Raw genomic sequence first — 72,089 nt, 5'->3', positions numbered from 1 at the left:
TATAATAAAACAAGGAAAATGATTAAAAAGAAGCTAAGAGGATCGGCTGCAAAGGTTAGAACACTAAATCAGACATGGATATTGTTCAAAAATAACATCTTGGAAGCGCAGACCAGATGCATTCCACGTATTTACAAAGGTGGAAAGAAGAGAAAATGACAACCAGCATGGTTAAAAGATGAAGTGAAAGAGGCTATTACAGCCAAAAGAATGTCCTTCAAGGAATGGGGAAAGGACCCAAATGAAGACAACAAGAAGCAACATAAGCACTGGCAAGTCAGATGCAAAGCATTGATAAAGAAGAAAAAAAGAGAAAAGGAAGAGAAACTTGCTGCAGAGGCTAAAACTCACAGGAACAACTTTTTCAGGTAAATCAGAAGCAGACAGCCTGTGAGGGAATCTCTGAGACCATTAGATCATGAAAGAGCAAAAGAGTCATTCAGGGAGGACAAGGCCATAGCGGAGAAACGGAATTAATTCTTTTTTTCATTCTTTATTGAAGTAGATGTAAGAGATCTACCTATACCGGTTTTCAAGGGTGATGATGTGGAGGAACTGAAAGAAATCTTGGTGAACCTGGAAGATGTATTGAGCCAAATCAACAAATTAAAGAGTAGTAAATTGCCTGGACTAGATAGTATACATCCAATGCTACTCAAAGAACTCATACAAGTTAATCCGACATTTTATTTTTTACATATTTTAATATATTTATATTTTCGGGGGTCTTCAGATATCAAATTCATTTCCACCATACAGGGGATTTTTCCCCAAAATCTTAATGGTGTGTTTCAATTCTTCATTGACCAACCCGATTTTTATGGTTTTATTCTTATAAATATTATCTTATACTATCTAGTATTTAACATTACTTAGCCAGTTTCAGTTAGTAGACAAAGAAGCAGCAAATTTTCTTTCCATTCAAACCTCCGCCGACTTGGCCAGGTTTCGTTTGTACTTCATCAGGGAAGAGGTTTGCTACGATAAAAAAATCATTAAAAAATGTTTGCTATTATTCTTCCAAGCTTAAACATATCACCACAATATTATTTAACTCATTCCTGTTTATCATAAATTCTTTACCATTGTATGTTCACTTCCGTGTCCCAAAGAAAATGGCTGCGGCGTTCTCTAACGCTACTACAATTTAAATAGACCTCAGCTGATTCTAACTCCTCGGCTCTGATAGGTTCTTTTACATCTATTACCCACCAATCAGAGACCACCAGTCCAATTCGGAATTCAATCCATGCGGCTGCAAAGAATGCAATTGAAAAATCATTTTCTGTTCTTTATAAGATAATATTTATAAGAATAAAACCATAAAAATCGGGTTGGTCAATGAAGAATTGAAACACACCATTAAGATTTTGGGGAAAAATCCCCTGTATGGTGAAAATGAATTTGATATCTGAAGACCCCCGAAAATATAAATATATTAAAATATGTAAAAAATAAAATGTCGGATTAACTTGTATAAAATATCACTACTTGGAATGATATAATACTGGACATAAAATATATGTGTTAGGGATTATATATGAACTGATTGAGAGGAATCCCCACACTATTAATTGGGTCTAATTAATAAGACGACTCAAAGAACTCAAGCATGAAATTTCTGATCTGCTGTTAGTAGTATGTAACCTGTCACTTAAATTGTCCATAATCCCTGAAGATTGGAGGGTGGCCAATATATAAGGTTCCAGGGGTGATCCAGGAAATTACAGACCTGTAAGCTTGATGCGAGTACCGGGTAAAATAGTGGAAACTATTATAAAAAAAATATAAAATTACGGAACACATAGACAAACATGGTATTAACAAAGAGCGACCAAAATGATAAAGGGGATGGAACTCCTCTCATATGAGAAAAGGCTAAAGAGGTTATGGTTCTTCAGCTTGGAAAAGAGATGGATGAGGAGAGATATGATTGAGGTCTACAAAATCCTGAGTGGTGCAGAATGAGTAGAAGTGAATCGATTTTTTACTCATTCCAAAAGTACAAAGACTAGGGGACACTCAAGGAAGTTACATGGAAATACTTTTAAAACAAATAGAAGGCAATATTTTTTCATTCAATGAATAGTTAAACTCTGCAACTCTTTGCTGGAGGATATAATAACATCAGTTAGCATAGCTGGGTTTAAAAAAGGTTTGGACAGGGCAAAAATGGAAGATGCACACAAAAACACACTTACACGTCCATTTATAGAATAGCTCCTAAGTGTTTTCCCTGTGAGCATAATGAGAGGAGGGCCTGCGGTAGTATAGACGCATGTTTTGCATGTGCAGAATTATTTTTCAGCACACCTACAAAAAAATGGTCTGAGACCTTACCGCAAGCCATTGACCTAGCGGTGAGGTCTCACGCGATAACTAGGTGGTAATGGTCTACGCACATCAAATGCCACTTGACACACGTAGCTGCCATGTGCCAGCAAATAAAAAATATTTTCCGGGTGCACGTAGGGGATGCGCGCCAAAATTGAAATTACTGCAAGGGCCACGTGGTAACTGGGCAGTAACTCCAATTTGGCACACGGGCCCCTATGTGAGCTATAGAGAATTATTCCAAATGCATGTGTAGTTTGCATTCTTTAGGAAAGTGTGTATTATGGGCCTTATTCTATTTAAAGATTATGATCCTATATTTATACTCATAAATTTATGCTTCTAAATTATGAGCATAATCATAGATTTAGTATACATTTAGGAGCATAACCTTTATAGAATAAGGTCCTATATGCAAATAGTACACACTCTTAATAACACATTTTGAAACAAACAAACAAACAAACAAAAAAGTTAAAACATGAAATAAAAAAATTGTGGCTGCCCATTCCTAGTGGTTATGCACAGTGGTAGTGACTGTACTGCCATATTTAACCTTTTCTAAAGTCAGTCTTTCTGCTCTTAGACAGGTAGCACTGTATCAGATATATAGACAGAAAGATAGATAGCACTATATTTTATATATGTCTAGTTTTCCTGCATAATTCAGAAAATATATACAATTGGTAAAAATGATGCAAATACCTGCAAGCTTTATATATTGTGGGGCATTTTTGATATGACATCTAAATCCAAATTGAGAAGTTTTGACAAAAATGTCTCAGTCCATTATCTAGCACATAGCCATAATCGATCTAGAAAAACCTCTAAATGTCTAGTTTGATTATGGGCTTGAGTTAAAACATTTTCAGGCTGCATACGTGCATCTGTAAGTACCATTTTCTGAAAAAAAGTCCCAGGGGAAAACGTAGAAAAACAAGCCTGGCAGCATTCCTAGTGAACTGGCCACACAGATATCCCAGCAGTGCAGAGGGGCAGCCTAGTGGTCAATGAAAGAGTTATAGTGGGAATTGACCCTGGGTCCTGTTATTTGCTCTCCACTGTACTGACCACTAGGCTACTCCATCCACTTGCTTACTACTTTCTTAGGAATGACCATAATATCTAGAACTGTCATACAGCCTGAGATCTACTGTCACATCTTTTGGGGGGGGGGGGGGGGGGTCGGTGGTCAGCTGGTCAGTTAGAGCACCTTTTTCTGACTTAGTCGTGACCGGTCTAGATAAAAATGTACTTCTTTTCTGCCCTGGACCTTTTTTTTTCTATTTCATTATCACAGAAAAATGTCCAGATTGTAAGCCTGCCCAAATCCCACCCAAAACACACTTCCAACACACCTCCTTGCTATTTGGACAAACTCAGTGAAAAATGTCCCAATTCTTTCTTTTCAAACAAAATCGCAATTTTCACATTTTGCCAAGAAAAACGTCCATCTGGCACTTTGGGACACTTTTGAGACATTTTTCTCTTCTGAAAATAAGTGCCATTGTATTATAATATATTAAGAAATATTTATTCATTCAGAGAGATCAAGAGGGACATAATCGAAAGGAACGCCCAAGTTTTGCTGTGGACGTCCATGGAGGGGCATGGAAACCCATATTATTGAAACAAGAGGAATGTCCATCTTTCATTTTGATAATACGGTCGGGGACGCCCAAATCCTGAAATTTAGGTTGTCCTTAGAGATGGTCGTCCCTAGACTTGGTCATTTCTGATTTTTGGCGATAATGGAAACCAAGGATGCCCATCTCAGAAACGACCAAATGCAAGCCCTTTGGTCATGGGAGGAGCCAGCATTTGTAGTGCACTGGTCCCCCTGACAGGACACCAACCAGGCACCCTAGGGGACACTATAGTGGACTTCATAAATTGCTCCCAGGTACATAGCTCCCTTACCTTGGGTGCTGAGCCCCCCCCCCCCAAATCCCTCTCAAAACCCACTCCCCACAACTGTACACCACTTACGGGTGAAGGGGGGCACCTAGATGTGGGTACAGTGGGTTTCTGGTGGGTTTTTGAGGGCTCACATTTACCACCACAAGTGTAACAGGTAAGGGGGGATGGGCCTGCATACTGCTGTGATGGACCTGAGTATGACATTTGATGCTGGCATAGAGGCTGGCAAAAAATATTTTTAAAGATTTATTTGAGGGTGGGAGGGGGTTAGTGACCACTGGGGGAGTAAGGGGAGATCATCCCCGATTCTCTCTGGTGGTCATCTTGTTAGTTCGGTACTTTTTTGTGCCTTGGTCGTAAAAAAACCAGGACCAGGTAATGTCGTCCAAGTGCTCGTCAGGGACACCCTTTTTTTTCCATTATGGGTAGAGGACATCCATGTGTTAGGCATGCCCAAGTCCCGCCTTCGCTATGCCTCAGACATGCCCCCGTGAACTTTGGTCATCCTTGCGATGGAAAGCAGTTGGGGACGCCCAAAATCGGCTTTTGATTATACTGATTTGGGCGACCCTGTGAGAAGGATGCCCATCTTCCGATTTGTGTCAAAAGATGGGCATCCTTCTCTTTCTAAAATCAGCCTGCAAGTGACCAAGATCTGAGGCAGCATGATTTTACCAGAGAGAGATCAATTTTTGAAGATAACTTTAATCAATTTTTTGACTAGGTCAGAAGAATGATGGAGATTTTTTCTGAAATATTAAATATTGTGCATGAGAATTTTCAAAACCTTTTGTGCAGAATTCCCCCAGGAGTAATATCTATTTATCTATATAAAATACCTAAAGTTTTTTCCATGCAAGATAAGATGTCAGTCTTTTGTAAAGATTAAATACAAAGGTAGATATTCAGCTGGCTACAGCAATTTAATTTTAGTGTATAACTTGGACATTTAAATAAATAGCAGGTCATTGTTTGAACAGTGTGCCTAGCATTTGTTCAAAAGCAATGATCACAGCATTTAAATAACCCACATTTAAATAACCCAGTACCGCTATCTGATAGATGCTGGACCTGTGGGAGGGAGGAGGGGGAGTTGGGAGAGAGTGAGATGCTGGGCCTATGGGGGAGGAGGGGGGAGTCAAACCCAGGATGGGAGGAAGGGAGAGAGAAATGCCTATTGGTCAGCCATGTTGCTCTCCTAAAATATCAGGTCTGGCTACGCTATTGATTTAAAATACTTACTCTTGCACACAAGGCTCTATATTCTGGCTCATTATTGTGTATTTCTTAACATTTCTTATTCCTTACAGTCCCATTTGTCACCTTCTTTTCCCTCATGCTCCCCTTTTGTACCTCAGTTCCCCCCCCCCCCCCCAACTTTGCTGTGGTTTCCCCAAGGGGTCAATGCTGGCACCTCTATTATTTAACACCTTTCTTAGTCCTTTGACAGTTTTGATACAAAATGTGGATGTCTCTTTTTTTTTTTAACTATGCTCATCCACTTTACAGATCCCATACAGCCTCGCTTGTCTATTCCCCAATTGGCTTTGAATAAAATTGCAGCTTTGTTACAGGATAATCTTCCTCTGTCTTCAATCAGCAGAAAACAATTGCATCATGGATAATTGGTGATTCCCAGACTTTCAATCTGATTCCCAGGTCGCTTGATGCCCCATTGGTCTTGGTGTCTCAATTATAATATTTGGGTGTAGTAATAGACCAGGAGCAGTCTTTTGTCCACAAGTTGCTGTTTTTATGTGTTGCATCATTTCCGTACTCTTCGATACTATCTTGATAGATCATTTCAAATTACTCTATTACTTGCACTTGATTGCGTGTTTGGTCTGTTGTAACTTAGTTTATTCTGCCCTATCTCAGGGGTCCTTTTACAAAAATGGTCTAGCATTTTTAGTGCATGCTAAAAATAATTGTGTGCTAAATATTAAGATGGCCATATATTCTCATGGGCATCTCTAGCGTTTAGCGCATAAGAGTCATTAGCATGCACGAAAACGCTAGCATGCCTTTGTAAAAGGATCCCTCAATCTGTGTTGTTGTTTTCAGTCATACAAAATACTGTCATTTGTCTTCTGTGTCACACAAAATGATTCAACCATGTCACACCTTTCCTTAAGCCTAGTCATTGGCTTTCTGTTTAGTGTAGGATGTAATTCAAAATACTCGCTATAACCCACAAGGATCTTCACAGTGGTATCTCCTCCTACGCCTCTGTGTTGATTGCTCCATAACCCAGCAAGAGTCATTCTTTCTTTTAATGATCATCACTTGCATATTCTCTCTCCTTCTCATGAACATTTGAATTCCACATGATCTTCTGCATTTTATTGTACATCTCCTCCTTTATGGAACTCATTCGCTACTCATGCTAGATTAAAATATTGGTATCTGAAATTTAAACATGTACTGAAGACATATTTGTTTACCAAGGCGTTTGATACTGTGGCACAGCTTGGTTATGGGGATGAGCTTCTAGACTGTGCCTGCTTATCATCATTATTTATTGTTCATCTTCCTACGCCCTACCTCCTAACGCCCATTTCCTTCTACACCTAATTCCTCCTATGTTCAATTTACTTCTACACCTGATTCCTCCTATGTTCAATTTACTTATCCGTCACCCCATTAATATTACGTTTAATACAAATTGTATATTCTTCTTACGACTTGTAATTCTTTTTATTGTTACTATGTAAGCCACATTGAGCCTTCCATGTGTGGGAAAGCGCGGGGTACAAATGTAATAAATAATAATAATAATAATTGTTTCTTACTTTAATTCATTGTCTCTATGATTATGTTTTTATCCTAAAGTTTGATTGTTCTTTACCATATTGTCTGCTGGTCCACTTATGTACTATCCTATTGCTATCATGGAGTTCTTTTCTTTCTTAATTCAATTTATTGTAAATCACTTTGCTTTGTGCTATTTGCTCTGAAAGGCAGTATATTAAATTCTAATGAAATGAAACCCTTCTAAAATGGAAAAAAAAATGTTTACAATTTGTGCAAGCTTTTCAGAATCAGTATTGTAGTATTTTTGTTTGAGAATTGTTTCTCTAACTATGATTGTATTCGTTTTTGTGTTCACTTACTTTTTTTTAATGTATATTAATATGGATCCTCACAATTTATTGCTTTTATACATTGGTCAATGGAAGGGTGTGAGAAAGCTCTCCAAACTGCCCTAGCTCTGAACATCATATATAATTCAGTCATTTCAGCAATCTAGCATGTTTAGCAAATAAGCCATACCTTAGTAGATGCTTAAATAAATGCTCATATATAGGTTGGTGTCCTTGCTATCTGACTGCTATTCAGGGACCCTTATGAAACAAATTGTCAGTGAAGCGTAAATGCTTACGTTACCAGAATCACCAACACAATTATATGAATAGCTAAATTTATTCAGGAAGACCAAAGCCAGGGTAGAGAGAATAAACTCACCTTGGATCTTTGAAGATACAGCGGGAGACTGAAAAAAATATGGCTGTTCTCTGGATAATTGAAAACCTTTCCAGTGTTATCAATCTGACCCCCTTTCACGAGCTCCAAGCTGAGACAAAAGGACAGTATAGAGATACTGCAACTAAGTATTTGCTCATATTTTTCCATTTAAATACAATATAAATTATATGTAAAAGTGCAAAAATAGTCTATCTTCTCAGATTGTAATGCTCTGGTACACTGCTAGTAGATGAGACAGCACAACGACTTCTTTTTGGTAAAAGAGAGATTAAATTTGCAAATACATTGCATTGGCTCTAATTAATAGTTTGTATATATATTTTCTCCAAAATGTTTCCTGTTGTTAGCTTGTGTTGTCATTTAAAAGACATGATGCTAAAGAGTTACTTTTCCTGCAGAGTTCATCACTATGGGCATTTTGATGTATACTGTTTTCTCATTCTGTATACATCAATATGCTATTTTTCTTAATGAAAACTCTTCCCTACTTAATTATGCTCTTGCCAACCTTATGCAAACATACTGATGAGAAAATATGGAACCCATGGAAACTTGCTGAATATTTCATGGAGCTTATTTATAATATGTATGATAAAATGATGCATAATGCACAAGTATGTTATTGGATCATGCTGTTCTTATAGACCTACTGTAATGCAGGCACATTTGTCTGTGGTAGAGACTCGTATATGAACTGTACACTCTCCATGAAGTTTTCCCATCAGCAGCTCTGTCTTTAGCTGGTCTTGTAATTAACCATGTATTATATAATTACATGTGAGTAGATGGGGAAGGGGAGAGGAACACTAGCACTATGAGGGGGGATTACATTAGATTACACTATCTCAGTTTATAGAGAAACTGGTATCTCATTTGTTACAAAACTGCATGGTTCTATATTCACTCATTATTGAGAAGTTGATTTGTAGGGAAGGGTGGATTTTGAGAATATTGGCTTGACAATGAATGTTGCCACAATTTAGTGGTTCAACCATGAACAGTTCACAACTGAAAAGGCAGCAAAGAGTGGGAACTGGCTTGGTCCCCTTTTTAGGTCTTCAGACTGGGGATTCTGGTGAGACATCAATGAGGGCCCTTTTACTAAGCCGTGTAAGCATCTATGCGCACCCAACGCACGCCAAAATGGAGTTAACGCATGGCTAAAGCACGGCCCTTGTGGTAATTCACTTTTGGCACACGTCCACCACGCATGCCCGAAAATTATTTTTTATTTTCTGGTGTGCATTAGCTACGTGTGCCAAGTGACATTTGGCACGTGTAGGTTTATTACCGTCCAGTTACCATGTGAGACTTTACTGCTAGGTCAATGGCTGGTGGTAAGGTCTCAGACCCGAAATGGACACGTGGCAATTTTAGGCAGAAATTTTTAAAAAGGGCTTTTTTACAGGCATGCTGGAAAATGGATTGACACACCTCCATAACCCTTGCGTACACTACCACAAGCCATTTTTCAGAGCACCTTAGTAAAAGGACCCCCTCAAAGGCCCTTCAGAGGAGAATTCAAGGCCTCTAATTGCTCTTGACTGTCTCTGCAAGGGCTCTAAAAGCCACCTCTTCCCTTGAAATTTTCCAGTTACTGAAGAATTCCTGGGAGACTGGTGGCCAGATTGGGTCAAGCAAGCAGCAGTTGAACAGTGGCACCTTTCTGTTCCTTGCTGTAGCAAAATTCACCTTCCTACACTGATCTGCAGCAGGAGGAAGAGTAGCAACTTGGTTGTAGTGTCCTCTTGTTCTGCTACCTGAGTCTTGATTTCTGCTTTGAACCACAAAGCTATACTGTGTTCCATATTGTTCAAAGCATCACTCAGGCTCCAGATAGTAGAGGAGGAAGGATGTGACCTGATGTGTTGCTGCTGCTCTCTTCTTCTTTCTGCTCCCAATCAGTTTGAGAAATGTGCAAAACAGGGTTTGAGGGTGTGTGAAAGAATGGATATTAAGGACCTGGGAAGTGCTTTGTGAATCAGGTTGGGGAATTGATGGGGTTATGTGAAACACTGGCCGAGAGCTGCATGAATAGCGGTGAAAAGACATTGTGTGAAAGAGGGACTGGGAGATTGTATGTGCGTATGTGAGAAAGGGGATGGTTGATGGGAAAAAAATAAAGAAACTAAATAGAGACAGGAAGGGACAGAAAGAAAAATATGATTGGGGGGGAGGGGGGGAGAGAATCCACTCAAGATTCCATAACCCTCAAGATTTTTCTCTATCCTTATTCCCAGGCAGGCGGACCCAGGCCCATCCTCCCCTACCTGTTACACTTGTGGTGGTAAATGGGAGCCCTCCAAAACCCACCAGAAACCCACTGTGCCCACATGTAGGTGCCCCCCTTCACCCATAAGGGCTATGGCAGTGGTGTACAGTTGTGGGGAGTGGGTTTGGGGGGGGCTCAGCACACAAGGGAAGGGAGCTATGGACTTGAGATCAATTTTTGAAGTCCACTGCAGTGCCCCCCAAGGTGCCTGGTTGGTGTCATGGCATGTGAGGAGGACCAGTGCAGTACAAATGCTGGCTCCTCCCATGACCAAATGGCTTGGATTTGGCCGGGTTTGAGATGGCCGCCATTAGTTTCCATTATCGGCGAAAACCAATGTCGGCCACCTCTAAGGGCGGCTCAAATGTTGAGATTTGGCCGGCCCCGACCGTATTATCGAAACGAAAGATGGCCGCTCATCTTTTTCGATAATATGGTCGGGTACGCCGCTTTACGGGGCCGTCATTAGAGATGGCCGCCCTTATAGATGGCTGGCCCCGTTTGATTATGCCCCTCCACGTTTCGCTACTAACAGCCATATCAAGACAATCCCCAAAGCTGTCAGACATCAAAAAGCCTCCATATTTTCAGAGACGGCTAATCACGTGATTGGATACTTTAAAAAAAATATGCACATACACCGCTATTTTTAAGGGCACATAAACACAGACAATTAATAATACCTGTTTTGGAGCAGATGTGTGTGCACCTACTTTCTTTAGGGTAGTGCTTTTCAACACAGTCCTTGAGGTACACCTAATCTCATCAGATTTTCAGGATGTCCACAATAAATATGCATGAGATAGATTTACATACCCAGGAGGCAGTGCGTGCAAATCTATCTCATGCATATTCATTGTGGATTTCCTGAAAACCTGATGGGACCAGATGTGCCTCGAGGACTGGGTTGAGAAGAACTACTCTAGGATAATTTAATAAAGGCATATAAGTGCATATGATGCCTTGAGAAACTGATGCAGCGTGTATGCCTATGTGCCTTCTCTGGCTGAGTTGTAAGTTATTCTCCATATTTATGTAAATTGCTATTTATCTGTGCAAATGGTTTTGATTGAAAAATTGTCCTCAAAGGGACAAAGTCTGTTTTCATAACAGAATGTGAGGTAAATATATAGTGATTAAAAATGTAATTCAGCTATAAATTAGATAATATGACATTTGGATATGAATGTAGCACAGTATAAATTATTTCTCTCTGTGCCAATATCCCTGCCTTTTTATGCAGACCATTTAACCTTTGTTATATACTACATAGCTGTGTTTGACTTATTTAAAAGGCAATTAAGGAACAGTAGGTATTTCTTGATAAAAAAAATATATGGTTTTTAAAATGTTATTTTCATTTGGTTTTCTGAAAAGTAGAAAAAATAACTTTCCTACTGGCTGCTTAATGGCATGCTACTGGTTAAGATTACTGTTAATTCGAAAAGCCTGATTCTTCTTTTTCTTCCTTAGTGAACAGTTAGCAAATTGGTGGAGTTATCTTGTTTACTTGTTTTCATGTCTTCACTTAGAAAAGTATTGTTCTTTCTGGTGCAGGATTTAACCCTATCATGTTATCCAGTGCAACATGAATTTAAAAAGCCATTTTACTTTCTTTTCGGTCTGCGACTACAGCCTGATTAAGTCGTTCATTACCACAATTTATTGGGTAATTAGTATTCTTGTTCACCCATAACAATGTGTTATACAGTATTCTTTCTACCTGTGGCTTCTGGATAATTATTTTCAATATGCCTGCTGGTTAATGAAGACAGGGAAAGCTGTTACCCTGCAACATCTGCCCCTTTTATGATTCCAGTGACCTCCCTTCCATCCTTCCTCCCACTATGACTTCATAATTGTTCAGTGCTTATTCTGGCTCAACACCGAGGCACTAACTAGCATGGCCTTAGAAAATCGGTGTCAACAGTAATTGCAATACGCTATAGATTGATGTTTTCTAAGGAATAAATGCAATGAAGCCTGTCATAGTTACCTAATGCTGGAGTCCATCTTAGGAGTCAGCACTCAAGAAAAAGATCTAGGTGTCATTGTAGACAATACGCTGAAATCTGCTGCCCAGTGTGCAGTGGTGGCGGCCAAAACAGCAATCAGGGTGCTGGGAATTGTTAGGTAATGGATGGTAAATAAGACCAAGAATCTTATGCCTCTGTATCGCTCCATGGTGCAAACTCACCTTGAGTGTTGCATTCAATTCTGGTTGCCATATCTCAAACAAAAAGATATGGTGGAATCAGAAAAGGTTCAAAGAAGAGCAACCAAATTGATAACAGGGATGGAGCCCCTCCCGTATGAGAGAAGGCTAAAGAGATTAGGGCTCTTCAGCTTGGAAAAGAGATGGCTGAGGCGGGATATCAATAAGGTCTATAAAATCCCGAGTGGTGTAGAATGGGTAAAAGTGAGTAGATTTTTCACTCTTTCATAAAGTGACACTCGATGAAATTATATGGAAATACTTCAAAAACAAATAGGGGAAAATATTTTTCACTCAAAGAATAGTTAAGCTCTGGAACTCACTGCCGGAGGATGTGGTAATAGCGGTTAGTGTATCTGGTTTTAAAGAAAAGTTTGGACAAGTTCCTGGAGGAAAAGTACATAGTCTGTTATTGAGATAGACATGGGGGAAGCCACTGCTTGCCCTGGAATTGGAAGCATGGAATGTTGCTAGTAATTAGATTTCTGCCAAGTACTTGTGACTTGAATTGGCTACTGTTGGAACAGGATACTGGGCTAGATGGACCATTGGTCTGACCTAGTATAGCTATTATGTTCTTATGTTCATTTTGTAGAAGAGACTAACAGTGCCCTTTAGGTGCGTTATTACTAACATATTTCATCTAGTCCTGGAGGGGGGTTCATTTAAAAAGAAATTCTCTCTTTCCCCATCAAAAATGAAAATTGCCTTGGAGCATTATAGAAAACTGATCCAAGTGTCAAAAACTCTAAAGGTGGATTGAAAAATGCAGTGCTGTGACCAGCACTGCTTCAGAGAGTTGGGATACATGAGATAATGAATATTCACAGATGTAGAGTTTAAATATATTCGAAGAAATGTGTATTTATTTATGTATTTGGACCATCCCATTTCCATGCCCCCTTTTTTAGGACACGCATAAAATTTGCCACTAATTAGCTTGTTGTTCATTTAGACTCCTGTTTACAAAGCTGCGCTAGCAGCTGGCGGTACTGTTCACACAGCCCATTCACTTTTAGTGGGCTGTGTCAGCATTGCCACGCTAGTGTGGCTTTGTAAACGGTGGTTAAATTGTGCACACAGATTGGGCATGCACCTAAATTTGTGTGTTCAATTTTTGATGACTTTTATAGAATTAGGGGGAAAATACAAAAAATATTAATTTATATATTGAAAAGATTTTTCAACAAAAACTATATGAACATATAGATGCCAGCATATCATAAAATGAGTGTTAAAAGTTCATTTACGGTTATGACAAAGTATATCTAAAAGCATATATGTAAAATGCAAACTCATTTCAAACCCACAAATCTCTGAATGTATTCATATATGGGACCGAATGCCTGTCCTAAGTACCATATGTAATCTATAAAACATATACGGCCCATGTGGTCATCGCTGAATCAGGATATTCAATGCCGGGCTGTTTCTGGTGACTGACACTGAATATCTGGTTTATTTTTGGTTGCTTAGAAGATATCTGGTTATGTTGATATTCAGATTTAGCCGGTTATCCTCTAACCGGTTAAAGATATTCCACATATTCATGTGGCCAAATATAGCTGCTAAATTAGGGCTGAAAATCAGGGGATGGGGGGCGTGTCAAGATGGCGGCACGCTGCTGATCGCTGCTTGACTCTCTTGTGGATAGCGCTAAATTAAAACTTTTCTTCAGACTTAATGCCTCATACAAAATGTAAAGGGATGGTTAAGGCCGATCCCTCAATGGCCAGAACCTCCTCACCTCAGCAGCAAACCATTGAGAGGTTCACAATGAGAGCTCCCACCCATAATGCCGGGAAGATCCCTGCTGTTGCTCCGGGAGGAGGAGACCCTAGAGACCTGGGGCTAGATGTCACCCTTTCTCCCCCGGCGCTCAACCCTCCGCCTCTCCCCGAAGGACCCTTGTCTCAGTGGAGGCCTCCTGAACTCGAAGAAGCTGCAGGAAGTCCTCCGGATTGAGGAATTGAGAACACGGGACCATTGGGAGGTCTGAAGCCTTTCTGTGCTTCAACTGCGCGTGTTACGCCATTAAAACAGCCAGAGTCGGTAACGCTGGAGACTATCTGGGAAGCTGTTCAGCAGTTAGATAATACAGTGGCTAAATCTACAACTGAAGTCTTGAGTTTAGTGAGTATTGTTGAAACGTTATCATATTCCTTAGTAGTTATAAAGACGGAATTTAACACTCAAATGGATAAAATTAAACAAGATGTAAAGAACTTGCAAAATTGTGCCGCAATGGTGGTAAAAGATAAAATGATATTACATTGTAAGATTGAACAGATAGAAAATTATAATTGTAGATTAAATCTCCGCTTTCTGAACTTCTCCAAATCTCCGGGGATTACCCCTTTGGAAGTATTTAAGAAATATTTGCTTGAAATTTTGAAACTTACCCCGGAAACAATTCCACTGATAAATCGGATATACTGTTTACCTAATAAGAAAATCTCAGACAATTCTCTGGAAATTTCTGGTCAAGAGAAGAAAGACTTATTAAATATATCTGAACTTTTGGAAACATTATCTTCAGATTCATAAAGGACAACCTTATTGGTTTCTTTTGTGTTTGACCAAGATTTGGAAGTGGTGAGAAGGTTATCCCTCCATAATTTACAAACTTTGTTGTATGGGAAAAAAGTTTGGCTATTTCCAGATGTAACAAAGCAAACACAAGATAGGAGGAAAGCTTTTTTGGCTTTAAGAACGGACACATTGGCATTGGGGGCTTCCTTATCTTAATTACCCATGCAGATGTGTTGTTAAATATGTTGGCATAAAATATGTCTTTTTTCTTCTGGAACAATTATGAGCTTTTATAGATTTGAAAAAGATTCACACTGTATTACCCTCGGTTGAGAATAAGTAAAAGGGGTGGGGAATAGCGTGCTATAGCATTTATTTGTGACTTGTGTATTGATATTGTGTAGCTTTTCTCCTGAGCTGTATGTTGCTTACCCCCCTTAATTGTGGTCTAAAAGAAGATTAACCATTTATTTTCTTTGTTTTCATATTAATGATGTAAAGTTTATTTTCTTTTCTGAATTTCTTGATCAAGTGCTATGACTTGTAAATTGATTATATACCAATAAAATCAATCAATCAATCAATCAATCATGGGGATAGCCGGTTATGTCGGTTCATAAAACCGGGTATCTGTTAGCCGCTAACTAGTGATATTCAGCAGGAGATAGCCAGCTATCCCCCACTGAATATCGCTGGATAGCTGGTTAAGGGGTATTTAACCAGCCAGATGCTGATCCTGGCCACTTAAATGCTTTTGTACATCTGGGCGATAGAATACAAAATATAAATGTAAATGTATTCATGCATTTGCAACTCCTTCCTTGCGCCACTCAAAAATGAACCCCCAGGAACGCTACACACAGATCACATAAAAGTATGTTCTATTTCTTGGTGTGCCTACTATTTATGTGGGTGTATAACCCCATACAATTTCCATTTTCCATGTGTGAGACATGTTTACATGTAGAAAGTGATTTATAAAATTACCCCCAGGGTGTTAGCTGGGGGAATGAAGAGATTTGAACTTTGATTTCCCCAGCTTATAGCCCACCATTTCGCTGCTAGGTGCTTGGTCACTCCTTTACCTATCCTCATTTGAAACCAATTCTCTCAGCCTCCAGGCAGCTTAAGAACAAATAAAGATGTGAATCTTTTCAAAGCACTGATGTTTACAGAACTTGCTCTTTCAGAGTCATTCATCAGTGGGGAATTCAAGTGCCAGATAACAAGAGTCTGTGTTCCAGCCCAGTGTAGGCACATGTTCTGTTTTCCAAACAGAAACTCAAGAACTGAAATGGTAGAAATCCATGAATTTAAATGTGCGTATCAATGTAGGATGAAAGCTTTTTTAATAATATTTCTTGTCAGACACTTTTCATGTGGAGGCTCACAATGCTATGAGTCTGTATCTATCTGAAGAAGAAACATTATAGTATATATATATTGATTGTCAAGAAAAGGACTAATACAATAAAACAAAAAATGATTCCTTTTCATAACAAAAAACCGTTTTACTAAAGTGCAATAAAATGTCCAGTTACTGCCCAGTATTTCCCACAGTTGCTGCACAGTACTTACAAAGCCCGATGCATTAACTCTTAGGGGTATACATGCAAAGACAATACTCTTAGGGCTCCTTTTACCAAGCTGTGGCAAAAGGGGGCCTACGCTGGCATCGGCGCGTGTTTTCAACACCCACTGAGGCCCTCTTTTATCACAGCAGGTGAAAGGGAAGCCTCTCTTTCCTGCAGGAAGTGGCCATGCAGCAAGTAAAGCACTTGCCGTGCGGCCATTTTGGGGGAACCCTTTCCACCACCCATTGAGGTGGCGGTAAGGGCTTCCGTGCTAACCTGGCAGTAACCAGGCACTGCGCAGCACTGCCTGATTACCTTCGGGTATACTCCAGTGCTACAAAAATAATTTGTGGTGCCAGATATGATGGCGTGCTTGGGGTAGGAAGTACTGCCGGGCTGCTGTGGTAGCTCGGCGGTACTTCCTGTTTAGGGAGCGGTAAGCCCGCGTTGGGCTTACCACCACTTAGCAAAAGGGATCCTTAGGGGGAAAATTTCTATAAACGGTGCTGAAAAATGGGTACCGGAAAAGATTGGTGCCAGATGCCTGCTGAAACCTTGTGTAAATCCCTATGCCCAAGTTGGTCGTGGAGAGCCATTTTTGTATAACTGCATGTAACCTTTTGGAACACCCTGGCTGATCCATGCTTATCCTATGGCAATGCCCACTTTTGGGTTGTATGTTATGGAGTTTAGGTACCCACCGTTATAGAATATTGCTCAGCCAGATTACTACTACTACTACTACTTAACATTTCTAGAGCGCTACTAGGGTTACGCAGCGCTGTACAAAATAAACAAAAAGGACGGTCCCTGCTCAAAGGAGCTTACAATCTAAAGAACGAAATGTCAAGTTGGGGCAGTCTAGATTTCTTGGGTAGAGGTGTAGAGGTTAGGTGCCGAAGGCGACCTTGAAGAGGTGGGCTTTAAGCAGAGATTTGAAGATGGGCAGGGAGGGAGCCTGGCGTATGGGCTCGGGGAGTTTGTTCCATGCGTGGGGTGAGGCGAGGCAGAAAGGGCGGAGCCTGGAGTTGGCGGTGGTGGAGAAGGGTACTGAAAGGAGGGATTTGTCTTGAGAGCGGAGGTTACGGGAAGGAACGTAAGGGGAGATGAGGGTTGAGAGGTAAGGAGGGGCTGCAGATCGAGTACATTTGTAGGTTAGTAGCAGAAGCTTGAATTGAATGCGGTAACTGATCGGAAGCCAATGAAGTGACTTGAGGAGAGGGGTGATATGAGTGTATCGGTTCAGGCAGAAGATAAGACGTGCAGCAGAGTTCTGAACGGACTGAAGGGGGGATAGGTGACTAAGTGGGAGACCAGTGAGGAGTAGGTTGCAGTAGTCAAGGCAAGAGGTAACGAGAGAGTGGATGAGAGTTTGGGTGGTGTGCTCAGAGAGGAAAGGGCGGATTTTGCTAATGTTATAGAGGAAGAAGCGACAGGTCTTGGCTATCTGCTGGATATGCGCAGAGAATGAGAGGGAGGAGTCGAAGATGACACCGAGGTTGCGGGCAGAAGAGACGGGGACGATGAGGGTGTTATCAACCGAAATAGAGAGTGGAAGTAGAGGAGAAGTGGGTTTGGGTGGGAAGACAAGAAAATTCACACACAAATCCTAATTGGTGCCAATTGACGTCAATAATTGATTGTTATCATCCTGTTATGCCCAAGTCTGGGGTAATTGTATGTTAGGGGCATAATTCTATAAGGAGCAACCTAGTTATAGGTGATAAGAAGGTGCATAGATGGTAGTATATGGTCAATTATGCATGTAAGTGGCCTCTTCTAGAATACCAATTAGAAGAATATGTGCCATGATTTGATGGTACATAGTTTTTTGGTGGGTATGAGCATATCCAAAGTCTGGGTGGAGCGTGGGCAGAGTGCATACGTATATATATAAATTGTAACATACTATAATTTACCTACACTCTTACTCATAACTAGGTGCAAGCGTTCATTCCAGCTGTAGGACAGGTGTAAGTGCTCAAGCATTAAGGGGCCCCTGCTACTATGATGCTATAAATTTTGTACTTGCTGCATGGTTAACACAATAATTATGTTGAGGTAAGTACAAAGGTTATGCAGTCAAAGCAGGGGGTATGGTTACCGTGGGCCCGTATTTACAGCACAGGGCAAATGGTTACTGCGGAAGCACTGTATTAGATAAAGTACCTGATAGTGTGAGAGTACCCACTCTATCAGACACCACATGTAACACAGTGCAGGCCGGAGTGTTAAATAAAGAAATAAAACCCAGAACACTAGGTTCAAGCAATGCTCCCAAACCCCCTCACATAGTATCTCCTCCTGATTCACCACCTGCTGGTCCCCAAACCTGATCTCCAGCCCCAACAAAAGAAGTGGCCCTCCCCAAGTTAGACCCTGACCCCCCCCCCCCATCACACATTCCTCCCCTCCTCGAGTCAAGGCCATCTGACTCCCCCTTACAAATTTAGAACCCCTTGGTGCAAGTCCCCTGCCGCCATCCAATCATCCCCCTTTGAAAGAAACCTCACCTCCTGTCAAAGAAAACCCACCCATGTCCCAGAAACTCTGCCTGCCACAACAGATGTCATGACCCTTTCCCCTACTCCCCCCCCCCCCCCCAGATCTCTACCCAGGGTCCACAGGATGGCCTACGAAAGGGTGGTGTGCTTTGAAAGAGAGGGGAATCGTAAGGGTTTTGTGATGGAGGTTGTTATCAGAGGCTCTTTGAGGGAAAAGTGACATGAAAGGGTGTTTGGGGGGGGGGGGGGTGAAGTGACACAAGGGAACTTTGTGGAAGGGGGAGATAAACCTTTAGGGCCCAACCCCTATAAGATGCAGCCTGGGAGAATTATGCCAGGAAAAATGCCAATTATTATTCCAGGCATAATATGGTTTGAAGTGCTCACTGCAAGCTGCATTATTTGAATTATTTAGTAATGAGGTGTTGTGCGTGCATTTACATGCTTTGCATCTCATTCCTCTGTATCCCGCAGTAACTGAAAATAATATGCATTATGGTAATAGAACCCATAGTAGGGCAAATAATGCACATTGTAGCCATAGCATATCTTAATAACTACCCCCTGAGTTTTTTTTAACATTTGTACTTTTCATCAATAGTTTCTATGCCTCTTCTAAGTGAGCCCCATCACTGTATCTGTAGTATATAACCTAACTGTATTGAGCTTCAGCCCCTCTATATCCAATGGATGGAAGAGGCACACAGTGGATGAAGAGGGGCTGAAGCTAAGCACAATTACATTGTATCTTCAATATATAAATTATGTATGACAGTCCAATTTTAAATAATTTAAAAAGTTCATTTGTATGCCTATTTTATAAATGCCAGTAAAGGCAATTGTTGAACTGGCATTCAGCAGTTGTGCGTGATTTGCGTGCACTATTCTCTAAGCTGAGCAGGAACCCTCCAACTGTATTGCTGCTCGTGGGGGATAGTGCTGCAATATTGTATTTTCAATTGCAAGAGACAGGCAGGTTCCCTGGAGTCCTGTAGAGCTTGCCTGTCCCTCACTATTGAAAATGTGATAGTGAAACAGCACCACCCACTGGCAGGACTGTAGGTGGAGGACTCCTCAGCTTAGAGGGAACAGTGCTTGCATGTGCAAGGGTGACACCTATGTGGGTGACTGGTAGTTATGAGTGCTAAAGCACTACACACTATTGTATAAGGTAACACATGAGTGCACATGAGTGCACATGAGACTATGGGCCAAGTAAGTCTGTGATCCTCTTGATAACAATCCAAAACCAAAGTGAATCCACAATTCCTTAGCAAAAATCTTGAGTAGAGTGATGTGGTAGCTGTGTTAGTACTAAAAGGAAACTTTAAAACAATCCAGGAACGTAAGACCTTTGAAGTCAGAATGATTAAATATTTTGACACCCACCAGATAGGACATAACAAAGACCTAGGTTTTCTAGCCCATTATAAACCATAAAATTCTACTACTTTGTCACCCTCTTATTACCTATCCCTCATCCACCCAGCTCTCCCTGTCTCTCACCTAACCTACCCTACCCTCTTCCTATGAGACTGTCATTGGAATGCTTTGATGTTTCACTCATATATACTGTTATTTATCAACATTTGCTTATCTCTGATCTGAAGAAGAAGGGTTACCTTTAAAAACTAATCAAAAATGTATTGTTAGTCCAATAAAAAGGTATCATCTTATTTTTTCTTCTATTTTTTACTTTATTTCTATTGATTGTCATAGCAAAAATCGAAAGCAAAAGTTAGTCTACATTCTTCTTTCAGAATCCACTGACAATCCACGATCTTCCACCAGAAAAGACCTCTTATCTTCAGAAAAGAAAAAGAACCATATGCTTATATATTCAGTGTTGCCAGATGGAAAAATTGTTCACGCCCAAACCGCACAAAGTAAATTTGCATATGAATGACATCATTAATAAATATTAATGAGTCAATTTGTATATGGATGACATTAATAAATATTAATGGATGCCATTTGCATACAAATGACATCATTAATCCCGTCCCCACTGGCGTGGCCGCGGGAAAACTGAGCCAACCCTGCTGCCAGCGGCCGTGGGAAAAAAATGTGGTGGGCGAAAAAAAACGCTGGTGTGTGCAAGAAAAAAGCCGCAGCGGGTCGTGGAAAGGAGCCCAATTGGGCGGGAAACCTGCTACCACTGGCAACACTGCTTATATTCAGCAGCATTGGGGTCTTGCAATGACTCCTCCTGGTCAGGATGATTTGGGGGGCTACCTAGCAAACCATCTCCTACAGATTCCACAGGTCCTGTGGGAGGGAATACCCCCCCCCCCCCGGGCCCAACAGGGTCTTGTCTCCCTTCTACAACCTTATTAATAAGGAATATCCATAGTCTAACTTGCCTATTCAAATCTTATGCTGATGATTATCCTACCGTAATTACTGGATGCTTGCCATCTCATTTCCAGTGCTCAGGGAATTATCTAAACCAATCCCAGAAGGGTTATGTCCTCCCCCCCCCCCCCCTCACCACCTGTCACCTCTCACGTTGCCTTCTCTGACAAGCTACTACCTTCCACACCAGGGGTCCCAGGTCTTCGCCCTAACTGTATGGGCGATCTCTGGGACTAACTTCAAAACCCAGGTGGTTAACTTATAAAGTTTCTGGGCTTTGGGTTCCTTTTTTTTTATGATGAATGTAGCGTGTCATAGTATGTTCACTATCAATACCTATATTTTATAGAATACTCTCAAATATACATATTGAATGATGCTTTTAGGCATACTAACTTATGGGGGCATATCTTCTGTTTGCGTACTTTGATATAGGTTTGTGCTAGTATTCTGTAATGGAATCAAGGTGCTCTAGATCTGTTATAGAATTGGCATTGTCTGTGCTGCATCATGGTACCCTAAAGGAGGCACCACATTAACAAATTGTCCCATGCATTATTAAAATACCTATAATTATCCCCCAGTAGCACACAAAAGCTTTCAGACAAATTTATACCTGCTTTGAAGAAGACGTACATGTGTCTGTGAGAACTCTATTCATGTACCCATGTATTTTATAAAATATATGCACACAGCACAACTCTACTCCTGCTTTTCCAAAACTGTGCCCCCAGGAATGCCAGGTGCTATCTTGCCATCATGCATAGATACATACACCTATTAGGCCACACGATTTTATAACAGTACTTTTCTGCATGCAAAACATGCCTTACATAGGAAACATGTTTTATAAATTATTACTTTATTGTCTAGTCTGGATCATCTAAGGCCAAAACTTTTTAAATTGAACTCGGTGCTTGATAGCTCAAATATTCTGTTTTATCCTAAATGAGAAGTGGCTGAAACCTAATGACAGATCTAATTGTGACCATGGTACATCTTCCTTCATTAGTTTTCATAAGTTCTGTCTGGTACTGATTTATTTTTAGCTCCTGAAATGAGAAAGGAGTTATTAAATCAAAACTTGCCTAGACTGTGTTCTATCTATGTGATATCTAACAGACTGTGCTCAGAGTGAATACAGCCAGTGGATAAACTCAACATTTGATTCTGTAATTCCTGAAAAATATGTAAAATAATTCAACACATTTTATAAATTTATCCAGCAGAACAAATGGTCTTTCCAGTTTGCTACAACATGGAGTGAATACGTATCCAAGTACTATTGCCGTTTTGCTCCAGTGCACAGACAGTTGGACATTTATACTGTGTTTGCTATTAAGAAGCCACATCCAGATTGCTCTTAAGACAGAGTTGACTCCTGGGGTCCACACAATGAAGGATTTCCCCCCCACACCACACACACACACACTTGTGTTTTTATTTGCATGATAGAGGAATGGTTTGCCATGTCCTCCTTCGCTCCTGCCCACCATGGATGCCACCTTCAATATGGCCACTGTAATCTTTAGTGGCAATTTTTGCCGTACTCCGTAGTATTCCATAGTACTGCAAGGCTGATGCTAGAGTTCATGGCAGCTGTTTTGAAGGCCTTGCTGTGACATGCAAGAAGGACTGGCATCTCCCCTGCCCAGTGCTCCACTAGACCAGCAGGTAGAACCCGGGGGCTTTGGGGGGGGGGGGGTTATTGATGTTTTTAGAGGGAGAGAGGGGAACTTGGAAGAAGGGTTGGTGGTAATCTGGGGGTATGAGGGAGGAAGGCCTGTTGATATTCCTGGGGATGTAGGGTGGGAAAGAAGGAGAGAGGGGGAAACTAGTCAGATTCCCTTATACTTGCCCCATCTGAAATTCAGGCAGGTCTCTCATAAGTGTCTTATGTTGACCCTGGCTGAATATCAAACAGGACCTACAAAAGACCTGGTGGCACCTTATATGAGTTAGCCCTGGATATTTAGTGGCAGGACCTGGACACACATGGCCGAGCATTGAATATCCAGGGATAATTTTACTCATGGTGGTCATGATTGAAAAAAGTGTTGATTGACAGCGGATGAATATTAACCAGTATGGAGTTTTTTTGTTGTGTGTCCTGAAATTAACGGCCATTTGCCCTTCAGAAAAGCATTGAAGACCCATCTCTTCAAGAAAGCCTACCCCAATGATTCAACTTAACTAAAGCCTACCCACATGATTTGTACCGATGATTGTTATATATTGACCATGTTTCCCATTCTCTTTATTGCTACCCCCTATCTTTTTCTTCTCCAACCTCCCTATGCCTGTCTCCTAACGTTCAATTCCTTCTACACTCAATTCCTACTATGTTAAATTTACTTATTCGTTAACCCATTATTACTACGTTTACTACAAATTGTATAATCTTCTTAAAGACTTTGTAATTCTTTTTACTGTTACTATGTAAGCCGTATTCAGCCTGCTCTATGTGGGAAAGCACAGGGTACAAATGTAATAAATAAATAAAATAAATTTATAAGCCATTTCTTTGGGCAAAACATCAGTTTATGCATAGATACAGACTTTCATAAAATAGGATTTTTAGGGGGCTAAGTTTGGATGGATGTCAAACATCCCACTTTTACCTGCATCCAGGATTTTGTTTTCCGTGGTCAAACATCCCACTTTTACCTGCACTTGTGTTTTCCCGTGGGGCATTCGAGTTCGTCATTGTATTGTGGATTCTTCTGAACATAAAATTTGTTGGTGCAACTTTCTATGAGAGCTTTTGGGGAGTGGAGAATTAATTTTTATAAAGGCACAGATGTATATCTGTTTCCTTCATAAAACAGGTGTTCCTTATAAGTATATCTGCCACATGGGTTAGGCAGCCTACTTTTAAAGTTATCCTCACATTCCTGAGTGCTGTAGACAGAGTAGAATTAAATCGTTTTTTATTTTGTCCAAAAGTGCAAAGACTAAGGGACACTCGAGGAAATTACATGGAAATAATTTTAAAACAAATAGGAGGAAATATTTTTTTCACTCAACGAATAGTTAAGCTCTGGAACTCTTTGCTGGAGGATATGGTAACAGTCGTTAGTGTATCTGGGTTTAAAAAATGTTTGGACAACTTCCTGGAGGAAAAATAGTCTGCTATTGAGACAGACATGGGAAGCACCTGCTTGCCCTGGGATTTGTAGTATGGAGTGTTGCCACAATTTGGGTTTCTTCCAGGTACTTGTGACCTGGCTTGGCCACTGTTTGGAAAACAGGATACTGGGCTAGATGGACCACTGGTCTGACCCAGTGTGGCTACTCTTATGGTCTTATGTCCATTGCTATATATATCTGACTTGTGTTATGCAAATCATGATAGTGATTATAATTTGGGACCTGCTGATTTCTAAAATGTGCACATGTGACTGCCACCATTAGATATACCTAGAAGTGGCAATTTTAGAAGAGAAAGGATATATGTACCTTCTTCTATATTTACAAGGCCATATCCCCTTATGTGGCTAGTTCTAAAATTGCCTTTATAATACAGAACTCTACAATAGTTATGATTGACTGAGCCATATTTAGTTACATCAATTCATAGAAAGCCCATTAATGCATGATGAAAAATGCTGATCCTTTATTATAAGAATCAGCAAAACTCTTCCGTTATGTACCATGATATTCATTATATTTTGACAAGTAGGTGCATAGGGACATGGATCTGCTGTCTGTAATCTATCATGATAAAACCCTGGGAAGTACTATGAGCAACTATTTCAATTGTATGGGTGACAGCGTGAAATAATAAGAGAAGGGCTGTGAACTACCAAGCTATAGATGTAGAATTTATTACTTCAGTAGATCAGCTAAGGAGGCTGCACTTTTATGACAGTGGTATATTTTGGGGGTTGGAGTCAAAGATTGTAAGTTGAGATCTTGTGATCTGGAATCAGACTAAGGGCCCTATTTACTAAGGTGTGTTAGTGTTTTTAGCGCGCATTAACACTAGAGACACCCATATCCTACGGGTGTCTCTAGCATTAGTTCGCAATCATTTTTATCGTGCACTAAAAATGCTAGTGTGCCTATAGAGCAACCTAGTAAACAGGACCCTAAAAGAATATCTTAATGCATGGAGAGGGGAAAATAGGCGGGTTAAAAATAAATTAATAAAATAAAATAATTAGTATTGAGTATTTGAGTTGGTAAGCTTAGGGTTACCATATGGCTCCAGAAAAAGGAGGACACATTGATCCAGTCCGGGTTTTGCTTCCAGTAAGCTCAACTATCTATAGTGAAAAAATCAAACAGGGTATACTGGGTTATCCAGTCTGATCTTTCTGCTGCCTTTTATTATATTTCTAGGTAAAAGGCTAATCATCTAACCCATGACAAACTGGAGGTTTGTGTAATGAGTAAAAAACATTTTAGTATAATCTACTGGAGAGAGCATTTATTAGAGGCAAAGTAGATCTGATGACATTTATTACAGCATTTTTTAGATTTATGTATCTGCTTTGGATCTGTATTGGATTTACCCTACAGACATGAATCTCGGTGAAATCCAGATAGTACCTCTGAATACCCTTAGAGACAGATTTGGTACTATCCGGATAGTGCAGTAGTGGAGGATGGGAAGACGGTGTACAGCAAGTACAGTTTAACATAAAACTTAAAAATTTTTGTTAGCAGGCATAACATTAGTAAAATAACCAAGAATAAACTAAATACAATAAGTGAGGTAAACTTGAAAACAGTAAATTGAAACCTAATAATAAAACCAACGTGAACAGTATCAAAAATATACACATTTAACGGCATTGGAATTCAAATACCAGAGATATAATACAATGTTAGCATAATACAAATGTGAGAGGACTTTTTACTAAAGTGCCGTAAACTCTGAGTTTAAGGGCCCTTTTACTAAACTGCGGTAAAAGGGGCCCTGTACTAACGGCGGTGACCCTTTTTAACCACAACGGGTAAAGAAATAAAAAAAAAAGAAATGGCCATGCGGAAAGATTGCACTTACCACGTGGCCATGCGGGGGGGGGGGGGGGAGTAGCACTTTAACGTCACCCATTGAGGGTGGTATGGACTCAATGGTATGTAATAAACGAAACGCTTCACTGACACCGCTCACTGCACTACGTGATGTGTTGTTGCGATATCAACCTAAAGACTTCTCTAGGGTCTTTTTCAAGACCATTTCGTTTATTTCAATACACATTGACCTACTTGGTTTTACATACCATCGAGACTCTTGAGGCAGGCCTATGGACGAAACACAGATCTGTGTTGAATCATCAATAAAACATTATCAGTTTCTGATTTAACTGTCCCAGTCTCAAAAGTTCTTGGTCCACTTCCCACTTTTCTCTGCATTTTGTTTGATCCCGAGGGACTTTCTTGTCCATCCACCCAGGTCGATTTTTCTTCCTTAACAATGAATAAGCCACAAAAAAGTATCCTAAATGACCACTGATGGAATAAAGGAATGACCACCCCTTTTACTCCCCCAGTGGTCACTGACCCCCACCCACCCCAAAGATGTGAAAGAAACACTACATACCAGCCTTTATGATAGCTTCAGATGTTATAATCAGTCCCATTAGAGCAGCAAGCAAGTCCGTGGTGTAGCCTAATGGTTGGTACAGTGTACTATGGAGAAAGGGGACCCAGACCATAATCCACTTTAACTGTTACACTTGTGGTAGAAAGTGTGAGCCCTCCAAAATGCACCAAAGGCCTAGAGTGCCCACATATAGTTGACATCTACAGCCATAATGGCTATAGTAGTGGTGTACAGTTGGGTACAGCATGTTTTTGGTGGGTTTTGGAGGGCTCACTATACAATATAAGGGACCTAGGGTGCCCCACTGCTCTGCTGGGATATCTGTGTGGCCAATCTACTAAGAATACTGGCTCCTCCTCCCACATGCCAGTGGCTTGATTTGGTGAATTTTTCACATGGCTGTTTTTTTTCTTCAGAAATGAACCAAAAAGATAAATGTACAAAAACATCTAGCAAGGATTCTGGACGTTTTGAGCAAAAAGTCAGACTTAGACGTCATATTGAAAATGTCCATCTTGTGCTCCCAGTTATAGGATAACGCCTAAGAGTATCTGTATGCAAATGCAAATGGGGCGTTCCCATGGTAGAGGCATGGGTGGGGTCAGGGGCATTCTGTAAAATTGCACACAGTATTATAGAAAAATGCAGATGTGCGACCAACTTGCATGCCAGGATTTACCCCTGGTTTCAGTTGGCGACCAACTTTATTCTATAATGGATCCTCATCCTGTAGTGCCCTTTATAGAACAGCGGTGATGGTGGCCATATTTGGGTGCCATTTACTGACTCTGGCCCTGAGTACTTCTGCATTAACTCTGCGGTAGCCTGTTATCACATACCAATCATAACACACTAGCTGTTTAATGCTTTCATGTCGGCGTTTTTTGAAGCTTGAATGGACTATCAATAAACTTTGGGAAATATATCCTTATTGTTTATGTGATCTTGTATGTCCATGAGCAGACCTATAGGATTTTCTTTACCCATGATGCAGGCGTTTGCACGCCGAAACACGGCCCGTGTCAGGTGATTGTCAGAATAAAAGGTTAACATTTTTTTCAATCCTGAAGGCCCAGTGTTTGCTTTTCTTGTGCTTCTGTTCTCAACCCATGCCACACCCCCTCAGAGAAAAATACTTAAAAATTAAATAGTGTACATTTTAGTGAGCTCAAACAGGAAAAACAACACAAAATACTTTAACATGTTTGTGAGGTAGCCTGTTTTCACATGCTAACCATGCATTAAAGGCTAGCACCCTTTAGTAAAAGGGTCCGTTAGTCAGTAATAACCAAAATGACACAGAGGCTGGTGGCACTTTATAGACTAATAGAATTATTAATGCATAAGCTTTCAGGATCAGTCCACAGTGTTAGGAGCATGACAGACTGGATTAAGACTAAGGTTTTAAGAATGCTTATGTCCTTCTGTCTAATAAATCATAATGAAACCAGGCTGAATTCTATCTATTGGTTTGGTACAATAGCTCTCATTCCATTAAAAAAAATACCTGTTCGTGATGATGTATGATATATATATAATAATTATTAGCAGTGGTTGCAGTAATAAACTATTTGTTCTGATGTGTCAAGCTCCTCACTTCTGTAGCGGGTCCGACGCTTCTCTTGGCAGTGCGGTGCTGACGTGCATGCCAATATCTCTCCTCCGGCGCTCCATCTTGCGGGCTGCTCTGGGCCGTAGCCCCACCTCCTTGCTCCACGGGAATTGGCCTCCACAGGTGGTCTCCTGCTCCTGCTACCATTGGCCGATGACAGCTTTCCTCCCCAGCTGGTTCCTGCTGACATCAGACACCAGCACTATTTCTGGGACGCTCTTCCCCTGCTTCATAGCTTCGGCTTACTATCAGATTTGTAAGATACACAATTTAGGGAATTCGTGAGTGGTTTAAAGCTCATAATATTGTATCCAACTTTGTTCTGCCAGGGTGATGACGTTTAATACTAAATTTATACTTTTATCATATTTGGGGTTAATTATTTTACAATTTTTCATATTATGCTTTTTGTCTCCTATGTTATTTCTGTGTTATCATTTTCTCTATTTGAAATCAATGTGATTTCAATTGTGACCTTGTGTCTTTATTTGAAAAGGGCTCACCTCCTGTACATTAATGCCACGGAGGTATTTAAATGTCTCTATCATATCCCCTCTCTTCTGCCTCTCTTCCAGTGTATACATGTTGAGGTTCATAAGCCTGTCCCTATATGTTTTATGACAGAGACCATTTACCAATTTTGTAGCTGCCCTCTGGACTGACTCCATCCTGTTTATATCTTTCTGTAGGTGCGGTCTCCAGAATTGTAGTACTCTAAATGAGGCCTCACCAGAGGACACAAGGACAAGGACACTATCACCTCTTTTTTTCCTGCTAGTCATCCCTCTCCTTATGCACCCAAGCATTAATTAGTTTTCATGCAGATCTGGGATCCACTCCCAAATTTGGCAATCTGTATAGAATCCAGGGGTTAATGCTTGGTTTACTGCATGGTAACTGCTAGCACAGAGACATGTTAAAAGGCTTTGTTGTAATTAGCAGTTACCATGTGTTAACTACTTTTAATGTCAGAGGGAATGGACAGAGGGTGGACTTGGAAGATGGTTGGCAAACCTTACTGCACACTAACGGGGAGGGGCTAAGTGCATCTTGCATTAATCAGGAGCAGGTACCACATGTTAATGTGAAGCGTGATCTGCAATGGAAAATACTGGGAATGCTCTCCATAGGTGCCATGTTAAATTTGCGGCTACGTGCAGTAAAAGTCCCTGTGTTAAGCCACGAAAACTGCAAAGTTTACTGTGCTTTAGTAACGTGGTGTGGTAGCCTTGTTAGTCCACTTTAAAGATAATAAATTGGACTAAATCAAAATATAGAAAATTAGATAGATAGATAGATAGATAGATAGATATAGTACTTATATTCCGCCAGCTCCCAAAATGGTTTAAAAATGGATAACTCACAGAAAAATCACAATAAAAACTTTCTAAAAAGATAAGTTTTTAAATTTTTCCCGAAGGAATAATAGGAAGATGAAAGTTTTAGATCAATTGGAAGAGACTGCCATTGGGAAGAATAACCTGAATCATAGTTACCTGATGCTAGGATCCACCTTGGGTGGTCAGCACTCAAGAAAAAGATCTTCTAGGGGTCATAGTAGACAGTACAATGAAATCTACTACCCAATATGTGTCCAGCGGCCCAAATAAAGCAAATAGGATGCTAGGAATTATTAAGAAATGGATGGTAAATAAGACCAAAAATACTATTATTATTACATATTATGTCATTTTGTATCCCAAACATACCTCCAGAGTTCAGTGGTGGCTCAAAAAGAAAGGGGTCCTTATAGCAAAACCACTTAAGTGTCTACGCACAGCCCAACACATGCCAAAATTGAGTTAACCGCCCGACTACCACCGCGTCTGAAAAATATTTCTATTTTCAGGCATGCATAACGGATGCGCTCCAAGTGGCATTTGGCACATAGGTCATTACCACCCGGTACCGCACGAGTTTTACTTCTAGGTCAATGGCTTGGTGGTAAGGTCTCAGACCCAAAATGGATGGGCAGCAATTTTCATTTTGCCACACGTCCATTTTCGGCACAAATTTTAAAAAGGCCTTTTTACAGGCACGCTAAAAAATGGATCAGCGCATGGCCAAAACCGGCACCTGCACTACCGCAAACCATTTTTCAGTTTGCCTTTGTAAAACGACCCCAAAGAGACTGGTCATGCCCAGGAACACCGTACAGTACCATTAGACTAAACAAAAAACCCCAACATTAAAGGATTATGAGCATGGTGATGTCATGCCCATTACCAACCCAGTTTAACTTAATCACCCCCAAAATTTTCAGAATAGAAGTGTTTTTTAAAACTATAATCTCCACTGGGAGCTCATTCCAATGACTGGCTGCCAGGTAAGCAAAAATCTTGCGTTCCTATCTGGTAAATGAAAAAGATGTGTCATATAACTTGGAGCAAAGCCATGTACAATCAGAAAAATCATTGAGCATAATTTAAAAACACTGCATTCCTGCACTGGTAGCCAGTGTAGTTGTCTCAACAGTGGTGTCGCCCTTTCGAACTTTGACATTTTAAAAATTAAACGAGCTGTAGTATTCTGTGGTGTGCAATTTCTTAAATATTATTTTCTTACAAACCCAACTACACAACGTTACAATAATCAATTTGAGCCAACACTAGTGTGTGCACCACCATTCTAAACACATCTGATATAAAATTGAATCTAATTTGTCATAGTTTCCACAACACTTTAAAACCCTGGCTGCCAATGCTTGTGTTTGCTCCTCAAATGTAAAATATTTGTTGAAAACCATTCCTAATATTTAAGGGATGATAAGAATGGAAAATGTAAACTATCATTATCATGCTAGGACTAGGGGGCATGCGATGAAACTACAGTTTAGTAAATTAAAACAAATTGGAGAAACTTTTTCGTCACCCAACGCAAAATTTAACTCTGGAATTCGTTGCTGGAGAACGTGGTGAAGGCGATTAGCTTGGCAGAGTTTAAAAAGGGGTTAGACGGTTTCCTAAAGGACAAGTCCATAAACCACTACTAAATGGACTTGGGGAAAAATCCACAATTCCAGGAATAACATGTATAGAATGTTTGTACGTTTGGGAAGCTTGCCAGGTGCCCTTGGCCTGGATTGGCGCTGTCGTGAACAAGATGCTGGGCTCGATGGATCCTTGGTCTTTCCCAGTGTGGGCATTACTTATGTACTTATCATATTGAGCATACTACTAAAAATTATAAATTTGGGCTTTCTCTTTATTCATTTTCAGCTTAAAACTAGCAGCCCACTTGTCTATCATATCCATAACGTAGCACTGGAGATCACATTTAGATGACTTCTACCAAAGGGGTATACACTGTTATGCCATCTGCATATATAGGATGCAAAAATCAAGACTTGAGAGCTTTCTTCCTAAAGATACCATAATAAGATTAAAAAGTATAGGCGAGATGTGGGAACTCTGATGGACCCTGCAATCTGGCTTCCAAGCACTAGACAGCACTCTCTTCATTTTCATTTTATACTGTCTGCTCCTCAAAAAGCCCCTGATCCATTCTAGTACCTTACCCCTGACTGCATAATAATCTAAAACAGATATCAGTATGGTGTGATCCACCATGTCAAATGCACTCAACGTATCGAACTGCATTAGCAATACCTTTTTCCCCCACACTAATTTCCTGTTTGACCTTTGAGGATTAGGTAGGACAATACTATCTCTGTGCTATACCCACCCCTGAAGCCAGACTGAGAATCATATAAAATGTTGTGACGTGACAAATAATTAGGTTAACTGTTGGCCACCATACCCTCTGTGACTGTCACTAATAGTGGTATGGAAGCCACCGGTCTATAATGCAATTCTTCAATCAGCTGCAGTGAGGGGTTTTTAGGAATCAGAGTAAGTATGATATAACCCTTCTCCTCTTGGGAATTTCCCCTTGTCAAATATATTTGTTATACCCTGCTGTAAAAACAACATGAATTCAAAAGGTTGCCTTTAGTATCAAATTTGCGGGGCAAATATCTATTAGGCAATGAGATTTAGTATATTTTCATAACATTGCTGAGTTAAGACAATATCTATCTGCACTAATAGCCTCATAGGTGTTCTCAAGGTCCTGAACTTTTTTTAAATCTTAGTCCTAAAATATAGATTGAGAGATCTTCTGCTGAAGGACCTTATCATCTGTTATAAGCAGATCTTTTAGACTAGCTAAATTATTCACCAGTTAATAAAGTTTCTTAATATCCATATAATCTTTACCTATATAGTTTGAGAAATAGTCTAATCTAACCCATCACAAAGCTAGTTTATAAATATTAATTGCTTTTCACTATACTTCTCTATATTCTTCTGTTTACTCCCTTCGCCACATCCTGTCAAGTCTTCTGCAGTCCTTCTTTAATCCCAATAGTTCATCATTAAACCAATTTCATCTTTTCCTGGCTGAGCCTGTCTTATATTGTGCAGGAGCTGTTTCGACTAAAACCTCACTATATATTCTATCCTAATATATTGTCAGATCTTCATCAAAATTAACCTGGTTCTTTATGACATCTGTAATCTTATTCCAAATAATGAAGCATCAATTTTGCCTCTAGTTTCATATTGTGACTTGATACCAGATCTGGTTCTCTTAAGGTTTTCCCTACAATATAGTGTAAATTGAAGGTTATAGTGGACTCCCAAATATAATCATCAATGTAAAAGTCCCCTTGAGACTGAAACCTATATGCTATAAAATCAATCTGATGACCCTATACATGGTAAGGTATATCCCATATTTTGCCAAGCTCATCTGTCTTTTCCCTAGTAACAGTACATTAGTACCATTCACATTAATCCCTAACATGAACTCTCTAAAATCATACTGAACTATCTTTCATTTCCTTGGCAGGTAGTAAAACAACTCATAACTCAATCTATCTTGTAAATAGTTATCCTGAATGGAACAGGCCATCACTTCTAGAAGGGTGAAGCAAAGCTAGTTTTCTATTTGTACTCTTAAGGAAAAAAAAAAAAAAAAAAAAAAAAAAAAAAATATATATATATATATATATATATATATATATATATATATATATATATATATATATATAGTGCAAAGACCCTACCCTTCCTTCCATTTCTGGCCAAATTCTGTATCATAGAGACAATTGGATAAAGGTAATTAATGATTAGATAATCGCTAATGCAAATCCAGGTTTTTACTATAAAGACCATACCTGGCTGGCCCTCCTCAATCCAATCATGGATTACATTGGCCTTATTAACCACTGATTTAGCATTTATGTAGTGTACATAAATACATGCAAAATCAGAGTGACTCACATTTTTCTCAACATTAATCTCAATAACAGACCTTCTTGCATGCTTAGGTCTGTTCCAATCTTCTTTATTAAAATGTCTCTTGAATCACCTGTATTGGGCCTAAGTGGTAAGTCTTCCACATTAATTATAATATTTGTCAATAATAATCCTGAGGCATATTATTCTATCTTACATAGTTCATGTTCACTGGTATTTGTCCCTCCCCCCCCCCCCCCCCCATTACAGTAAATCACCCTAATATCTACTGGCAGCAAAGCAATTGTGAGGTACATTAGGCAATTTTTCCAATCAACCATTCTCCTCAATTATCACACGGTACTAGATTAAAATTAAATAACACCAATTACCCTTGCATATCGGCAATACTTCAATTCTAAAAACAATAAAAAGCAAAAAGTGCTCTAGTGACTTTACAATGTCCTATGAACAAAATCAGCTAAAATAGGTCAAGATCCTGCTAATTAGAAATAACTACTAGCAAACTGTCCTAATCCCCAAGAGCCTTTATAGTGTCAAAAGTTGTGTACAAAGGGGCAGGAAGTGCCCCTTTGGCAAGCCCCTTGGCTCGACACCTCTGGTGTCTATTGAGACAGACATGGGGAACCATTGAGTACTCTGGGATTAGTAACATGGAATGTTGCTACTCTTTGTTTCTGCCAGGTACTTGTGACTTGGCTTGGCCACTGCTAAAAACAGGATTATTTGGTTAGATAGACCGTTGTCTGACCCAGTAAGGCTAGTCTTATGTTCATATCTGAACCGCATTATGCCATTTTTTTTTCTTTTAATAAATTAAGAAAAAAGAAAAAAGTAGAGTTTTAAAGAATTGTGAGATTAAGGAGGTGGAGGGTTTTGAGACTGATGATGGTAATCGTAGCTGAGCTTTTTAAATCATACAGGCAACTGTTTTACTGCCCATCCTCAGCAACCACTGTTCCTCCTCCTTCCCTAAGAGATTCCACACTGCTTGTCCTATGCCTTCTTAAATTCAGACACTGTCATTGTCTACACTACCTCCACTAGTAGGCTATTCCACAGGTCTACCATCCATGGAGGAGTAGCCTAGTGGTTAGTGCAGTGGACTCTGATCCTGGGGAACTGACTTCAATTCCCACTGCAGCTCCTTGTGACTCTGGGCAAGTCACTTAACCCTCCATTGCCTCTGGTACAAAATAAGTACCTGAATATAAGTAAATTGCTTTGAATGTAGTTGCAAAATCCTCAGAAAGGCGGTATATCAAGTCCCATTTCCCTTTCCCTTTTCATGAAAAAGTATTTTTTTAGATTACTCCTGAGCCTATAACCTCTTAACTTCATCCTATGCCCTCTCATTCCAGAGTTTTCCTTCATTTGAAAAAGACTCACCTCCTGTGCTTTAATGCCATGGAGATATTTAAATGTCCCTATCATATCCTCTCACCCACCTTTCTTCTAGAATATACAATATGAGGCCTATAAATCTGTCCCCATAAGCTTTATGTAGAGACCACTGACCAGTTTTGTAGCTGCCCTCTGGATTGACTCTATCTTGTTTATATCTTTTTGAAGGTGAGGTCTCTAGACTTGCACACAGGTAAATGGGGCCTCATCAGAAACTTATACAAGGGCGCTATCTTTTTTCCTGCTGGCCATTCCTCTCCATATGTACCCAAGTATCCTTCTGGCTTTGACTGTCACCTTTTCTACCTGGTTGGCCACCTTAATATCATCAAATACAAAGGATCAATATCCCATCTATCCTTCCGCTGCTCAACAGCGGAGATTAGATGTACACTCTAGACCTCAGGGATGCATATGCACATAATCCAATCCACCCTTCTTGCAGGAAGTACCTCAGATTTACCCTCCTATTTGACCATTTCCTGTACAATTTCTTCCTTTCTGACTTTGGTTGGCCTCCAGAGTGGTACACCTTCACAAACTAGGCCATTTGGCATTTCTGTACTTGGACAACTGATTTCACATGGTTCAGTCAAAGTCACAGACCTTACTTCTTGTTTGGAAAAGAAAACACACACAGTCGGGCTCCTTATAAACTTTCAGAAGGCTACACTTCATTCAGCCAATGTTGTTTCATTCATAAGAATATTTGGGACCCTGTCCAATCCAAATTATTTCTTCCAGAGGACAGAATTAATCACTCATGGCCCATGTTCATGCACAGTCAGCAAGAACATGCTTATAAATGCTGTAGTTTGTCCATTGTTAGATTATTGTAATGATTTGCTAATGGGGATTACTGGTAACATGCTGAAGGCATTACAAGTAGTTCAATATGTGCTGTAGTCCGAGTGATTAAAGGAGATTCTTGCTATGATCATGTTACTCCAATTTTGAAATCCCTGCATTGGCTCTCTGTAAAATTTTGCATTGAATTTAAAATTTTATTTCTAGTTTTTAAAATGTTGAACGGTAATATTTCACCAACTCTTAGTGCCACTCTATGATGTTATTAACCTACTTGCTCTCTGAGATCATCTCAGAAACAGCTATTTAACGTGCCTTCATTTCATCAAGTTTATTTGGAAGAATTCAGACATCTATTTTTCCACATCAAAGGTCAGAAATTATGTGCATTGCCCTTTGAACTTCATTCAATACAAATATGGACCAGTTTTAAAAGCATTGAAAACTCATTTATTTTTCAGGCTTTTGGTTCCTCTGATGTATGATATTATTTTAATACCCTGTAAATATTCATCTGTTGTATGTTTTAATTTAGAGTAACATACTAATTTTTGTATAGTTTTGTTGAGCAAAGAAATAGCTTTTATTCTTCGGTCCTTTTATATTTGTATGTGATTTGTTCCCCGCTTAGACGTCTATAGATATAGCGGGTTATAAATAAAGTTTATTATTATTATTATTATGGCTGTAGCTGTTCATGTCATCCCGCTAGCTCATCTAAAAATGCAACATCTTAAGTGGGATCTCAAGTTCCAATAGTAGATACTGCACTAGTATATCAAAAGCAAAAATCAGGCTTGGGAAAAATTGAATTCACAGGTAGGTATTAAACATAGTGACATAGTAAAGAAGAATGCAAAAAGGCCATCTAGTTCATCCAATTTCCCAATTATTCTGTCCTCACTGAAAATACCACCCAGCTGTCAGACAGAGTATGACCACCTACAAGACCTCTCCCTATTCAGGACAGTGTTTTATCTTCCACCTTTGCACCCTGTCATCATGGGTATAAAAGCATATATATTCCCTATGGTTCTCTACTGCTACCATGGTTAAAGGAAAGTTTCCATAATGATATGAGTAGCCAACAGCATCTTGCATTCTAGAATTCCTGTGCAACCTGACAGACAGATCCAGTTACATCACTACCTGTCTTTCCACCAGAACTTCTAATTAATTACATAACTTGTAGCCTGCCAAACAGACCCAGATGCTAGTTTGAATCAAACACTCTAATATGGTCTAAATAGCTACCATTCTGATGGATCTCACTGCGTGCCCACCTTTCTGCTAGATTTCTAGTTAATTATAAAACTTGCAGTCTGTCAAACAAACCAAGCTGCCAGTTGATACTATCATCACAATCTGTCAGGCAACATTGCTGTTTAGATGTCTCTTGCCCTAGAATTATTACCTATTCATAATAACATTTTTACTTCTTGCTGTTCCACTTTTAGAAAGAAAGGGGCCCTTTTGCAAACATGCAGTGAAGATTTGCACATTTTTTTGCAGTGAGCGCCATCATTATTATATAGGAAGTACATACGAACTGCACTATAACTGTTAGGGGGTGTTCTCAGCATCTTCCATACAGTTTCTACACAGAAACAAATCCTTACCATGCGATGATGGTGTTAATAGTTAGTGTGAACAAATAATAGGTGGTAAGTGCATCCATGCTATCCATAACAGTGACAGCGGGTAGTGAGGTTACTGTGCATTAGCTGAAATGATCAGCCCACATCCAAGCCCCACCTACGACCTACCCATTTCCTGCATCATAACAACCTGGACTAGCTTGCTGTACACCCTGTAGCCTAGACCAGTTCCTCATATAATGTTTAACTGTACATATAGAGTTAGATTTTATATATCATCATCTTTCTCCTACGTCAGCCCACAGTCCTGGAATGTTATACCAAGGTATCTAAAGGAGATTGACGATCACCAGCTAGTCAAGAAATCTTTAAAAACATTTTTCTTCGAGAAAGCTTATCCTACCAATTAACGCTTAATCCCCGCCTACCTCAATTTGTCAATACCCATTTACTACTCCAACCTTTTCAAGCATCCTTGTATACTCCTGTACTTTTCCGTCTTTCTGACTTGTCATGTCATTACCCTCATTGCATTGTAACCTTTTGTAACATTGTAAGCCACATTGTGCTCGCTCTAGTGGGAAAATGCGGGGTATAAATGTACCACAAATAAATAAATATATGGTGTCAAAAAAATCAGTGCCAGACAAAAATTCACCTAGGCATATTCTATAAACTATGCCTAAAGTTAGGAGCGGTTTATAGAATACGCCTAGGGCCAGTGCACTCAACTAAGTATAGTCATGGGAATTTATGCTAAGTAAAACTTGGTGAAAGTGCTGATGACTAACTTAGGTGCAGAGCAGATGTCTTCTATAACAGTGAGCAGAATTTTTAGAAATGTCCCCTTTCCAGCACACATCACTTTATAGAATATACTTAGCAAGTTTTGCACGTAAATTCTAATTAAAGCCAATTAGCATCAATAATTGCTTCTTAACTGACAATTATTGATGCCGATTGCCTTCTTAAGATAATTAAGTTGCTCGTTCAATACAGAATACGACCTGAATTGTTAGCGCAACTCAAGTCACACTATATAGAATCAGGGGGATAGCCTGTCTTAAGTTTGGCCACCCATTTATTTTTCCCAATTAACTTTGTACTACCCATCTTGTCCCCATCTACATATTTCAGCTTCTTTCCCCCCCCCCCCCCCCCCCCCCCCCCCGGCTACATAGTAAGATGTTTCTTTATATTGTAGAACAGCATTAGCATCATTTTTATGTTTTCTGAATGTTCTAATGTGTGCTTAATAGGTATTTCATTGATGTTAAGCTGACATCCTATCATATCTATATTATTTGAATGTTCTGCCATGCTGCTTATTATGGTATCATTTATATTGTATGACATTTATTAAATTTCTGTTATAAAATGTTAAATGTGGACATTTCTGATTACTGTTACTAGGTTTCAATTTGCCATCTCCAAGTTTGTCATTGACTCATGTTTGGTCAATTTACTATTTTACAAGTTTGGTCATATCTACCTAAATCATGAAGACAGCTTATTCTTGGGAGTAAGCAGTATGGAATCTATCTGCTTCATGGGATCCTGCCATGTACCTGGATTGCAGAAATAAACAGCAGATCCCAGAGTAAAGTTCTCACAGGAAATACAAGAATACCCCTTCTAATCCTATTTTCAAAATGGAATCAATTTTAGATTTGATGTGCAATATAGGGTCCTGTAAAAGTATAATCTTCAAGTTTGTTTCTTTGATGTAATCATCAGAATTCATAATGACCACCACCACCCCTCCTTTATTGACAGGATTTATGATCAGGATCTTTACAGAGTGACTAAATTGCCTGCTTTCCTCTCTATTGAGACATATATATATATATATATATATATATATATATATATATATATATATATATATATGCCTTCTAATGAGGGTCAGTATTAGGGGGGCAAACAGGGCAGCTGGCCTTGGCCCCATTGCTCCAGGGGACCCCACAGTCTGCCATCTCTTCCCATTCTTACCACCCTGATCCCATTCTCCATTCCTCTCATCTTCCCTGTCTACCTTACATTGCACTTTCTTTTGACAGGAGGTCACCAACACAGCAGCAGTTTTTTATACACTGCCTGCACATGCCCTGGCATTGTCCCTCTGTAGCGTTCCACCCCCTCCTGACACAAATCCCTTTTTTCTCTTGGGAGGAACACAGCAGAGAAACCACTCCAGGGCAGACGTAGGCAGAGTATAAGAATCGCTGCCATGCTGGCAACTTCCTGTGAATAAAAATGTGATTTAAGGTAGACAAGGAAGGTGAGGTGAAGGAAGGGAGACCTCAGATTGGGGTGGTGAGAATGGGAAGAGACCACAGGGGCAACCTAGAGCTGTTTTAAAGTAGACCAGGGGGAGGGGTTTGAGAGCAAGGGGGATATGCCATACTGAGAGTGGGGGTGGGGATGGAGGAAGAAATGATGGGCCCACAAACAGAGGAGAAGACGAGAGAGAGACAGACATGGTGGACAATGGGTGGAGGGAAGAAGAGAGAGGGAAAGATGCTGGACCTGGGAGTGGTGGGGAGGGAGAGAGAGAGATGCTAGATGGGATGGCAGTTGGGAAAAAGGAGAAAGATGTTGGACCCAGGTAAGCAAGGGAGACAGAAGCAGATGCTGAACAATGGGAGGGTGGGAGGGATGTTAGAGAGAGAGGGAAAGATGCTGACTCATGTGGGATGGGATGGGATGGGAGAGGGAACAACAGCAGGAATGAGAGAGGGAGCAATGTTGGAACATGGAGGAGAGAGAGAGAGAGAGAGAGAGAGAGGAACAGAGATGATTGACCATGAGGTGGGGGAGAGGCAAATGGAAAAAGAGATGGCACAGAAGATACTAGGCTGCAAGAGTGGCAGGAGGGAGAGAGAAGGGAAATAGTGGAAATGACAGAACCAGGAACCATGTGGGAGAGGCAAGAAGGGGTGACAAGATAATCAGTGAGAGGAGGATAGTGAACACTGAGGCAGAAATATAGTAATGGAGGGTAGATGGAAGAAGACAGCAAGTTGAGGAAGGAGTGAGATGGGAAATGGGACAACTAGGGAAGGAGAGAAGAATATGGAAAGCTAATAGGCAGTTGAAAAGTTAAAAGAAGGAGAGGAGTGAGAAAGAAGGTAAAATTTGAGTTGATGGAGAGGCAGAAAAGAAAAAATGGAGGAACGACATGAAGGATCAATATGTCAAACGGGTGTAGTGAAGGAATAGAACAAGACAGGAGAGAGAAGAAAAGACAAATGGATAAAAGCCACTGGAAAGAGAATTAACAGAAGACAGAGGAATGGGGACCACTGAGCATGCATGGGGGGGGGGGGGGGCAGTGGTGGCAGCAGCAGCAGCCTGAGGACACAGTCATCAGCTGTAGAGCTTGGAGAGCTCTGGCTGCCAGACCAGAGGAGGTAGTCTTCAGCTGGCATAGCTTGGGTATCCCTGCCAGCCATAGCAAGGGTGATGGCTAATTTTGAGGGGGTCTGATCCCAATGTATGGGGGGTCCCAAGTCCCCCCCCCCCCCCCTCCATGGCTATGCCACCAATTGTATTCAGTACAAAAGGAAGTGTCTTTCTTTTCTTTTTTATTTCTTCAGTGTTGCAGTACTTGCCAAGTTTAACTTCTCGGGGTTCCTAGTTGTTTGGTCTTCTTATTTCTATTTCTAATTTCTGATCCCTTTTTCTGTATTTGATGAAGGTCTGTCTGTATTTCTTGTGTGAAGAAGTCATTTAAAATTGTTGTATATGTGGCAGTAATGGTGGGTGGGAAAATTGGGAGAGGCCCGCCCTCCCCTTTAATTTCTTCCCTGGCCCCAGCAAGTCTAAAATCGGCCCTGCTTCTAACAATCAAATCCTTCACCATGCTTTCATCTGAAACAATCAGTGGATTAGGATTATCTTGAGGCACCCATCTGCAATTGCATTTTACAATTGAAAGATCAGTGGAATTAATTGTTTGCTTAGAAAAATAATTGGCAATTTTTAATATGCTGGTAAAGCGGAACAATTAACTGTGGTATTAAAAGCATTGTAGTGAGAGATAGAGTGAAGGACAAGCCCTTGTTCAAGACAGAAATCTCATTTTTATTCAAATTCCTATCAGAAGGGTTAAAGACCGTATTTACAGTTCTTCCTGTGTTAAGGGATGAAACCTGTTGTAAAAGCTCTCTTTCTGTTTTGAATAAAATTTACCCTCCCCTCACCCCTCCCTCTTCCTCTGTATACATGATTGTTCTCATTTTGTTTCCCTGTGTCTATTGTTTCTAATGTGAAATTCTTTTTCCATTTTTTTCTTAAATGATAAACCTTTTGTTCCACATTATGTTGGGGGGGGGGGGGGGGGGGGGGTTATATAATGAAGCAGAGGGGTAAAACACTTCATTACACTCTTTTCTACTACGCTTCCTAGGTTTCTCATAATTCAGCCTTCAAGGTTCATCTTTGTCGTTGGCTCTTTCAACACTTTTTCCATTATCTTTGCCTTTATTATTATAGGCTGAAAATATCTATTACCTTGGTACCTATCTTGTGTCAAGGATATATGTTACCATTCTTGTAATCTAAATAATCTCTTTTAAATTTCTCAAATTTCAGCTGCTTCAGATCCTTTCTGAAGGAGTTCAACTGTTGGTTGTAATCTTTCAAAAGAACATCTCAATTTTGTATTTGATAAACTTCTGTCTGACACAGGGGTTGATGCAGAAAGTCATGTGGTAGAGTTGCTTGCAGAAAGCTGAGCACATGCTTTCAACCCCAAGCTTAAAACTGTGCCACACAGAAAGCTAATTTTATGCAAATTTTATGCATGAAGAACTTGCACGCAAATTGAGAATGCCTACCAGACTAGTGCACAAAGGCTTAGTGGTAAGAGTGGCTTCATTTGTACATGTCTGAAGAAAACAAAAGTGCCAGCACACATCTGCAACTGTTGTTCCGCACACAAATATTAGCTTCAAAAGAAAATTTCTCACACATGAAGTTTTCTGTGAGGCTTACATTTATGCATAGGATAAGAGCCTCAAATGTGTTCTGGTACTTTTATTTTGTGACTTACTATCTGTGTTTTAAAGTTGCAGTGTTAGGGCTCTTTAAGTCGCATTAAGGGCCAATTAATGTGACGTCTTGCAGTCCTAACACCACTTGATGACCCCCCCCCCCCCTCATAATGGCCTCACTACCATTCATTTCAATGCTGTGTATGCCCATGTCTTCTAAATGAGTTAACCCACCATGCTCAGCTCTTCTCTGCATTACTCGATCAGTAACATACTCATACAACCTGGTAACCACACAGTTAAACTCATGGTACATAAGCACTGCTGTGCTGGGAAAAGACCAAAGTTGATGCCAGAAGCCAGGTCCCACTCTGATTAAGGTGAAGCCCATCAGATCGGAATAGGTTTCCTCTTCCCCAGAATGCTGACCAGTTCCTGACAAATCCAAAACTCTCTTCCCCACACCATCGTCTCATCCACGCGTTGAGACTCCGGATTTCTGCCTGTCGCTTGGGCCCTGCGCGTGGAACAGGTAGTATTTCATAAAATGCTACCCTAGAGGATCTGGATTTGAGCTTCCTTCCTAAAAGCCTAAATTTAGCTTCCAGAACCTCTCTCCCACATTTTCCTACGTCGTTGGTACCCATGTGTACCAAGACAGCTGGCTCCTCCCCAGCACTATCTAGAATCCTGTCTAGGTTCCGCGTAAGGTTCGCCACCTTCGCACCAGGCAGGCAAGTCACCAGGCGATCCTTATGTCCACCAGCCACCCAGCTATCTACATGCCTAATGATTGAGTCGCCAATTACAACATCGGTCCTATCTTTTCCCCTGTGGGCTGTAATCGGAGACATATCCTCGATGCGAGAGGATAATACAATTTCTGGAGGCCAGATCCTGGCTTTCTTCATTGACCCTCCCTGTATCACAGTTCTTATCTTCATATTTTCAAAAGTACTAATAAGGAGCAATTATGTAATTGGGTGCCAAAATGTGGTGCCTAGATGCAGCACAGCGAGCATTAATTTTATAATGACGGGTGCCAAGATTCCATTACAGAAAACCAGCATAAATTGCCATCTACACACCTACAGTTAGGTGCGCCCACTTATGCCAAGTCAATAGCAAGAGTAAATGCACACAACTAAAGAAAATTAAAAAGTCATGGGATAGGAGGCAATGTCCTTTTGTGAATTAGGAATTGGTTATTGGACAGAAAACAGAAGGTAGAGTTAAACTGCCATTTTTCTCAATGGAGGAAGGTGAATAGTGGAGTGCCACAGGGATCTGTACTGGGACCAAAGCTATTTAACATATTTGTAATGATCTGGAAATAAGAATAATGAGTGAGATGATTAAATGTGCAGATGACAGAAAACTACTCAAAATTGTCAAAACACATGTGGACTGTGAAAAATTGCAGGAAGACTAGGCATCCAAATGGCAGATGAAATTTAATGTGGACAAATGTAAAGTTATGCTAGAGTCCACCTTGGGAGTCAGTATCCAAGAAAATAATCTAGGTGTCATTCTACACAATACCCTGAAACCTTCTGTCCAATGTGCAGTGGCAGCCAAAAAATCAAACAAGATGTTAGGAATTATTAGGAAAGGGATGGAAAATAATATCAAGAACAGTGTGTTTTTTCTAGCAAAAAAGGTGCCGGTACTCAAATGCCAGGCTGCCCTTCAGGGATGGGGTGATCACTGAGGGGCCCATCCCACAATAGCCAGGCCCCCTGCAACCAGTCACAGAATCTATGACAAGGCAGAATTGGTGTGTAGAGCCTGAGCTCCTTCATTAAAACTTGAGGACCTTGGGTCAATTTTACCAGATAATAGAAAAGGTGCCGGTAGTCAGTACCCCCAAGTACCCCCTCAAAAAAAGCCCTGATCAAGAAAATTATTATGCCTCTATATCGCTCCATTGTGTGACCTCGCCTTGAGTATTGCATTCAATTCTGGTCACTGTATCTCAAAAAAGATATAGCAGAATTAGAAAAGTTTCAAAGAAGAGCGGCCAAAATGGTAAAGGGGATGGAACTCCTCTCATATCAGGAAAGGCTAAAGAGGTTAGGACTCTTCAGCTTGGAAAAGAGACGGATGAGAGGGCGATATGATGGAGGATTGCAAAATCCTGAGTGGTATAGAAAGGGTAAAAATGAATCAATTTTTCACAGTTTTAAAAAGTACAAAGACCAGGGGACCCTCAGTGAAATTACATGGAAATACTTTACAAATAGGAGGAAATATTTTTTCACTCAAAGAATAGTTAAGCTCTGGAACTCATTGCCGGAGGATGTGGTAACAGTGGTTAACCTATCTGAGTTTAAAAAAGGTTTGGACAAGTTCCTGAAAGAAAAGTCCGCAATCTGTTATTCAGATGGACATATGAGGGAAGTCACTACTTGCCCTGGGATTGGTAGCATGAAATATTGCTACTGTTTAGGATTCGAGAATCTTTCTCCTCTTTGGGGTTCTGGAATGTTGCTACTAATTGGGTTTCTGCCAGGTACTTGTGACCTGAATTGGCCACTGTTGGAAGCAGGATACTGGGCTAGATGGACCACTGGGCTGACCCAGTATGGCTATTCTTTTGTTCTTAAATGTAACACTTTAACTTATAACTTGCAGTTTTCTGTAAGTTATACATGTAAGTGGGAGCCCTGCCTAATTCCCACCCATGCTCCCTTGCATTTACACACTAAGGGAGGGTATTCAATAAATTGTGCCGAGATTTTGGTGCTGGGAAAAAATCAGTGTGAAGTGCTATTCAATAAGTGGTGCTCCGGGTTGAGTGCCGTTTAGAGAATAGCGCTAAAAGCCCTTGCTTATGCCAAACGCTTGGTGCTAGTATTTACAACAGCTGAAACCTGGTGCAAATTCCAGCACCCAACTCTGGGCATTTTGTAGCACAAATGGGGCTATTCTATAACCCCACTTGCAACTTTTAGGAACGCACCTGTCACTCCCCTGGTCACGCCCCCTCTTGATTTACATGCTAGGGAACTTAGACACGTGGGGTTATAGAACAGTGAGTGAGGAGATGCACATGTAAATTTCAATTATTGATAATTAACTGCAATAATTGATTGCTAACATCAATTAATTGCAATTGATTTGCTCATAGGCTGATTAATTCTAATGCAGATTGAAAATTCACGCACAAAGTTTGGTGCTAAAATCTCAACACCTTATATAGGGGTCCTTTTACTGAAGGGCAAACCAAAACAGCACCACTGCAGGGTGCACTGAGACATCCCATGGTATTGCTGTGATCAGCGTGCACCAATCCCCGTGGTAGACAATAGAAATTGTTTTCTAGCATGGGGGATGGGAGTAGGCATGATGCCCTGTGCTAATTGGATAATGTGGGGATATTACCACACGCTATCTGATTAGTGTAGGAGTAGCGTGGGTGCCTTTACCACCTCCTGATGGCCCTATACCAATGGGGAAATTAGTACATGGCCATTTTAAAAAAAGTGAACACAGCCATTTTTCAACCATGCTAGAAAGTGGCCAGAGTGTGTGGCAAATTCACGTGTTAATTGCAGTGCCGACCACTTTCTAGCGCTGCTTAATAAAAGGATCCCATAGAATTGTGCACATACATTATTGTGGTGCACCAAGCATACACATAACACGTACATATGCAAATGTACACTTACCTGTTTAAATGCTAGAATTCTATAATTTTAATGCACAAATTATGTTTGCATTTAGGTGCTACAGCTACAAAATGAGGGATATATAATTTTGATTAGAAAAAGTACTCATAGGAAAAGCAGGTACAAGGGTTTGAGTTTTATTTGTGAAAGGTTATATCCTTATTGCCCATTAGAGAAAGATTTTCCAAAATTCTGCTTTTCCTACAATGGTTCTATAATTTCTTCTCCCTTTTCATGTGGTCAGCTATTTTAAAACCTTTGTTAATTGGACAGTTGCAATGTCTTTACACTTTTAAAATATCTGCCAAAAAATGACAACTTTCTTTAGGCACTGTGCAATTTTTTTTAATTTGCCTAGATTTTCTTAATTAAAGTTGATGTAATGGAAGCAAGAAAGACATTTCTAGTACATCTTAAAAGAAAACGTTACTTGTCCAACAGAAAAATGTTAAAATGGCAGGTTCATGCAACACTAGCGAGTCAGAATTTATATCTGTGCTGGATGTAATGCTAACCCATGCTAATAGCTTAATTTTTTATGTTTATATATTTTTTTAAGTGTTCTTTCAATCAGACCCTCTGGCATTAAGAATTGATCTTTTCATAGTAAGCAAAACTTCACTTCATGTAATATAAGAACAGCTCATAGTAGCAAAATTGTTAGCAAATAGTAAGACTATTTAATCAAAAGGTGCAATACAAGGAATAAATCTCAATGACTCTCACTGGAGATTTCAATACACAAAGGATCACCTCCATTTCTATGCTGCTATTTCCATTTCCAGTAGGAGCATAACACTTTTGTACCTTAAGATAGGGTTATCAACTGGACCTTATGCATGTAACCACCAGGTCATCAGTCCGCTCTCACTCGTCCACATTATCATTTTCTCTTTCCAAAAATATACACTGTTAATTTGATTTCACATAGCACCTCATGCTTTTGTGCTTTTCAATTTCTATTCCCCTAAGGGCTCTGTTTTCTAAGGTGCGCTAGCATTTTTAGTGCATGCACAAAATTAGCGCGTGCTAACTGTGTAGGCGCCCATAGGAATATTGTGGGCGCCTACACTGTACGCGCTAATGGTTAGCACACGCTGAAAGCACTAACGCGCCTCTAGTGCGGCTTACTAAACAGAGCCCTAAATGTTTTGTTTTGTTTTGCATTCTTTCTTATAATATAGGATCCATTTTAGCCGTGGAAGAATAGATCTCTTGTCAATTGTTCTGATGAGTTCAGACACAGGTACCCAGTATTCAGACTATCTTTCCTCTCCAAAATAATGTCCAGTGACCCAATGAAAGATTGTTTTTCAAGTCACATCATTAAAGGAACTGTGTCTTGATTTTGAAGGCTCCTGGTGCTTCTTTTTGTTTTCTCTCCAAAATAATGCTCAGTGCACTGAGGGGTCCTTCTATTAAGCTGCAATACGAAATGACCTTAGCATGCCCTTACACAAGTGTTTCGCATGTGCTTAGGCCATTTTTTCCGTAGCTGTGAAAAAGGGCTAGTTTACATTTTTTTCAATATATGGCTGTGTACTAATGTTAGAATTAGCACACAGCCATTTACAAAAATTACTGTGGGATCCCTTACTGCCACATATTTTGTAGATGGTAAGGGTTCCTGTATTAAACATGCATCAGTGGCACAATGGAGCCTGAGCCCCCCAATTTGGATTCATCCCCCCCCCCCCCAAAGTCTGCTGGTTTGTTTGACGGATGGTCCCCAAGACCTGCCAGCAGAAGCTTTCTTCCAGCGATGTTCGCCGCTGTGCTGCCTTCCCTGCATTGAATTTCCAGGTTTACAGAGCTGGCTAAACCTTAGCTGGTTAGGTGCAATATTCAGAACTTAACCGGCTATGCTACGGCACATAAAAATAGGACTGACTTTTTTGTCTTCCTACTTATGCAATGACCTTGTCCAGTTAAGTAGTGAATATTGACACGTGGCAGGGCATAATCGAACGGCGCCGGCGATCTATTTTGGCAGCGGCGCAACAGCTGGCCGTAACCATAATATCGAAAAAGATGGCCGGCCATCTTTTCTTTCGATAATACGGTTTGGCCCGGCCAAATGCCAGTGTTCTCCGGGTTTGAGATGGCTGGTTTTGTTTTTCAGCAATAATGGAAAGAAAATGCCGAGGAGCCAGCATTTGTAGTGCACTGGACCCCCTGACATGCCAGGACACCAACCGGGCACCCTAGGGGGCACTTCCAAAAATAAAAAATATATATATATACAAATACTTCCCAGGTGCATAGCTCCTTTACCTTGGGTGCTTAGCCCCCCAAATCCCCCCCCCCAAACCCACTCCCCACAACTCTACACCACTACCATAGTTTTTATGGGTGAAGGGGGCACCTACATGTGAGTACAGTGGGTTTTGGGGGGTTTGGAGGGTTTGGAGGGCTCAACACTTAACCATCACAAGTGTAACAGGTGTGGGGGGGGGGGGTGGGCCTGGGTCTGCCTGCCTGAAGTCCACTGCAACCAACAAAAACTGTTCCAGGGACCTGCATACTGCTGTCAGGGAGCTGGGTATGACCTTTGAGGCTGGCATACAGGCTGGTAAAATTTTTTTATTTTTTTTTAGTGTGGGAGGGGGTTGGTGACCACTGGGGGAATACGGGGAGGTCATCCCCCATTCCCTCCGGTGGTCATCTGGTCAGTTGGGGCACCTTTTTGAGGCTTGGTCATGAAAATAAAAGGACCAAGTAAACCCAGCGAAATACTGATTAACGCCGCTTTTTTTATCCATTATCCGCGAAAGCCGGCAATCTGGTAGCCACACCCATACCCGCCCATGCCCCGCCTTCGCTACGCCACCGATACGCCCCCTTGAACTTTCGCCGACTCGGCGATGGGAAAGCGGTGATGGTGTCAAAAAAGCAGCTTTCGATTATACCGATTTAGCCGCTTTTGAGAGATCACCGGCCATCTCCTGATTTATGTCGGAAGATGCCCGGCGATCACTTTCGAAAATAAGCCTGTTAACCAGCCAAGTGTTGACTTTGCCCTCAGAACAGTCCTAAAACAACCTGTTTTGAATTAGGTGCTAACCAGATATTTTCAACTAACCGGTTTAGTGCCGCTGAAAATGGTTAGTCCTGAACAAATGATTTAATTTCTGACTGGTTAAATCACTGAATATCATACTATCAGGAGTCTTATATTCCGCATATTTCAGAGGATTCTAAGCAGATTACAGAAGAGTTAGCCTTGACAATAGAGGGAATTACAAAGTATATAATTAATAAAGACGTACATTTTCAATTAGAAACAAAGATAAGTTTTGAGAGATTTTTGAAACATCAAGGGCCCTGTTTACTAAGCTGTGCTGTAGACACGCAAACTTTTTAGCGTTTGCTAATGCTAGAGACACCCATAGGAATATAATAGGAGTCTCTATCATTAGAACATGCTAAGTTTTAGCGCGCGCTAAAAGGTTTGCACGCCTACAGTGCGGCTTAGTAAACAGGGCCCTAAATAAGAAGGCAGCTCCCTGAGTTGTCTAGGAAAGCTATTCTACAGCCTGGCCCCATTAAAAAAAACACCAAACAGTGCAACCTGCTTTTTATTTATTTATTTATTTTAACATTTATAGCCTGCTTTAATCTCAAAGAGGGTTACATGAAAACATTCATAAAAATATTACAAAACAGAACAGTATCAGAAAACACCAGATTGTAATCCAAAAAACAATATGTACTGCAAGAAGGGCTGTAGGGCAGTCCAAGGACTAAATCTCCATAAACGTATGTGCAAAATAAAAAGTCTTTGATTAAATGTTTCTTAAGTTGTTGCTTGCTAGGGCATAATCTTTAGTAACCAGGTAAATTACTCCACAGTTCTGCACTTGCAATAGAGAAGGATTGTTTCCGTGTGTCAGAGAAGTAACAAGTCATAACACATAATTGATTCGCCAGTTTTGAATGAAGAACTCGATTTGGTCAATACATGGTTAGACTATCATTAAAATATCGAGGCATTATACCATACACTTGCTGATGGATTAATACCATCATTTTAAATAATATCCAAAACTTTATAGGCAACTAATAAAGACGTTTTAAGGTCGTTGGAACTTGTTCTTTTCCTGTCTAGTTAGTAAACATACCACTGCATTTTGAATAACTTGCAGAACCTGTACGTAGCTGCTGACATTCCAAGGTGTAGAGAATTGCAGTAATCCAACCAAGATATTAAAAGGCTCCGCAAGACTGTTTGAAAATCACACAATGAAATCAGACCTTTCAATTTACAGAGAGTACAAAGTTGGTGAAAACATGCTGAAATAACGTAAATCCAACATTACTTCTAAATTTCAAAGAGTTACTTTAATTTTCATTCCCATGTCTTGATATTTTAGTAATGAGGGCAGGGAAAGTCAGTATTTTACTAAAACAGAAATAATGTATGTAAGTCAAGTATCCTGCTTATTTTCGAAGGAGAAGGCTGGCCATCTTCCGACACAAATCGGGAGATGGCCGGCTTTCTCCTAATGCCGGTCAAATCGGTATAATCGAAAGCTGATTTTGGCCGGCTTCAACTGCTTTCCGTCGCAGGGCCGGCCAACGTTCAAGAGGGCATGTCGGCAGTGTACTGAAGGCGGGACGGGGGCGTGGTTAACAGATGGCTGGCCTCGGCCGATAATGGAAAAAAAGAAGGCCAGCCCTCACGAGCATTTGGCTGACTTTACTTGGTTCCTTTTTGTTCACGACCAAGCCTCAAAAAGGTGCCTGAACTGACCAGATGACCACTGGAAGGAATCGTGGATCACCTCCCCTTACTCCCCTAGTGGTCACCAACCCCCTCCCACCCAAAAAAAATTTAAATAAATTTTTTTGCCAGCCTCTATGCCAGCCTCAAATGTCATACTCAGCTCCATGACAGCAGTATGCAGGTCTCTGGAGCAGTTTTTAGTGGGTGCAGTGTACTTCAGGCAGGCGGACCCAGGCCCATCCCCCACTAACTGTTACACTTGTGGTGGTAAATGGGAGCCCTACAACCCCCCCCCAAAACCCACTGTACCCACATGTATGTACCCCCTCACTCCTTAGGACTATGGTAGTGGTGTACAGCTGTGGGGAGTGGGTTTTGGGGGCTCATCACCCAAGGTAAGGGAGCTATGCACCTGGGATCATTTTGTGAAGTCCACTGCAGTGCCCCTTGGGGTGCCCGGTTGGTGTCCTGGCATGTGAGGGGGACCAGTGCACTACAAATGCTGGCTCCTCTCATGACCAAATGACTTGGATTTGGCCGGGTTAGAGATGGCCGCCATTAGTTTCCATTATCAGCGAAAACCAATGGCGGCCATCTCTAACACCGGCGATTTTTAAGGGCGGCCCAAATGTAGAGATTTGGCTGGCACCGACCGTATTATTGAAATGAAAGATGGCCGGTCATCTTGTTTAGAATCCAGTCGGGTACGCCACTTAATGAGGCCATCATTGGAGATGGCTGCCCTTATAGATGGCCAGCCCCATTCGATTATGCCCCTCCACGTAAGTCAGAAATAATGTATGTAAGGCTTACATACATTATTTCTGTTTTAGTAAAATTTAGAGACAATTTGTGGTGTTCCATCCATTTAAAGGTCCTTTTACAAAGGTATGCTATCGTTATTAGTGCACACTAAAAATAATGCGCTAAATGCTAGAGACACCCATAGGAATATATAGGTGTCTCTAGCATTGAGTGTGCACCAAAACTTAGTGCACACTAAAAACACAAGTATGCCTTTGTAAAAGACCTCCTTAATAATTACATCTAAATATGTAGTTAACATTTTTGAAAGAACATCCTCATTATTAGTTATAAGGAAAATAAACTAGATATTTGTCAGCATACATTCTATATGTTAACCCTAAATTCTGAAAAACTTCACCTAATGATGCCATATAAACATTAAAAATAAGTGCTGATAATGCAGATCTCTGTGGTACACCATCATTTGCCTAGTATCTTCCTGAAACATGTTCACCAATTTTTTACAAGAAATGATCTATTATACAAATATGATTCAAATCAGTTTCTATTTCATGCAATTTTTGTAAAGGATGCTGTGATTGACCATATCAAAAGCTGAAGTGATGTCTAATTTACCAAGGAAAATGAAACATTGTCAGCTATAAGTGCATAAGTAGTGCCATACTGGGAAAGACCAAAGGTCCATCAAGCCCAGCATCCTGTTTCCAACAGTGGCCAATCCAGGTCACAAATACCTGGCAAGATCCCTAAAAAAGTGCAAAACATTTTATACTGCTTATCCCAGAAATAATGGATTTTCCCCAAGTCCATTTAATAACGGTCTATGAACTTTTCCTTTAAGAAGCCATCCAAACCTTTTTAAAAATCTGCTAAACTAACCACATTCACCACATTCTCTGGCAACGAATTCCAGTGTTTAATTATAAGTTGAGTGAAGAAGAATTTTTGTTTTACATTTACTACATTTGTAGCTTCATCGCATGCCCCCTAGTCCTAGTATTTTTGGAAAGCAGATGCTTCACATCTACCAGTTCAACTCCACTCATTATTTTATAGATCTCTATCATATCTCCCCTCAGCCGCCTTTTCTCCAAGCTGAAGAGCCCTAGCCGCTTTAGCCTTTCCTCATAGGGAAGTCGTCCCATCCCCTTAATCATTTTTGTCGCCCTTCTCTGCACCTTTTCTAATTCCACTATATCTTTTTTGAGATGCGGCGACCAGAATTGAACTCAATATTCGAGGTGCGTTCGCACCATGGAGCGATACAAAGGCATTATACATCCTCATTTTTGTTTTCCATTCCTTTCCTACTAATACCTAACATTCTATTTGCTTTTTGAGCTGCAGCAGCACACTGAGCAGAAGGTTTCAATGTATCATCAACGACAACACCTAGATCCCTTTCTTGGTCTGTGACTCACAACGTGGAACCTTGCATGACATAGCTATAATTCGCGTTCCTCTTTCCCACATACATCACTTTGCACTTGCTCACATTAAACGTCATCTGCCATTTAGACGCCCAGTCTCCCAGTCTTTTTGTGTCATTAGCAAATTTAATTACCTCACTAGTTACTCCCATCTGTAGGCCATTTATAAATATGTTAAAAAGCAGCGGCCCCAGCACAGACCCCTGGGGAACCCCACTAACTACCCTTCTCCATTGAAAATACTGATCATTTAACCCTACTCTCTGTTTTCTCTCTTTTAACCAGTTTTTAATCCACAATAGAACACTACCTCCTATCCCATGACTCTCCAATTTCCTCTGGAGTCTTTCATGAGGTAATTTGGCAAACGCTTTCTGGAAATTCAGATACACAATATCAACCGGCTCACCTTTATCCACATGTTTGATCACCCCTTCAAAGAAATGTAGTAGATTGGTGAGGCAAGATTTCCCTTCACTAAATCCATGTTGACTTTGTCTTATTAATCCATGCTTTTGAATATGCTCTCTAATTTTGTTCTGACCATTTTGCCCGGCACCGACATCAGACTCACCGGTCTATAATTTCCTCTGGAACCCTTTTTAAAAAGTGGCTCCCTAATCACAATTCTTCTATCAAGGATAGCAACAAAACTGCTACACTATTATTTTGTCTGAAACCATATTGAAAAGTATTCAGTATCAGCCTATTATCTACAAAATCCTGCAACTATTTTGAAACCTCCATTTCTACGGCAATACTGAAATTGGTCTTTAATTTCTAGGTTGTTCCGAATCAAGACTCCTCTTTTTCAATAAAGATTTCACAGTGGCAAACTTCAGATAGAGATTTATTCACAATTTTCCCTAAAACAGGACTAACTGTATCTGGCAAAGATCGAATTAAAACCGAAGAACAAGAGTCATAATATAAACGATTAAGAGTAAGATGTTTCACAGTATCAATAATTTCAGGATCATTCACTCTCTAAAAATCACTTGATGCTAATATTATATTCTTATCTTCTAATGGTTTCTGTTTAACATCTTTAGCATAAAACATACTACGTAATCAGTCACCATAAATTTGAGGTGGTAAGTTCTTGATACTCACACCTTCGACTTTACCATTAACTAAGAAATTCACAGTGTTAAACAATTATTTTGGTTTATTCAAAGCCAGTTTTATCTTTCCTTCATAATATTCATTCCTTGTCTGCTCGCAATAAACTTGATACTCAGTTAATTTCAACACATAATACTCACGATCATCTACATGTTGAGTTTTTTTCCACATTCGTTGTGCTTTTCTTACTCCACTTCACATCTCTTTTAATGCTGGTGTATATTATCAATCTCTCTCTTCTTTTATCAAAACCTTTTGCTCAGGTGCAACAGCATCCAAAGGTTTCCATAAGGAATTAGACCAACTATCTACTATTTCATTTAAAGACATATTTTCAGTAACCTCTAATCTGTTTCCATTCACTTTTTAAGATTTGTATATCAAATTGAGATCTTGTTTTAATAAACAATGATGTTTCCATATTCTGATTAAATTTTGATCCCAAACAAATGTCAAAAGTTATCAAATAATGATCTGACCATCCTAGATCTTTAAATGAGGGAGCTAACTCATATAATTTCTGTGATAGAAAAATTAAGTCTAATATGTGTCCTGCGTAACACCATCCACTACCTGCTTAAAAAAAAGCCATTCACTTAAGACTCTTTATCCAAGCTTGATGAAAAGGAACATTAAAATCTCCTGAAAAACAGATTTTACTAAAATCTATTTTCAAAACTGAAAGAAACTCAAACAGTGGTGAACAATCTGATAATAATTTCCCAGGAAGACATTTAAAAAGAGAGAGAGCAATATACTTGCTCTTAAATCACTGAGGGTCCCTTTTACTAAGCCGCACAAGTGTCTACGCGTGCCCAACGTGCCAAAATGGAGTTACTGCATGGCTACAGCGTGACTTGCGGTAATTTCATTTTTGCCACATGTCCAATATGCGTGGCTGAAAAATAATTTTATTTTCTGCCGCGTGTATCCTACGTGTACCAAGTGGCATTTGGCGCACGTAGATAATTACTGCCCAGTTCCCACATGAGACTTTACCGCTAGGTCAATGGCTGGCGGTAAGGTCTCAGACCCAAAATGGACGCTTGGTAGGGTTACCATATGGCTCCAGAAAAAGGAGGACGGATTGAGCCAGCCAGGTTTTACTTCCATTGCTTTCAATGGAAAGCAATTGCTTTCAATGGAAGTAATTGAGCCAGCCGGGTTTTACTTCCATTGCTTTGAAAGCAATGGAAGTAAAACCCGGCTGGCTCAATCCGTCCTCCTTTTTCTGGAGTCATATGGTAACCCTAACGCTTGGCAATTTTGATTTTGCCGCACGTCCATTTAAGGCAACATTTTAATAAAGGCCTTTTTTACAGATGCGCTGAAAAATGATTTTGCGCGCACCCAAAACCAGAGCTGGAGCTTGACGTACTGATTCAGGAATTCCATGCCAGGCTTATGGTGCAGAAAGATAAAAGAAACAGAGTCTGGAGTTCTCAGTAAAGGAGAAGAGTACAGATAAGTGAAATTGACCTAATGAATGGAGTTCCCAGGGAGGAGTGTAGGGAGATACACGAGTGGAGAGGTACTGAGCAGCTGCAGAGTGAATGCACTTGTAAGTCAATAAGAGGAGTTTGAACTGTATGTGGAAACAGATAGGGAGCATAGGCATGGATTTGAGTTACATGTGAAATTATATGGTAAGGGAGTTCTGTGTGTAAATTTAGTTGGGGCAATTGCACCAAATGTTTGTTGGTGCAAATGGAAACACCTAAATTTACACATGTCCCCTGTGCTTAAGCGCTATTCTATAAACCGTGCCTAACTTTTGGGCCAGCTTAAAAAAAGGCCCTTTTTCCAGGACGCAGTAAAAACTGGCCTGGCGTGAGCCCAAAAGACGTGCTGACACTGCCACAGGCCACTTTTTGCCGCCAACTAGTAAAATGGCCCCTTAGAGAATAGTGCTTAGGCAGCTTTACAATTCCAAATGTTGGCATCCCTTCATAGAAATACCCACATATGTTTAAGGTTCTTATAAATGATTTAGGGTGATCTAGTAGTAGGTTTAAAGATTGTATTATGTTAACATCCTTTGAAGGCTTTTGAATAACTGTATTGTTTGCAGCTGTCCATATTAAATGTAATTTCCCATTTAGATGTGTAACTCTCCAGGTATATAGTATGGAACAATTGTAAATCTTAGAGGTTGTGGATTACTTTCCCATGCATTAGCACTCTTAACAGTTTGCATTTGAAAAGTTGCAAGACACATATTAGCTGATTATTATAATCATTGTTGAGATAGAGATTTTCAGACATTCCACAATAAGGGCCTGTTCTCTGAACTTTTCATTGATTTCTGTAAGAATTCTTGATGACTCTTTCAAACAAAATTAGCCATCTTGTGGGTTGTCATGGCAAATCATAGTAATGCCACAATTTTATCAATATTTGAAACAGACAGCTTTGTTTTTGCAAAAGTGATTCTTGAAAAAAATAAAGAGAGAGATTGGCCTAAATTTTAAGGTAATAGGAGTAGCCTAATGGTTAGTGCAGCAGGCTTTGATACTGCCAACAAGGGTTCAATTCCCATTGCAGCTCCTTGTGATGTTGAGCTGCCCCAGGTACAAAAACTTAGGTTGTGAGCCCCCTAGGGACAGAAAGACATTTGGAAGACTTGGAAGTTATTGCTCCATGGTCTGAAAATCCATCACACTATTTTATACATCTTAGCAAGGAGTTTGGATATTGAGGGGCTCTTTTAATAAATGGTTGCCGCATGGCAACCCGGAACTACCGCCGGCACAACACGGGTAGTCCCACCCCCAGAGCACACCATTTCCAGCACTAACGGAAATATTGAAAATATATTTCCATAGGGGGTTACCTGGCGGTAATCGGGCAGCTTCACATGCTGCCAGGTTACCACTAGGTTAGCGCAGGAGCCCTTACTGCCACCTCAGTGGGTGGCGGTAAGTACTCCCTCTGAAATGGCTGCACGGTAAATGTGAACTTACCGCACTACCATTTCATATTTGGTTATTTTCACCCGCTGCGGTAAAAGGGGCCCTGGCGTGCAGCAAAAGCGGCCACTGCCACTAGCTCAGGGCCTTTTTTTTTTACCACAGCTTAGTAAAAGGGCCCCTTAGATTTTTGGTTATTTTACTACATGTTTAATGTTTGTTGACGTTGGACAAGTCTACTATATAGCAGTTATCAGATTTCCATTCTTCTTGGAAAGTTTAACTAAATAGTGTAGCTATGTACCCTGCTATTTTTATGTATGTTCTTCTTATAAAAGGGCTACTAAGCGTTGTTTTTGTTTTTTTAAGGAGAAGATCATTTATTGATCTGGACATAATGGAAATCTTCCAAAACCAATTCACTAGTATTGTAACACGCGCACTGCTTTCTCTTGAGTTGCAATCAGATATTACAGAATAGTTAAATATTTAAAATGTGTTGCATGAAAAATTCTTCTTTACCATTTTAACTAAAGATTTGTAATTCAAATGTAAATTAAGGTTCATTATTCATGAACCAAGCCATTAAAATTTTATCCATGGCTGTTTTGGTTATCAACAATTCACTACTAATGGGGTGTCTTGTTTTCACACTGAGGCAAATACAGTGATTATTTCTGTAGAGCAGGAAACATACTGTTATCAGAAAGGCAGAGGAATTAAAATCTGAAATATGCATTGTGTCCAAATCTCTCTTATTCTTAGAAATCTGATTTTCCATTAAAGAATTGAAAAAAAATTCACCATGGGAAAAAACCCCCAATTAAAATTTACTTCAAATAGTGAACTGCAAAATATAAGAAAACATAATCATAAGAAGAGCTGAAATACTTTAAACAGAAATAGATGAACTGCACAAGTAGCATTTACTGTTAGTAGAAAAATCACAAACAGGGCAGGCGGCATCTTGGCACTGTCCTTTCATCCCACACACTATGCTCCAAAATATCAACACTTTACAAATCCTCCCAGAAGGAGAGTGGATTTATTATGGCTGCAGCATTCTACTACTTACATATCTTAAACGCATTTCAATATCATGCAATTACAATCAAGCATGCAACTTAAAATATCAGGCAGTTAAATATATGAATCTTCGTTGATCTTCTATCTAGAACATTTCAGGGAAGGGTGTCTAACCTTTTTAGCCACACAGCTCCAAGTAGTTCTGATTTACTCATGAACAACACTTGACCGGTCTGGGCATAAACCATAGAAGTGTCGAGGTATTACCATCACTTCTTTCATCAGGGGTCGCCATAAAAGCACATTCCCCCCTTAACCATTGACTCTTTTTCTTGATGCCTTCAGCCTCCCCATTCCGTCCAAGTCTGGGGTAGGCACTGCCCTCCTTTTGTAATTTCTGGCACTGACCCCCTTTCGTATAAGAGAGGTACTGCCCCTGGTGTTTGACATCATCCATGTCACTGTTAACATGTGACAAAAGACAACTTCACATTTGACCACTGTTCGAGCTTGATTTGGTCTAAACATAGTGCTGTGTGCTCTACCAAGCTAGGACCCACCACCATAGACCAAGACAGCAACACCTCGCTTGTCTGAGACATTGGAGCATCAGGCAAAAATGGTGATTGCACCTTGCAAATGCCCCTCTTCATGCTCCTAGTGGCCACCTCCCTTTCCCCGCTGTCAGACCTGTGAGTTCTTGTACCAAGTAGAGCGCTGCTGAGCCCGGTACTCGGACCAGGTTCTGCTTGGCAGCTGGACAACCCCAGGTTTCACCTGCGCTGACCGCTGTTCCCCAGAGGTTGAGCCCCTAGGTGTGGGCGGCCTGCAGGGCTTACGAGATGGAGCAGGAAACAGGGTGATGAGCGTGACGGCCAGACAGGCAGCAGGCAAGAGAGTGATCCAGGTACAGGCAGAGTCAGTAGGCAGGCAGCAGACATGAGAGTAATCTAGGTACAGGCAGAGACAGTATCAGGATAATAAGACAAGCAAGAAAACAGGGTAGAGAAACGCTTACCTCAAATAGAAGCCAAAGCAATGAGGCAGAGGGAAAGCGCCCCAGAAGTAGTGCTGGTCTTCAGACATTAAAGGAATCAGCTGGAGAGGAGAGCTGCCATAGGTAGGTGGCCTGAGAAGAAGGAGTCCGCCCGCGGAGATGCGCAGAGCTGGCAGGACGTAGGAAAACGTGGTGGTCCGGGCATGCGCACCGCGCCGAGGAAAGAGAGGGAGAGCGCCGCACAGACTGGAGTGCCGGACCTGCTACGACAGTGAGCGTTTCCACACCGCCAGAGTGTCCGGCCGAAGGGGATGTGAGGGATGTGACACCTGCCTCGTGGACTTCCCTCTTTCTTACTGCAGCTACCCCTATCCGTCTTTCCCTCGACTACCTCCCATTTTCATATCCCTGATCTAACCTGCCTAAACATACCTATGACCCCTTTAAGCCTCTAGCCCTTCCTTTCCAACCTGCTTCCTTACCCCCTCCCTATTGCCCCCCAGACCCTATTCTAGCAGTGCTGGTCTGCTGCCCATTTGTGTGTCTGACCCCCCCCCCCCCCCCCCCCATGTGGCTAGGTCAGTTCCTTAAGTGCTACAGAATACCTGTTCACCAATGCAAGCATCACTTCCCATTTTTCTAGAGAAGAACAGGATTTGCTCTTTGTTAGTATTGGGATGTGTATAGTTTGCTGGTATAAACATATAGGAGATAATATTCAGCCTGCAGCATTGAGTAAAGGTTTGTAAGCTATTCATAGCTGCTGGTTGAAATAACCCCAAATATTTAATGCTAAGGCATGAGTGGCTTCTGACATTGAATATCCTGGAAGTTAACTGGCCAATATTCAGATCATTGCTTGGTTAACTTGGCACATAAAGGGTCCCTTTTACCAAGTTGCGGCAAAATGGGGCCTGTGCTGGCACCAGTGTGTGTTTTTGATGTGCGCCAAGGCCCCCTTTTACTGCAGCATGAAAAATGTAGGTCTTTCTTTTTTAAAGAAATGGCCATGTGGCAAGTGAAGCACTTGCCGCGTGGCCATTTAAGGGAGGAGTCCTTACCACCATTCATTGAAATGGCGGTAAAGGCTCCTGCTCTAACCCAGCAGTAACCGGGCAACACGCAGCACTGCCCAATTACTGCCAGGTACACACCGGCGCTGCAAAAATAAATATTTTTTTAGCACCGGATATGACGGCACACGGGAGTGGGAACTACTGCTGGACAGCTGTGGTAGCCCAGCAGTAGTTCCTTTTTTAGCAAGCAGTAATTTGATTCTCATTACCTGTATCACAATACTTGCAGCAAACTACTAAATCTCATGTACATAATAATTAATTTCCAATACAACAGTAAAACAGCACTTTATCTTGATATAAGTAATGAGAATCAATTGAAATAATTTTTTCTGAGTTTATTTTGCCAATGGTTGGTCTTAGTCAGTGGGCAACTGTGGTAGTCTTGTCGTAATAACGGAGTTGATAGGACAATGCCTGATTTTCACAGCAGGAGCTTATGACTGCTGAGGCTTTTTTCCTCCCGTTAGTTTTGATACCGATGAATTAAAAATTGTGCACTACAACATTGAAAAGGAAAGGATTGAATGCAGCTACTGTAGTTTTTCTATAGGTGAGTTGGAGTTCCACGATTTTTTTGTTTTGAGCTAAGCTTTGCATGTGGAATTGTTCTAAGTTTTTTGCTTGTGTATGTTTATACATACCTGTGTATATGACTTTATTCTGATCACTTACATGCATAATCACTGCATAAATGTTAGCATCTACTTTATAGAATTTCTCCCTCGGGGGGTAATTCTTTGAAGTAGACACTAGCACTTTCCACTAGTTACAAATATAAATGTTTAAATATGTTCATACATATGTATACATGCTAGATATGCTCTTAAGTACTATTCTATCACATTGCACATATATCGAATGGCACATAGGTTGCGGACAAGCATATGTATTGGACTAGATTCAGTAAATGGAACCTAAATTTGGTCACCCAGAAAAATGTGTGCTGAGCGCTATTCTATAACAGCGCTCCAAGTTGGGCAGTGTTTATAGAATAGCACATAGCGCCAGGATCCACACCCAACTTTGGGCATGTGGATTTACACCAATTGAAACCTGGTGTAATAGGCATAGATTCCTCGAGTTCTATAAATAACTAACTAAGGGGCCCTTTTACTAAGCCACATAAGCGTCTATGCAAGCCCAACGCACGCCAAAATGGAGTTACTGCCCGGCTACCGCATGTCTCTTCCGGTAATTTCATCTTTAGAGACGAGAGAGGTTCTGCGAGATTGGAGACGAGCGAATGTGGTCCCTCTTCACAAAAGTGGAGACAGGGAAGAAGTGGTAAACTACAGACCGGTAAGTCTCACGTTGCTGTTAGGAAAAATTATGGAGTCGCTGCTGAAAGAAAGGATAGTTAACTTTTTTTAGAAGACAAGAGGTTACAGGACCTGAGGCAACATGGCTTTACCAAAGGAAAATCCTGCCAAACGAATCTCATTGACTTCTTTGACTGGGTGACAAAAGAAATGGATGAAGGCCGTACTCTAGATGTAATCTACTTGGATTTCAGCAAAGTCTTTGATACAGTCCCCAACAGAAGACTCGTGAATAAGCTAAAAGGGCTGAACTTAGGACCGAAAGTGGTGAACTGGATAGAAAACTGGTTGACCGACAGGTGGCAGTTTTCTCATATCCAATTCCTATGCAGAGTTCAGTGTATTCTCATATGGTGTTCGCCGTTCACTGTTATATATCCGTGCTCCCCGATTCTATTGTTCTCTCGTAGAAAATGTTTGCTGTTCCCAACGTGAGATCACATTTCGCCAAGACGGTGTCTTCAGGAGAACTTGCTAAAAGAACAATATTATACACTGTTAACTCCTTTCATTGCAGTCTCTCTATAGTTTACTTCTCTAAACAGTATCATTACTTTAAAGTTTCTTACTACTGAATAGGAGGGGAGAGATTAGTAAGCTTGACTCAGGAGAGAGACCTTGGGGTGTTGGTGTCGGAGGATATGAAGGTGAAAAAACAATGTGACAAGGCGATGGCTGTGGCCAGAAGGATGCCAGGCTGCATAGAGAGGGGTATAACCAGCAGAAGAAAGAAGGTGTTGATGCCCCTCTACAAGTCATTGGTGAGGCCCCACTTGGAGAATTGTGTTCAGTTTTGGAGGCCGTATCTTGCTAAAGATGTAAAAAGGCTGGAAGCGGTTCAAAGAAAAGCTACAAAAATGGTATGGGATTTCAGTTGCAAACTGTGCGAGGAGAAACTTGCCGACCTGAATATGTATACCTTGGATGAAAGGAGAAACAGGGGTGACATGATACAGACGTTCAAATATTTGAAAGGTATTAGGAATTAGAAAAGGTACAGAGAAGGATGACGAGAATGATAAAGGGGATGGGACGACTTCCCTATGAGGAAAAGCTTGGATAAAAGGCAGCTGAAAGGAGATATGATAGAGGTCTATAAAATAATGAGTGGAGTTGAACGGGTAGATGTGAAGTGTCTGTTTACGCTTTCCAAAAATACTAGGACTAAGGGATGAAGCTACAATGTAGTAAATTTAAAACGAATTGGAGAAAATTTTTCTTCACTCAACATGTAATTAAACTCTGGAATTTGTTGCCAGAGAATGTGGTAAAGGCGGTTAGCTTAGCGGAGTTTAAAAAAGGTTTGGACGGCTTCCTAAAGGAAAAGTCCATAGCCCATTATTAAATGGACTTGAGGAAAATCCACTATTTTTGGGATAAGCAGTATACAATGTTTTGTACTTTTTTGGGATCTTGCCAGCTATTTGAGACCTGGATTGGCCACTGTTGGAAACAGGATGCTGGGCTTGATGGACCTTTGGTCTTTCCCAGTATGGCAATACTTATGTACTTACGTATTAATCCGCAAACAAACCTTTTCTGGAGACGGGAAGGTGGTAGAACTAGAGGACATGAATTGAGGTTTGAGGGGGTCATACTCAGGAGCAATGTCAGGAAGTATTTTTTCATGGAGAGGGTGGTAGATACATGGAATGCCCTCCCGCGGGTGGTAGTGGAGATGAAAACGATAATGGAATTCAAACATGAGTGGGATAAACACAAAGGAATCCTGTTTAGGAGGAATGGATCCATGGAATCTTAGCGGAGATTGGGTGGCGATCCCGGTATTTGTAGAATAAAACTGGTGCAGGGCGGACTTCTATGGTCTGTGCCCTGATCGTGACTGAATAGATATGGAGGGGCTGGAGTGTAAATTTTAAAGGGCTTTGATGTTAGCTTCAGAACTTTTAGTACAGGAACAGTGCTAGGTAGACTTTTACGGTCTGTGCCCTGAGAAAGGCAGGGACAAATCAAATTCGGATATACATATAAAGTATTACATACCATGTAAAATGAGTTTATCTTGTTGGGCATACTGGATGGACCGTACAGATCTTTATCTGCTGTCATTTACTGTGTTACTATGTTTGGCACACGTCTGATATGAACATCCAAAAAATTATTTTTGCACGCGTGAGATTTGACGTGCGTAGGTCATTATCGCCCAGTTACCGCGTGAGACTTTACCATTAGGTCAATTGTTGGCAGTAAGGTCTCAGACCCAAAATGGATGCGCGGCAATTTTCATTTTGCCGCATGTCCATTTTCGGCAAAATTTTAAAATAGGCATTTTTTACAGGTGCGCTGACAAATGATTCTGCGTGCACCCAAAACACTTGTCTACACTACCGCAGGCCATTTTTCAGCACACCTTTGTAAAAGGGCCCCTAACTTGTTAGTCTCACTCACATACACAAGGAGTGACATGGGCTGCACATACTACAGCAGGACATGTTTACTTACTTTTACCCTAGCTGAGATATCATTTTATCATCTCTCTGACCTGATGTGCACCTTTCTTTAAATTAGTCACCTTATTTTCTAACTCCTCTTACTCTCTTACCTTTCTATATGCTCCTTCTTTGCTTATACCCTACCCGGTCTATGAAAATGTTCTATTACGTATTGTGTTGACATTGTAAATAGTACACTATCATACTTTGCATTGTTATTTGAATATTTTTACTGCTGTAATTGTCTATTGCTTATGCTAGATTTATTCTTACTGTACACTTCCTTGAGTGAATTCTTTCAAAACGGCTGTAAATAAATCCTAATAAATAATTCCTAATAAATAAATAATACTGCGTGCTTCTTGAATCAATGCGCCCTCTTTTCAGTTGATTTCATAAAGATTTGTATGCAGATCTTTATAGAATAGTGCTTAGCAAGATGCATGTGCAAATCCTAATTGGAACCAATTAACTGCAATAATTGGTTGCTAGCATTGTGTTTGAAATCCAGGACTTTGAGTTTTGAGTGGCTGCCCTTCAAAAGGTGTGGGAGACTTCCCAGAGCAGGAGGTGCAAGCAAGGGCAGACAGAGTAGTCTGGGTCTCCGGGCAAAGAGGACCATTACCCCCCCCCCAGTCCTGCTGTTGCCCCCCCTGGTCCTCCTTCCACCCACGCTGGTCCTGCTGTGCCTCTCGGTCCTGCTACCTCCCTCTCTTCCAACCACTTAGTTTTTCTTTTGCTCTTACAGCTAAATCGGTCATCTGCCATTGACACTGGAAATTCCCTCTGTCTTGGCCTGTGCTTTTGGAAGAAGGAAGTGACAGAAGGGGTGGGCCATGGTAGAGGGAAGTTCCAGCGTCAGCAGCAGATGGCCAATTTAGCTGCCAGTGCCCCCGCCTGCGAAGGGGGGAGGTTCAGGAATGGGAGCGCAAGAGGGGGAGGAGATGAGATGTCCCAGTCCTGGTTCTAAAGAATAGAGAAGGATGTTGCACATCAGGGACATGGTAGGGATGCACTGGGCCCCCCCTCACAGCACTGGGCCATCAGCACCACAGTCCATATGGTCAGTCCGCCCCTGGGTGCAAGCCTTGTCCCTAGGGCCAGAGGGGCACCTCGGTGGGAGTTATCACACCCCACACAAGTGATTTAACCAGCCAGGTCCCCTGTTAAAAATGACCATGTACATGCAGATTTGTGTCTTGTGTGCAGTTCTTATAGCAGCCACTTGTGCATGTAAATAGCCTTTAAAATTCTTCAAAGGCAGTGTCTCAAAATGGATTAGTTTTGTGCACACCATGACAGTAATGAACTTCGTTACCATGTGTGGTAATAGGTGCTCGTAACAGCTTTGAGAATTCCAAAAGGAATGACTTTGCAGCCAACCTCTCAGCTGATAAAAAAAAGTAATTTTTACTACTTGGTTTCTGTACTACTGATATATATCACAGTACATAGAGAACTTTCTTTTTTGTTTATGTACATTTCCTGTCTATTAGTGAGACAGATTGTTTCATAGATTCGTGCATTCTGTGATTGAATAAATTTGTCAGGTAAACCCATTGTAGAACTAGTAGCCAAAAGCAAAATGAGTCTGAAAATGTTGTGAAGCTCTCCAATGGGTAATTTAAGAAGAAAGAGAAATCATTGATTTCTAACAGTTATACAATGTACCTACTTATAAGTTAAACATTTGGTGTAAAGTTGGAAAAATGTCTTGGCCTAACAAAAAATAAGATATCCAGCTATTATTGATGAATTAGTATCTGCTGAAAACTAAGATATGGCCAAGGAAGGGGCATGGGGGATTATAGGCATATCATAAGTATTCCCATATGTTAGTCACCAAATCATGGAATAGTGCCAATCTGCATCTAACTTTGTGCACCGGAAATACACCTGTTTCTCTCAGGCGTAAGTCTGGCACCCAAAGTTAGGCATGATGTAGTGATAATATTTTCAGATACATCAGAGGTAGAAAGCTTGTGAGGGAATCTGTGGGACTGTTAGACAATGAAGGAGAAAAAGAGGCACTCATTCGATAGTGGAGAGACTGAATGAATTTTTTGCTTCATTCTTTATGGAAAAAGATGTAAGATGTAAATCACCTGGACCAGATGGCATGCGTCCTAGGGTACTGAAAGAACTCAAAAATGAAATTGCTGATCTGCTGTCAGTGAACTGTAACTTGTCATTAAAATCATCCATAGTACCTGAACATTGGAGGTTGGCCAATGTAAAGCCAATTTTTAAATAGGGTTCCAGGGGTGTTCTGGAAAAGTACAGACCGGTAAGCCTGACTTCAGTGCTGGGCAAAATAGTGGAAACTATTATAAAGAATATAATTACAGAACATATAGACATACATGGTTTAATGGGACAGAGTCAGCATGGATTCAGCCAAGGGAAATCTTGCCTCACCAATCTGCTTAATTTATTTGAAGATGTGAATAAAGATGTGAATAAAGATGTGAATAAAAGTGAGCCAGTTGATGTGGAGGGGCATAATCGAAAGGGGCGCCCAAGTTTTCCTGAGGACGTCCTCGCAGGATGTCCCGGCAAAGGGGCAGAGAAACCCGTATTATCAAAACTAGATGGGCGTCCATCTTTTGTTTTGATAATACGGTCGGGGACGCCCAAATCGCAAAATTTAGGTCGAACTTAAGGATGGTCATCCTTAGAGATGGTCGTCCCCGATTTTCAGCCATAATGGAAACCGAGGACGCCCATCTCAGAAACGACCAAGTCCAAGCCATTTGGTCGTGGGAGGAGCCAGCATTCGTAGTGCACTGGTCCCCCCTGGCATGCTGGGACACCAACCAGGCACCCTAGGGGCACTGCAGTGGACTTCAGAAATTGCTCCCAGGGACATAGCTCCCTTACCTTGTGTGCTGAGCCCCCCAAAAACCCACTCCCCACAACTGTACACCACTACCATAGCCCTAAGGGGTGAAGGGGGGGCACCTACATGTGGGTACAGTGGGTTTCTGGTGGGTTTTGAAGGGCTCACATTTACCACCACAAGTGTAACAGGTGTGTGTGGGGGTGGGGGGGGTGGGCCTGGGTCCGGTTGCCGTAAGTGCACTGCACCCACTAAAACTGCTCCAGGGACCTGCATACTGCTGTGATGGAACTGGGTATTTGAGGCTGGCAAAAAAATATTAAAATTTATTTTTTAGGGTGGGAGGGGGTTGGTGACCCCTGGGGGAGTAAGGGAAGGTCATCCCCAATTTGCTACGGTGGTCATCTGGTCAGTTTGGGTACCCTTTTGAGACTTGGTCGTAAAAAAAATAGACCAAATAAAGTCGCCCAAGTGCTCGTCAGGGACGCCCCTCTTTTTTCCATTATCAGTCGAGGATGCCCATGTGTTAGGCACGCCCCAATCACGCCTTCGCTACATTTTCGACACGCCCCTGTGAACTTTGGTCATCCCCGCGATGGAAAGCAATTGAGGACGCCCAAAATCAGCTTTCGATTATGCCGATTTGGGCGACCCTGTGAGAAGGACGCCCATCTCCCGATTTGTGTCGAAAGATGGGTGCCCTTCTCTTTCGAAAATAAGCCTGATAGTGTACCTAGATTTTCAGAAAGCTTTTGACAGTTCCTCGTCAGAGACTCCTAAGAAAGTTAAAGAGTCATGGGATAGGAGTCAATGTTGTGTTGTGGATTAGGAATTGGTTATGGGACAGAATACAGAGGGTAGAGTTAAATGGCCATTTATCTCAATGGAGGAGAGTGAATAGTGGAGTGCTGCAGGGGTCTGTACTGGGATCAGTGCAAATTAACATATTTATAAATGATCTGGAAATTGGAATGATAAGTGAGATAATTAAATTTGCTAATGACACAAAACAATTCAAAGTTGTTAAAACATGTGGACTAAAAAATTGCAGAATATCCTACAGTAAGAAATTGGAAGACTGGGCATCCAAATTTCAAATTAAATTTAATGTGGAGAAATACAAAGTGATGCACATTGGGAAGAATAATACAAATCATAGTTATCTGATTCTAGGGTCCACCTTGGGAATCAGCACCCAAGAAAAAGAGCTAGGTGTCATTGCAGACAATAGTTCAGTTTATTCAGTATGGTGAAATCTTCTGTCCAGTTTGTGGCTGTGGCCAAAAAAGCAAACAGGATACTAACAATTACTAGGAAAGGGATGGTAAATAAGACCAAGAATACTAAAATGCATCTGTATCACTCCATAGTGTGACCTCACCTTGAGTATTGTGATCAATTCTGATTGCTGTATCTCAAAAAAGATACTGAGGTTCAATGAAGAGCGACCAAAATGATAAAGGGAGTGGAACTCCTTTCATATGAGGAAAGGCTAAAGAGGTTAGGGCTCTTCAGCTTGGAAAAGAAACGGTTGAGGGGAGACATGATTGAGGTCTACAAAATACTGAGTGGTGCAGGATGGGTAAAAGTGAATCAATTTTTTACTCTTCCAACAATGTATTTATTTAGGTAGACTTGATATACCACCTTAGGCTAATGGGTAGACCTAGGCAGTGTACAATAAAAAGTAAAATGACAAAAGAATAAAAAACTCCAATAATTTTGACAGGAAAGTGTATAAATTCATTCATTAAAGGCTAGAATACACAGGGAGGGAGGATTAGTGAGAAGAGAAAGGTAAGGGGAGAGAAAAAGCAGAGAGTACAAAAACAAAGAGACTAGGGGACACTCAATGAAGTTACATAGAAATACTTTTAAAACAAATAGGAGGACATATTTTTTTTCACTTTATGAATAGATAAGCTCTGAAACTCATTACTAGAGGATGCAGTAACAGCGGTTAGCGTATCTGGGTTTAAAAAAAGGTTTAAACAAGTTCCTGGAGGAAAAGTCCATAGTCTGCTATTGAGGTAGACGTGGAGAAGTCACTGCTTTCCCTGGGATTGGTAGCCCAGAATATTTGATTTTCTGCCATGTACTTGTGACCTGGATTGACCACTGCTGGAAACAGGATACTGAGCTAGATGGACCATTGGTCTGACCTAGTATAGCTATCCTTATATTCTTATGTTTATTTTCTTATGTTCTACGCTGGTATTCTATAAGGGTCATGCACCCTTTACAAAATAGGGGCTCAGCACCAATCTTTTCAGTGTGTAACGTTTGGTGCAATTTGAAGAATTTCCCTATAATGTCTTAATTTTCTAAGTTTGTTGTTGATGTACATTTTGCTGCTTTTACTCAACATCTAAAGATAATGCCTACAGGACTTTTGCTATAACTACACAGTTGGAGACTGCTCAGTTGAGGTCAAATCTTCCATGAATAGAAACAGAGCACTGGGGGCCTGATATTCAGCTGGCAGTGGGCAATGCTTTTGCTATCCACCACCAGCATTAAACCTGAATAGTCAATGTTGGGCTGTTTCCAGCAACCAGCATTGAATATTCGTGTTTTTTTAACCACGCGTGTTTTGGATGCACGCAGAATCATTTTTTAGTGCAACTGTAAAAATACCTTTTTAAAAATTTTGACCCAAAATAGGCGTGCGGCAAAATGAAAATTGGCGCATGTCCATTTTGGGTCTGAGACCTTACCGCCACCCATTGACTTAGTGGTAAGGCCTCACGCGTTCGCCAGGCAGTAAAGGTCTACACGCATAGAATGCCTTTTACCATCCACTAGTGCCATGCACCAGAAATAAAAAGTATTTTCTGGCATACATCAAAAATGAAATTACCGCCCAGGCCACGCAGTAATTCCAAATTGACTCACGTTGGGTGCGCGTAGGCACCTGCACGGCTTAGTAAAAGGGCCCCTAATCGCTGAATATTTGTGCCTAACCAGCCATGTTGCGTGATATAGCCAGTTAGTGGCTAGTCGATAACCACGGATATTTAGCGGGTGATAACTGGCTGATATGCTGTTTAACTGATCAGCAGCCGTATCTGGTCGGTTATATAGCTTTGAATATGAGGGGGGGGGGGGTAAGTTTCTTTTTTCACTTTTGAAAAATTAAGTGGTTCAGCGGTTTCTTTTTTCTGTGATGCTACTCAAAATAAAGTAGTTGCATCTCTAATAAATCTAAAATATGCACTGCATTTGGGGTGAAATACATTTTTTCCCTTTCATTCCATAGCAGTACGATAATGGGTGCTGACACTGCTGAGTGTGTCAGCATCAAAAGAAAATTGTTTCTCTTCCTATTTTTGAAATTACAAAGTAAAGTTCAATTCATCATGAAGCAATTTGGCTCCTCACTGGAGAACTTCAATAGAAGGGGAAGAGTTCACCGTCTTTCCCCTAAAAACAATGTCTTTGATCCTAAAAATAATAGCTGTGGACAACATTACGCACAGTTTGTGTTATAGTGATTTCATTTTTATCCATATTGCACATTTCATATGCTATGTTCTGACCCTATCCTTTCACATACATTTGTAGAACATTTCATTCAGAGCAGAACTCATTGCATTTGAAAAAGTTGTAGTGTTGTTGGAAGTTCTCATTGTGACTCATTTTTGAATGATTACTAGGAAGCATATGATAAGTATTACAAGCCTCATAGGTATTCCCTTTCATCTGAACTATCTTTTTATGTCCAATTCATTTCATTGTGTTTTTATACAGTATCAATCGCTAACAATTGTAGAAAGTTGTAGATTTATGGCAGGGCAAAAAGTCATCAAGGAAACACAAAGCATGTTAGAATCTATATTTAGGACAAAAATAGTACATCTTGTTTATGTTTATTGTACGACTTGATATACTGCTTTTACTAATAAAATATCAAAGCGGTTTACAAACAATTAAATTCTTAAATAAAATGAAAAGGAACTCCAGCTTAAAACAGGACACACATAGTACGTTAAATACCGTGGGTGCCTTTGGGAATCCCTGGGCCTGTCACATCTAAGAAAAACCTTTAAAGGAAAAAAAAAAAAAAAAAGAATTCCCTCAGGAGCCGACATCATTTTTTCTAATAAGCTTAAGGGATATGAAGTACCAAATGAGAAATATGGATATTAGGCAATTATAAAAATAATATGAATTCCAACCAAAGAAGAAAACTGAAAATACACAGGATGGGAGCATGAAGCGCCAGAATAAAAACAAAGAGAAGTGAGTGTTGTGTTGACTTATTTGAAGAATGCAGGAAGGTACTGGGATAGAAATATTGTTCAGTGGTTATTTTTGAGCAGCTCTGTCACTTAAAAGCAATTAGTTAGCTAACCTCTCCACCTTGCCGTCTATAATACTTATCTGCAATTTAGGGGGGTATAGTTATCGAGCCCTGCATATCAGTTTCAGGTTTTCTCAGAATTTATTAAATATACACTGGTCTTTACCACCGACACTTGTGGGTCATTTTAGGCCTCATCTTCTTACATGATCAGGTCCACTTTCATGTCTTTCTCCAAGAGTTTCTAATAATCCACGTAACTTTCTAATCAGTGGCAGCCTTACCATTAGGCCAACTGAGGTGGAGAAATCAGGCGGCACTCTCCAGGAAGTAGCACTCTTCCCTCCTCAACCCTCTTCCCCACTTTTACCTTATTTGTTTCTTTTCCAAAATGCGGCAGTGATTCCTATAGGCTGCCCTGCCACCGGCACCGGCCTCGTCTCCCTACTGCAGCCCGCCTCTTGACATAACGCCCTGTTTCCTCAGAGGCAGGATGCAGTAGAGTAAAGAGGCCGTGCCAGCGGCACTGCAGCATGGCAGCCTATGGGAATCGCTGCTGCTGCTGCTACTGCCTTTTGAAAAAGAAAAAAAAAATAAGCTAAATGTGAGGAAGAGGGTTGAGGAGGGAAGGGGGGAGATGCCAGACCAGGCAGGGGCATGTGCGTGGGCGGCATCTCATCTCTGCTTCAGGCGGCAGATTGCCTTGAGCCGCCCCTGTTCCTAATTACTTCCACCATATCTCCCAGCAAGCTTTGTGAAACTGACATCAGTCCTTTTGTGGTTTTTAATAGCCCCTCAAGAGTCCTCTCTGGTGGCCAGCTCCTCGAATTTCATGAAAGGCATGCATATTGACCTCCAGTCTGTAACATTGTGCCATCAGATAAAGACCAAAGTGGTCTATCCAGTCTGCCCAGTTCTGGTTCTTCCTCTTTCAATCTCTCTCCTATCACTGTCCTTCATATCAGTCCCAAGCATGACCCAGTATGAAAATTCATATCATTTCAGAATCTTTTAAAAGA

This window comes from Microcaecilia unicolor, chromosome 8 (assembly GCF_901765095.1).
Source record: "Microcaecilia unicolor chromosome 8, aMicUni1.1, whole genome shotgun sequence".
Taxonomy (NCBI): Eukaryota; Metazoa; Chordata; class Amphibia; order Gymnophiona; family Siphonopidae; genus Microcaecilia; species Microcaecilia unicolor.
Note: the sequence above shows the minus strand (reverse complement) of the source record.